This window comes from Glycine soja, chromosome 6, assembly GCF_004193775.1.
Source record: "Glycine soja cultivar W05 chromosome 6, ASM419377v2, whole genome shotgun sequence".
NCBI classification, from domain to species: domain Eukaryota; kingdom Viridiplantae; phylum Streptophyta; class Magnoliopsida; order Fabales; family Fabaceae; genus Glycine; species Glycine soja.
The window spans coordinates 29,119,237-29,191,325 of NC_041007.1; the positions used below are offsets into that span (position 1 = coordinate 29,119,237).

At 38.8% G+C, this 72,089-nt stretch overlaps 1 protein-coding gene and 1 non-coding gene across 2 annotated transcripts; both read right to left on the bottom strand.

The window, feature by feature from the left end:
• Positions 1–40,846: 40,846 nt before the first annotated feature.
• LOC114414161 (AP2-like ethylene-responsive transcription factor At1g16060) lies at positions 40,847–45,036 on the bottom strand. Its single transcript, XM_028378491.1, has 7 exons — positions 44,885–45,036; positions 44,086–44,168; positions 43,772–43,860; positions 43,189–43,262; positions 43,022–43,072; positions 42,749–42,825; positions 40,847–41,714 (listed from the first exon to the last, which is right to left on the bottom strand). Exons 1-7 carry the CDS (start codon positions 45,034–45,036, stop codon positions 41,185–41,187), a joined length of 1,056 nt encoding a protein of 351 aa, XP_028234292.1. The 3' UTR covers positions 40,847–41,184.
• Positions 45,037–49,353: 4,317 nt separating this feature from the next.
• Positions 49,354–49,460, bottom strand: LOC114417519. The gene has a single exon (XR_003667783.1). It is a non-coding gene; the product is annotated as a small nucleolar RNA R71 (small nucleolar RNA).
• Between the last annotated feature and the right edge of the window lie 22,629 nt (positions 49,461–72,089).

A 72,089-nucleotide genomic window follows, 5' to 3' on the forward strand; every position in this document is an offset into this window, starting at 1 on the left:
TGGACCATTAAACGATCTTTTGATTTTTGGAAAGGAGAGAAACGTTAAGGCGTTGGACCATTAGTGATCTCTTGGTTTTGAAAGGAGAGAAACATTAAAGCATTGGACGACGTTGGACCATTAACGATCTCTTGGTTTTTGAAAGGAGAGAAACGTTAAGGTGTTGGACCATTAACGATCTCTTGGGGTGGACGACAAAAGTGGGGCTTTTGCTCCTGCGTATCCTCAATGGCGATGAGAAAATCAGACCTACGTAGTTCTTGCAAAAGCGGTAAAGTTATGTGTTGATTTTATGCTTTTGAACGGTCCATGTTAACCGATAAAAGCAAAGAGGACCATTTAAGGCGTTGGACCTTAAAATGGTTTCAAGTGATTTTTGCGGACAAAACTTGATTTGTGAGTTGATTTTAGCCTTGGTTTCACTTTGGTTATTAGTCAATTAATTCAAGGAAACTTTCAAAGAAAAACGTCCGATTAATTTTTCTTGATTATTTTATTATTTTTTTTTCAAGATATTTTGATTTTTATTATTGTTTTGTTTTTTTTTTGTTTAACCGAGGTTACAGCGTGAACGATCGGTTAGATTTTGCTTCAACAGTGATTAAACGACATTACAACACAAATGATCGGTTGAAATTCATTTTATCATTTATTAGGCGAGATAACGACTTAAATAAACGGTTAAAGCATGTTAAAAATGGACGAAAAGAAAATCGAAAGTGAACGAGATGAAGATGAAAGCAAATAAAACAAGAAATGAATTGAAAGTCTTGGATTCAAACACTTACCGGTTGAAGAACGAAGAACGAACGAAGAATAGACGAAGAACGGTGAAGAACAGAGGAAAATCTTCACATATTTGCACACGGAAACGTCTCAGAAGCATTATGGAAGCACTTCGACTCGATTTTTCTTCACGAAAACATGTTTTTTTTACCCAAAATAGTCGAAATGCATAGCCTAGGGGTCATGAACATTGTGAAACAGCCCCCCCTCTCCTATTTATAGGGAAAAAGGGAGGTGCTTGCCGCCCAGAGGCATCTCGAGGAAGATTTCTAAGCACACCCCAATTACTAAGTTCACCCCTCTTTTCGTACTTTAAGGAAAAGTTACGGAAGCCTTATGGAAGTGTTTCGGATTTGATTTTCATCTTTTTTTCTCTTCCCTTTCACCAATGTTAAGTGAAATATGCTTATGCAAGGTTTTCAGAAATTTTACGGAAGCCACGGAAACCATTTTTCAACAAAACGTGGAGGAGCCTAGATTTGAATTGCTATTTACACCCTATCTTGATAAGTTCACCCCCTATTTTGTGTTTTTGGCTATTTTCTTTCCGAAATCTCACGAAACTTTACAGATTCCACCGCGATGAGTGTTAAGCCTTCCGAAGCAATCAACAATGGTCCTCGGATGAAATTAGATTGTAACAGTTTATTTACACACACCCCACTTTGCTAAATACACTCCCATTTTTGTGTTTTTGACCGGTTTCTTCCCGAAACATCTCGGAACTTTACGGATTCCAAAACGATGGGTGTTAAACATTTTGAGGTGGTCAAACAAAGGTCGCATGCTGACAAACAATGGTCCCCGAATGAAATTAGGGTATGACAGATGCCAATTGAGATCTTTCGATATGACCCCTGCTGCCTTGAAATTAGCCATATCAGTGAACCAGGGTCTCCCTGCAACCAAAAACAAAGATTCATCAGAAAATTTATCTCTTAGTTCAGCCTCTTTTGAAGTGACATCTTCATTCACCAATCTGGATAGGTGGTCTGCTACCACATTTTCAGAACCTTTCTTGTCCTTGATGACTAAATCAAATTCTTGAAGCAGCAGTATCCATCTGATCAATCATGGCTTGGAATAAGCTTTGCGCAACAAATATTTTATTGTTGCGTGATCAGTGTAAATCACTATCTTTGATCCCACCAAATAAGATCGAAATTTCTCAAGTGCAAACACAATTGCCAGCAATTCTTTCTCAGTGGTGGCATAGTTAATCTGGGCATCATTCCAAACTTTGCTAGCATAATAGATGGTATGAAACATTCTGCCCTTCCGCTGCCCTGCCCTAGCATAGAACCTACTGCATAATCACTTGCATCACACATCAATTCAAACTCTTGTCCCCAGTCTGGTGCTATAATCACATAAGCAGAAACCAATTTGGCTTTGAGAGTGTTAAAGGCTTCTAAGCATTCTTCATTGAATACAAACACAACCTCCTTGTTCAACAGATTGCTTAGGGGTTTAGAAATTTTGGAGAAGTTTTTAATGAATCGCCAATAAAATCCAGCATGACCCAAAAAGCTGCGTATGCCCTTTACATTAACTGGGGGTGGAAGTTTATCAATAACATCTACTTTTGCTTTATCCACCTCAATTCCTCTTGTAGAGATCTTGTGTCCCAGCACAATACCTTCTTGCACCAAATTAGATTCTTCACTGTGCTGTAACACTTTCTCTAAATTTGCTAAGCAATTTCCAAAAGATGCACCAAAGACGAAAAAATCATCCATAAAGACTTCGATAGATTTCTCTACCATGTCATCAAAAATTGCCATCATACATCTCTGGAAAGTAGCAGGGGCATTACATAAATCGAACGAGATACGACGATAAGCAAAAACACTGAAAGGACATGTAAATGTTGTTTTTTCTTGATCCTGAGGATCTACTGCAATTTGATTGTAACCTGAGTACCCGTCCAAGAAACAGTAGAAGGATTGCCTTGCAAGTCTCTCAAGCATTTGATCCATGAAGGGAAGCGGGTAATGGTCTTTTCTTGTGGCTTCATTAAGCTTCCTATGATCAATACACATTCTCCATCCGGTGACTGTTCTTGTAGGAATTAGCTCATTTCTATCATTTTTTACCACTGTCATCCCTCCTTTTTTTGGAACAACTTGAACCGGACTAACCCATGAGCTATCTGAAATTGGGTAGATGAGCCCTGCCTCTAGTAACTTAAGCACTTCTTTTCTTACTTCTTCTTTCATTGTAGGATTCAATCTTCTCTGAGGTTGTCTCACGGGCTTGAAATTGGTTTCCAAATTGATTTTGTGCATACAATATGATGGACTGATTCTGTTTAAATCAGAGATGTGCGAACCAATAGCCACTTTATGACATTTTAGAATCTGCACCAGTTGATCCTCTTCTTCATTCTTCAAGGAGTTGCTAATTATAACAAGTTTAGTCTCATTATTCTCCAAGAACACATACTTTAAATGCGCTGGAAGGGTCTTTAATTCTGCTTTGGGCTTTTCTGTTGGTCTAAAATTTTTTGATTCTTCAAAAACCATATGACCAGTGGAGTTGTTTTTTGGATCATCAGGCTCTTCATCACAAACTAAGCAGTCCACCACATAACCAGGTTCTTTTTCCAAAGGAAACTGTAATATCATGGTTGAAGCTGATGATGCTATTTCCTGCTCCACCTCTTCTTCTTCAAAACAGGCATCACCCATATCTGAGTGTTTAATGGCTTCAAAGAGGTCAAAAGAGATTTTTTGATCCTCCACACTGAGTTCCAATCAACCTTTATCTATACCTACAACATAACCAGCAGTTGCCATGCAAGGATATTCTGGAGTACTGAAAACTTCATCCTTTTCTTCTTTGTTGATCAATTGATGATGGATTGTAGTAACTTGAATAATGCTTTCTTAATGTTCTTCAATCTTTGCATACTCTTCTTCTCTTCTGTCCACAACTTTAGTCATGTCATCTACCAACTTGCCAAGCTGAGTTTCAGTTCTTTTAAAAGCTTGTTGCATTGAATCTACAGTATCTTTGAATTGAATTAGCAGGTCATCCAAATTAGACAATCCTTCTGCTTCATTGTGATGATAAGGTTGCCATTCTGACTCCCATTGATAATCTGCAAAAGAATAGTCCCTTTCAAACTGAGTTCCCTACTGTTGCCTGGAATAACAGTCACCTTTAGAGCTAGCTTATTACGTCATGAAGTCTGCCAATACACTTTCAAGAACAGGAGCTCTTCCTTAATCATAATAGTTGTACATGGCCGGTTCCTGCCTCCGATCAAAGTTATTTATAGAATAAAAATAGCAACTGTCCTGGTGATGCTCTCCTCCAGCAAAATCCCAATTTATTAGTGGAATAGAGATAACAATCTTCATGATACATCGGCAAGACATTTGTCTTCCTTAGAAATAATTAAGCCACCTGCAGGAGATTCTATACATACAAAATACTAACAAAATATCGATTATCCAATTCAATAAGAGAAGATAAATATGAATAGAAAACAAATATTCACAAATAATCAAAGAATAACGAATAAAGAATAGACACCTAAAAACGAACTAACTTTCCAAATAAAAAGAAGTTCCCCGACAACGGCGCCAAAAACATGTTCGCTTCCGGCAAGTTCACCGAATCGTGCAAGTAGTATAAAATGGTAAGAACCGAGTATCGAACTCTCGGGGAACTTGTGTTACTTGGTAAAGCTATTTCAGTAAATAGGTGTCTAGTGTGAAAAGAGATGTGTTTACTATGAACAGGTGTGTAAACTAACTATTAAAAGGGAAAAATCACATGAGAAATGATGCGTAAAAACAAGTAGACGACACGTTGGTCCTCCTAATAGGTGCCTGATGCTAGAAGGATATTCTCTACTTAACAATGCTCTAGCCTAATTCTGACCAAGCATCATCTGCAGATTCCTCTTGTTGGACTAAACTTGGCCAGGACCGCATTAAGACAAACATACAACAACTAGGTTACCGTACCCCGATTCCTCGTGAAAATATGACAAACTAGCCCTGTCCTATCAAGTTCTAAGAATCAGACCAGTTTCCACTGTTGAATGATCCTAAAAACGCATGCATCTACGTGATAGCACAGTGAACACACAAAACATCATTAAATAGATAAAAAGATATGTACATTAAGTACTTACAAGGAAGATCCAACAGAGGATTTAGCTTTCCATAACTGGGAAGCTTCCTTTACAACAAAGAGAAGAGAATGAAAGATTACAAAAATACAAGTAGTGGGGATGTCTCCTCCACCTCTAGGACCTTACAATCACTCACAAACTCATCTCAAGCTCTCAGGACGGCTTCCTCTTCCAGCTTTGGTCTCTGCGGATCTTCACACAACAAAATCTCTCAAACTCTCTGGAACCTGGACCTTTCTCTCTCTAGAACTCTCTACACATGTAGAAGCTTCAAGAAAAGGCCAAACTCTCCTCAGAAATCTGATTTCAGGCTTAAATAGGTGGCTTTGTTCGTGCTCGTGCGCTTAGCGCAATTCTGAACCGCTTAGCACACATTAGTGAATTTCGGCTTAGCGTGGCTTTTCTCGCTCAGCGGATGGACTAAAGTGGTGCGCTTAGCGGGATGACCCTTCGCTCAGCGAATATGCACAGCTCATCCTCCTTCCAGATTCTTCCTCGCGCTCAATCGAGAAGTGTTGGCTCAGCGGATGGCTCACTAAGCCAGAAGATTGGCTTAGCGAGAGGGAGAAAATGAGCACTTCAAAACTTGCCTAATTAACCTGAAATTGAGAGAAAAATGATTATTAAACACACAAAATGGAAGTACTAAGTATTTATTACTTGTCTTTAACAAAAAGTAATTACAACACTACAAAATACCCATAAATTGGAGGAGTTTGATACAATTTTCACAAGTTTTATACACAAAAGTTAGTCGTATTCACCGACTAACAAATTTCTCTAAAGGTATCTATGGCGTCCCCAAATTAATGACTGGTTTAATAGTAATGATTTAAATAACAAAACCATGGTAAATTTTTTTTTCTTCTTTTTCTTTTTCATTTCTTTCTCTTTTCACCATAACTAGGTTTAGAAGGAAAATCCTCACTATAGAGTCCTGAATGGCCAGTTCACAACTCTATTCGGAGTCATTTCTTTCTTACCGCTCATAATCTCTAAACTATTTTGCTGTTTCAAAAGGAAGAATATACCAGACATTACTTTAGGTCGTCACGTGAAAATAAAAGAATAAAATACGGTCGATAAACTCTTTTACAAATAAAGTTCGCTAATGCTTTCTTTTCAAATAACAAGATTAAACATAAATACATTCATCATTTAAAGCTGTCCAAAATATGGGAGTTTTACAAAATATATATAGCGTCATCCAGAGCAAAGGTGTCCACAGTGGTGTCTTCAGCCACAGGTATACAATCATCAAATTCCTATACAATAGGTCTACCCATACAAAAACAAAAAAGTAAACCTAACAGTTAGTCCTAATACACCCACCCTCAAAAAGTATATAAAACTAGTCCATGGAACTGTCCACTATGATGAAGAGCCTCCACTGGTCGCCATCTCTCCAAGGCCACTATCCTCCGTAGAGTCTGCCTCAGATGCCGACATGACGTCCTCGGGAGAATCCACCTCAGGAAGGGGATCCTCATCACCCTCTAGAAAGTCAAGAGCATCCACAGCAGGCTCAGGAGGTAGCTCCTCAAGATCCTCCTCAAGGTCTTCCTCGGATGACATTACCTCGATCACTTGGATTGGCTCCACTAGACGATATGGTGTAGGCGTGGGTAATATCCACTCCACAGTACGTTGAAGCATGCGCCCGGGTTCATCTGGATGCACCAATGAAGTAGCCGTAAATCGAATCGTGCCCCGAAATCGGCACCTCGTGTTGCCTTCGAGGGTCTCCCAAACTCCCTCTAGGCACTCCATCTCTACTCGATCATGGATTAGCTGCGCCGCCATCACGATCTACAAGGAAGAAAAGAGAAAGGGGTAGACTCTTTCACGAAAAATCTAACTGCACCGCACACAATTCATCTCATAACTACTACATGCAAGTAAAAGGGGTATCTTAAGGCTTTTCATCTCTGGTAATCGATTACACAGCCTTGGTAATCGATTACCGGACGCCAAATTCGAATCACACAGCTTCATGACATGAAAACCTGAAAAAGGCACTGTGTAATCGATTACACATACCTGGTAATCGATTACCAGTGACCCATTCCTCTGTGTAATCGATTACCAGAGGCCTCCACAACCTGCTGCCTTCATTTCTAAGCCTGGTAATCGATTACACCCCCTTCCTAATCGATTACCAAAAGCCCTCATGGCTTCCTGATCTCGTTTTCAAGCCTGGTAATCGATTACACCTCTTGGTAATCGATTACCAGAGACCATCTTAGCCTCCTGTCTTCATTTTTAAGCCTTGTAATCGATTACCCACCCTTGGTAATCGATTACCAGAGGCCATAATCAATATATCACACAAAGTTCACAGCTGGCCAGCCACCACACAAGCCTCCTTGCTTTGTGGTCTTTGTTCCTTTTATCTGTTCACTGCCAGGAGCTCGCCTGTTTAGGTACATCACAGGTTCTCACTGACTGACTATGCCCGGGTTGGGTCGGGATTGGTCAAGCTTGGTTTTGGGCAATAGCACCCCACCTGACGTCCCCAAGGTCTCTTGACCCCCGCGACATATCTCCAGGTACCACTCTGTGGTCAATGAATAAAAGCAGGAAGTTTCACCCTTCTACACTTCCCCATCTCAAGCTTGTAGGATTATGGGGTACCCATCACATGTGGTACTAGGTGGCGGTCGGGCGATGGTGCACAACAAGTTTTCCACATCCACAAATCGCGCATAAACCCACCATCCCCTGTTGCCCACCTCCAACTGAGCTCACGTACTCCCACGTAGCCCATATCCTCGTTTCTCTCAACACCGGGTCCCCATCAATCCTCCCAAGCTTCCCCAACATCCAAGTAATTCAACATTCAAGCAACACAAACTATCACAGCCAATAAAACAGGGCAAAGGCAGAAAACTCTGCCCAAAACACCAACCAAAATCACAGATTTTCTCACTTAAAGACCCCAGTAACAATTCCTTCGTTCCAGTTCGTTAACCGTTGGATGGACTCGAAAATTTTACTGGAAGTCTCTAGTACATAAGCCTACATTTTGACCGTTGGGATCTACTAGCAAACATACAGAACTCATTCTGCACTACTCTTTCCACAACCAGCAAAACATAGCATTTTTCTGCACTTATGCAAAATTCTGATGCACAATTTCACAGCAAAATTCTGCATAAAGTGCAGATTTCGAAAACCACACTTCCTGTCATCCAATCTTGCCCAAATCAAATCCTACAAGTCCCAAATCATGTATCAATCATGTCTAAACCAAAGTCAAGCTTCAAAACACAGCAACACAAAATCTAGGTGTCCCATACCCCTCAATTTAATGGATTTTCTAGGTTTGAGAAGTGAAATTGAGAATGAGGTAAATTTGGAGCAAACTCTCAACTCACACAAGTCTATAACATCAATCTAAACTTGCTCAAACTGGATTTACACCTAAAATTCCACCGAATCAAAATTTGACTCCTCAACACCCAATTTTGCCCTAGAAATGGCTCTTGGTTCACTTTGGTCATTTGTTTTTCTCTCTAGCACAGTCCAAACTTTCTCATAAGTCCTAAATGACATTTCAAGCTAGGATTAACTCACTTTAACCTCCATTTACCACAAAATCCAGATTTAACCTTCCAACTCTCAAAGCCTCACTCTTTTTCCACTCATAACACCACATTCTCACTTTCTAACCCTAGGTTAACTCTACCCTTCATCTCTAACAGCTTTCCATGAGCAATTTCAGCACATAAACATCACAAGCATCATCATAAAAACCCTAAAACTGAATGGGTATGTTTAACTCATCCAAACATGCCAAGTTCAACATGCTTTCCACAAATTCCTTCACAAATAACTATCATGAAGCAGAAACTTAGCAAAACTACCCATCATATCTCCCAAAACCCCATACCCACGAAAATCAAGAGAGAAAGAAGTCCACCCAAACCTGAAATTTCGAAGCCCCACACGTAGAGACGCGCTTCACGACTCCGAAAATGCCCTCCTTTCGCGATTTGGAGCAGAAATGGGCACCAAAGGTTGAGGCTTTGTTGGGCAACAATGGTGGATGAAGAAGAAGGAGAAAAGCAACATGAGGGGGAGGGAGAGAGAGCTGTCTGAATTTTTTTTTTCTGCTAAGTGAAGAGAGAGAGAGTTGCTTTTTGGTTTTAAAAGGCTTTTTCCTCTTTTCTTATTATTTTATTTAAGCTATGCCACATGTCTCCATTTGAGTGGAGCAAAAAGGGCCCACTTTCTCTTTTGATTGTGACCCATACTCAGCCACAAAAAGTGAGAAAAATCTGACCTTTGAAACGCTAAAATCCTGCCTCGGTTTGCATGTCATTCCTCTGGTTCCATTTCCTCGCGTTTCTCTGCGTCCGTCAGGGCCAGTTTTCGAAAGTAATCAATATATATATCAAAACGCTCAGAATAAGACCCCAAGCGTGGTTCAGAGGTTGGTTTCGTTAAATTTTAAGTCGCACGCAAAACGATGATTTTTAAACTAATTAATTAAGAATTAACCCATAACCTCCTAGTTATGGATTTCTCTTCCTTAATTAGCCTAACCCGCATATCTTGCCCCCACTATTCCTACTTCTACCAAGAACATATATGCATATACACTGAATAATACTTATATATATATATATATATATATATATATATAATCATTCAAAATACATCGTTTCCAAAAATTCCGGGTAGAAATTTCCAGGATGTCACAATACTCCCACCCTTTTAGGAATTTCGTCCCCGAAATTAACTACTCTATGAACAAACTTGGGTACAATTCTCTCATCCTATCCTCCAACTCCCATGTAGAATCACCCTCATCGTTTCCCCACAGCACCTTCACCAACGCGATCTCCTTTCCTCTCAACGACTTCATTCTTCGGTCAGTGATCTTCTGAGGTTGTGCTTTATTGGTGAGGTTATCCTTCACCTGTACCTCGTCCACTGCAAGTATATGTGATGGATCCGGGTTGTACCATCTCAGTTGAGAGACATGAAACACAGGATGCAAATTCGATAAACTCGGAGGTAAGGCGATATGATAAGCTACAGGCCTAAACTTCTTCAAAATCTGATACGGACCTAGGTACTTGGGCGTCAACTTCCTAGATTTTAGAGCTCTTCCAACCCCGGTTACGGGAGAAACCTTCAAAAACACATGTTCTCCTTCCTGAAAATCTAGTGGCTTCCTCCTTCTATCATAATAGCTCTTCTGCCTATCCTGAGATGCTTTTATCTTCTCTCGAATCAATTTCACTTGTTCGTTAATCTGTTGTAGCATTTCAGGTCCAAGAAGTACTGCTTCTCCATCATCGTACCAACAAATAGGAGTTTTGCACTTTCGTCCATATAAAGCTTCAAAAGGAGCCATACCAATACTGGCTTGGTAGCTATTGTTGTAAGTAAACTCAATCAATGGCAAACAATCCATCCAGCTACCTTGTTGCTCTATAATACATGCCCGAAGTAGATCCTCTAGAGTCTGAATGGTTCGTTCAGTCTGACCATCTGTTTGAGGATGATAAGCTGAACTAAGCTTTAGCTTTGTCCCCAAGGCTTCATGTAGACTTGTCCAAAATCGCGAAGTGAACCTCGGATCCCTGTCTGATACAATACTGGAAGGAATTCCATGCAACCTTACTACTTCCTTGATGTACAACTCCACTAGCTTCTCCACACAGCATCATGTCCCCGACTAGTCTTAGGTAAACTAGATACAAAATCCATAGATATGCTCTCCCATTTCCATTCCGGAATTTCCAATGGCTTCAATTCTCCTGATGGTCGCTGGTGCTCAGCCTTAGCCTTTTGACATGTCAAACACCTCGCTACATATTCAGCTACATCTTTCTTCATGCCATGCCACCAAAAACTTCTCTTCAAATCTTGGTACATCTTAGTCATTCCTGGATGGAAACTAAGACGACTTTTATGCGCTTCTTCCAAGATCTTAACTTTCAAATCATCTAAAGATGGCACACATATCCTCCCCTTGAATCTAATTAACCCGGTTGTGTCCTTCTCAAACTCCACTCCCTTATCCCCCATTACATCTAACACCTTACCTTGCAAAAACGGGTCATCCTCTTGAGCCTCGCCTATGTGATCTACGAATTCATTGGTGATCTGCAAGGCTCCCACAAATAAGCTCTTGGGTCGCACCTCGATTGCTAGATTCAAATCTCGAAACTCCTCTATCAATCTCTTCTCCAAACTCATCATAGTCGCAACATGTAAAGATTTCCGGCTTAGCGCATCGGCTACTACATTAGCCTTTCCGGGATGGTAGGAAAGTCCAAAATCATAATCCTTGAGGAACTCCATCCATCTTCGTTGCCTCATATTGAGTTCCTTCTGATCGAACAAGTATTTGAGACTCTTGTGATCACTGAAAACTTCAAAACGAGTACCGTATAAATAATGCCTCCAAATCTTTAAATCAAAGACCACCGCTGCTAGTTCCAAGTCATGGGTCGGGTAGTTAACTTCATGAGGACGTAATTGACGTGAAGCATAAGCCACTACTCTTCCCTCTTGCATCAACACACACCCCAGGCCTTGCCCGCTTGCATCGCAATACACTTCAAATGGTCTCTTAGGGTCGGGCAAAATTAACACTGGAGCTGTTGTCAACCGCCTCTTCAACTCTTGGAAACTTTGATCACACTTCTCATTCCAAACAAACTTCTCATTCTTACGAGTCAACTTGGTTAGGGGCAATGCCAATTTAGAAAATCCCTCAATGAACTTTCTATAATAGCCAGCCAACCCCAAGAAGCTTCGAACTTTTGTTGGAGTTGTCGGTTGTTGCCACTCCATAACCGACTCCACCTTGTTCGGATCCAACGCAACCCCGTCTTTAGAAATCACGTGCCCCAAGAACTGCACTCTCTCCAACCAAAAATCACATTTCGACAGTTTGGCAAACAACTTCCTATCCCTCAGGATATGCAACACAATCCTCAAGTGCTTCTCACGCTCCTCCTTATTCCTTGAATACACTAGGATATCATCAATGAACACAACCACGAACTGATCCAAGTAATCATGGAATATACGGTTCATATAGTCCATGAAAATAGCCGGAGCATTAGTCACTCCAAATGGCATGACTAAATACTCGTAGTGCCCATACCGAGTCCGAAACGCAGTCTTTGGGATATCCTCCTTCTTAACTCGAATTTGATGATACCCCGATCGCAAATCTATCTTCGAAAATACCGTCGCTCCCCTCAATTGGTCAATCAAATCATCTATCCTTGGTAGAGGATATTTGTTCTTGATAGTGACCTTGTTTAGCTGTCGGTAGTCTACACACATTCTCATACTTCCATCCTTCTTTTTAACCAACAAGACCGGCGCTCCCCACGGTGATGCGCTTGGACGAACAAATTGTTTGCTCAAAAGATCCTGCACTTGTGCCTTCACCTCTGCTAGTTCTACCGGAGACATTCTATAAGGCGCGATCGACACCGGATTCGCCCCAGGCACCAAGTCAATAATGAATTCCACTTCTCTCTCAGGTGGCAATTCACAAATGTCGTCAGGAAAAACTTCCGGAAATTCTGACACCACCGGTATACTATTAACTTCAGCGTCCTCTTCCACATACATAGAGAACAACACCATGTAAGTTCGAACATCCCCCGTTCCATCGTTGGTCGCATCCCCTTTCGATGGTTCATTTGGAACTACATCTCCACCAAACACTAGCATCTTCTCCTTACAGTCTAGAAAAATATGGTTAGTAGATAACCAATCCATCCCCAAGATCACATCTAGATGAGCTAAAGGTAGGCAAATCAAGTCCGCCATAAAAGATCGACCCTCAACAATTATAGGACACTTCAAACACACCCGAGAGGTGGTTACAGGCTCGCTCGTCGGAGTAGACACCACTATATCATATGGTAACTCTGTCGCACATAACCCCAACCTCTCCACACATGCATGAGATATGAAAGAATGCGTGGCACCTGAATCATAAAGTACATCTAGTAGTTTATTAGCAATCAAACACTTACCCTGTATCAAATCATCGGAGGCAGCCGCTTCTGAACCACTCATAGCAAATACCCGAGAGGGTACTTTTGGTCTCCCACCACTAGTGTTGTTGTTGCTAACATTACCGCTCCTTGTGGAATTAGTGGGTCCACGATTGACGGTGTTGGAATTGGCGGTCACCGTCAGTCTCCCGGTCACCCTACATTCTCGAGCATAATGGCCCACCTTGCCACACACATAACAACGATTCTCCTGTGTCTACTGGAGCTGTGGGCAATTCCTCTTAAGATGAGGTCCCGCACACTGAAAGCACTGTACCCCAGTCCCCCTTGACTGGCTCATATTGGAGGTAGCCATAGGTTGTTTCCCCTTGGTGCTAGCATACGGCTTCATCCTCTTATTACTATTCCCCCTAAAAGGATGGTTTCTTTGAGGTCCTCCAACGCCTCTAGCTTGCCTCTCCTTCATCTTATCTTCAAAAATCCTGCACTTTGTCACCAGCTGATTAAAATCCATGATCTGCATATAGCTGACCGCCTGTTGGATCTCCAATCGAAGCCCATTCTCAAACTGAGCACATAAATCTTCCTCATTCCGAGCATCTTGGTATTGAGGCCAATACTGCAGAAGCTCATTAAACTTAGCCGTGTACTCCCCAACAGACATGTTTCCTTGCTTAAAATCCAGAAATTCCCTCGCCTTCCGCTTCCTGAGATCTCGTGGAAAGTAATTCTCCAGGAATTTTTCCTTGAAGGCATTCCAAGGAATCACGCCTCCAGGTGCAACAAATGAAGGCTTCACGAACTTCCACCAATTCTCGGCCTCTCCTTGGAGCATAAATGTCGCATAAAGGACCTTATGCTCCTCAAGGCAACCCATCGCCTCAAAAATATTCTCCGTCTCAGCTAACCACAACCTAGCACCTTCCGGATCATAGTCTCCACTGAACTTTGGCGGGTGGTTCTTACGAAAAGTCATGAGTCCCCGATACTCCGCCGGCTCCACATCACGTTCCTGTACCAGAGTTTCCAGCACAGCTGTGATGCGATCGAGGACATCACGGTTCTGATCCCTACCACGTCCTGCCATACCTATCCTGTAGGAAAACTATTAGTACCCAAGAAATCCTAATGAGAGAGTGTACCACACAGGCTATGACAGTTATAACAACATCCTTCTCTTTATACATACTTATACACACAACAATCCTATGAATCAGTCACACATGCATGCTCAAGACAAGAAGGTAGAAATGCACACAATGTGTGACTTAACGTCACTCCCCGAAACCTACTTCCAAGTTTCAGAGATACACAGCATTCACACAACAAGACCATAACAGGTTCACTAGGATCCAACTTTTGCTCTGATACCACCAATTGTGGCGTCCCCAAAATAATGACTGGTTTAATAGTAATGATTTAAATAACAAAACCATGGTAATTTTTTTTTCTTCTTTTTCTTTTTCATTTCTTTCTCTTTTCACCATAACTAGGTTTAGAAGGAAAATCCTCACTATAGAGTCCTGAATGGCCAGTTCACAACTATATTCGGAGTCATTTCTTTCTTACCGCTCATAATCTCTAAACTATTTTGCTGTTTCAAAAGGAAGAATATACCATACATTACTTTAGGTCGTCACGTGAAAATAAAAGAATAAAATACGGTCGATAAACTCTTTTACAAATAAAGTTCGCTAATGCTTTCTTTTCAAATAACAAGATTAAACATAAATACATTCATCGTTTAAAGCTGTCCAAAATATGGGAGTTTTACAAAATATATATAGCGTCATCCAGAGCAAAGGTGTCCAAAGTGGTGGCTTCAGCCACAGGTATACAATCATCAAATTCCTATACAACAGGTCTACCCATACAAAAACAAAAGAGTAAACCTAACAGTCAGTCCTAGATACACCCACCCTCAAAAAGTATATAAAACTAGTCCATGGAACTGTCCACTATGATGAAGAGCCTCCACTGGTCACCATCTCTCCAGGGCCACTATCCTCTGTAGAGTCTGCCTCAGATGCCGACATGACGTCCTAGGGAGAATCCACCTCAGGAAGGGGATCCTCATCACCCTCTAGAAAGTCAAGAGCATCCACAGCAGGCTCAGGAGGTAGCTCCTCATGATCCTCCTCAGGGTCTTCCTCGGATGACGTTACCTCGGGTTCATCTGGATGCACCAATGAAGTAGCCGTAAATCGAATCGTGCCCCGAAATCGGCACCTCGTGTTGCCTTCGAGGGTCTCCCAAACTCCCTCTAGGCACTCCATCTCTACTCGATCATGGATTAGCTGCGCCGCCATCACGATCTACAAGGAAGAAAAGAGAAAGGGGTAGACTCTTTCACGAAAAATCTAACTGCACCGCACACAATTCATCTGATAACTACTACATGCAAGTAAAAGGGGTATCTTAAGGCTTTTCATCTCTGGTAATCGATTACACAGCCTTGGTAATCGATTACCAGACGCCAAATTCGAATCACACAGCTTCATGACATGAAAACCTGAAAAAGGCACTGTGTAATCGATTACACATACCTGGTAATCGATTACCAGTGACCCATTCCTCTATGTAATCGATTACCAGAGGCCTCCACAACCTGCTGCCTTCATTTCTAAGCCTGGTAATCGATTACACCCCCTTGCTAATCGATTACCAAAAGCCCTCATGGCTTCCTGATCTCGTTTTCAAGCCTAGTAATCGATTACACCTCTTGGTAATCGATTACCAGAGACCATCTTAGCCTCCTGTCTTCATTTTTAAGCCTTGTAATCGATTACCCACCCTTGGTAATCGATTACCAGAGGCCATAATCAATATATCACACAAAGTTCACAGCTGGCCAGCCACCACACAAGCCTCCTTGCTTTGTGGTCTTTGTTCCTTTTATCTGTTCACTGCCAGGAGCTCGCCTGTTTAGGTACATCACAGGTTCTCACTGACTGACTATGCCCGGGTTGGGTCGGGATTGGTCAAGCTTGGTTTTGGGCAATAGCACCCCACCTGACGTCCCCAAGGTCTCCTGACCCCCGCGACATATCTCCAGGTACCACTCTGTGGTCAATGAATAAAAGCAGGAAGTTTCACCCTTCTACACTTCCCCATCTCAAGCTTGTAGGATTATGGGGTACCCATCACATGTGGTACTAGGTGGCGGTCGGGCGATGGTGCACAACAAGTTTTCCACATCCACAAATCGCGCATAAACCCACCATCCCTTGTTGCCCACCTCCAACTGAGCTCACGTACTCCCACGTAGCCCATATCCTCGTTTCTCTCAACACCGGGTCCCCATCAATCCTCCCAAGCTTCCCCAACATCCAAGTAATTCAACATTCAAGCAACACAAACTATCACAGCCAATAAAACAGGGCAAAGGCAGAAAACTCTGCCCAAAACACCAACCAAAATCACAGATTTTCTCACTTAAAGACCCCAGTAACAATTCCTTCGTTCCAGTTCGTTAACCGTTGGATGGACTCGAAAATTTTACTGGAAGTCTCTAGTACATAAGCCTACATTTTGACCGTTGGGATCTACTAGCAAACATCCAGAACTCATTCTGCACTACTCTTTCCACAACCAGCAAAACATAGCATTTTTCTGCACTTATGCAAAATTCTGCTGCACAATTTCACAGCAAAATTCTGCATAAAGTGCAGATTTCGAAAACCACACTTCCCGTCATCCAATCTTGCCCAAATCAAATCCTACAAGTCCCAAATCATGTATCAATCATGTCTAAACCAAAGTCAAGCTTCAAAACACAGCAACACAAAATCTAGGTGTCCCATACCCCTCAATTTAATGGATTTTCTAGGTTTGAGAAGTGAAATTGAGAATGAGGTAAATTTGGAGCAAACTCTCAACTCACACAAGTCTATAACATCAATCTAAACTTGCTCAAACTGGATTTACACCTAAAATTCCACCGAATCAAAATTTGACTCCTCAACACCCAATTTTGCCCTAGAAATGGCTCTTGGTTCACTTTGGTCATTTGTTTTTCTCTCTAGCACAGTCCAAACTTTCTCATAAGTCCTAAATGACATTTCAAGCTAGGATTAACTCACTTTAACCTCCATTTACCACAAAATCCAGATTTAACCTTCCAACTCTCAAAGCCTCACTCTTTTTCCACTCATAACACCACATTCTCACTTTCTAACCCTAGGTTAACTCTACCCTTCATCTCTAACAGCTTTCCATGAGCAATTTCAGCACATAAACATCACAAGCATCATCATAAAAACCCTAAAACTGAATGGGTATGTTTAACTCATCCAAACATGCCAAGTTCAACATGCTTTCCACAAATTCCTTCACAAATAACTATCATGAAGCAGAAACTTAGCAAAACTACCCATCATATCTCCCAAAACCCCATACCCACGAAAATCAAGAGAGAAAGAAGTCCACCCAAACCTGAAATTTCGAAGCCCCACACGTAGAGACGCGCTTCACGACTCCGAAAATGCCCTCCTTTCGCGATTTGGAGCAGAAATGGGCACCAAAGGTTGAAGCTTTGTTGGGCAACAATGGTGGATGAAGAAGAAGGAGAAAAGCAACGTGAGGGGGAGGGAGAGAGAGCTGTCTGAATTTTTTTTTTTTCTGCTAAGTGAAGAGAGAGAGAGTTGCTTTTTGGTTTTAAAAGGCTTTTTCCTCTTTTCTTATTATTTTATTTAAGCTATGCCACATGTCTCCATTTGAGTGGAGCAAAAAGGGCCCACTTTCTCTTTTGATTGTGACCCATACTCAGCCACAAAAAGTGAGAAAAATCTGACCTTTGAAACGCTAAAATCCTGCCTCGGTTTGCATGTCATTCCTCTGGTTCCATTTCCTCGCGTTTCTCTGCGTCCGTCGGGGCCAGTTTTCGAAAGTAATCAATATATATATATCAAAACGCTCAAAATAAGACCCCGAGCGTGGTTCAGAGGTTGGTTTCGTTAAATTTTAAGTCGCACGCAAAACGATGATTTTTAAACTAATTAATTAAGAATTAACCCATAACCTCCCAATTATGGATTTCTCTTCCTTAATTAGCCTAACCTGCATATCTTGCCCCCACTATTCCTACTTCTACCAAGAACATATATGCATATACACTGAATAATACTTATATATATATATATATATATATAATCATTCAAAATACATCGTTTCCAAAAATTTCGGGTAGAAATTTCTAGGATGTCACAGTATCTAGCTGTTGGAGACATTCTGTATTTTTCTTTGCTTCAACTTCACTAATCTCCTCAAATGCTTCAGTCAATGTTTTTTCTAACCCGTCTTTTCTTTGAATATACTTTCTAGAGTCAGAAATTACCTCATCCAAGACATCCATTTGAAAACACTCCCCTTTATCTTTTGGGTGCTTCATGGCCTCGAAGACATTAAATTGCACTTCATCACCTTGGACTCTGACAATGAGTTTTCCATCGTCTACATCAATCATTATTTGGCAGTCTTTATAAAAGGTCTGCCAATAATTAATGGAACTTCATTGTCTTTGTCCATGTCCATCACCACGAAGTCGACTAGAAATAGAAATTTGTTGACTTTTACTAACACATCTTCAATAATACCATAAGGATGCTTGATAATCCTATCAGCTAGTTGCAAAGCCATCCTTGTGGGTCTAATTTCAATTTCTCTGATGCGTTTGATCATGGATAAGGGCATGAGGTTGATGCTTGCACCTAAATCAAGAAGTGCCCTGCCCACCGATAATTTCCCAATAGTCACAAGAATTGTGAAACTACCGGGATCTCGTGATTTTTCCGGAATGGATTTTTGGATGGTTGCACTACATCCTGCTTCTAGCTCTATTTCATCATCCATGATTCTCTTTTTCTTTGTAAGCAATTCTTTCATGAATTTGGCATATGCTAGCATTTGCTCTAATGCTTCTGAAAAGGGAATGTTAATCTATAGTTTTTTAAGAAATATCTAAAAAATGTGAGTAGTGCTTTTCCTTATCCTTTTTTTTATGTAGTGTTTGGATAAGGAAGATGTTGAATTGGAGAATGATCAAGTATAGCTTTTCCTTTGTTAGATGTTGGCAATTTCTGCTTCTCTAGTTTACTCATTTCCTTCTCTTTAGCTAATACTTCATTTTTTTTGCTCTTTTTTTTACTACTTCTTTTTCATCACTTATTTTCACAACTCCTTCATTTGTCTTGTTCTCACTAAACTCACCTCCATCCTTCAAACCAACCATTGTCCCCCTCTTAGTTGTAACTGCCTTACATTGTTCTCTTGGGTTGACCTCTATGGTTGCTGAGAAGGATCCACTTCCATGCTCATACATTTGTTTTGCCAGTTGTCCCACCTGAACCTCTAGATTTTTAATAGAAGCATTAGTGTTTTTTGGTTTGAGATGGACACCTGCATAAACTGGGTTTAAAGTATCTTCCATCGTGGACAATCTGTCTGGTTGAACTTGTTGTTGTTGTGGACCCTTATTTGAAGAACCTCCACAAGAGTTGTTAGAAAGACCTGAAAAAGAAGTGTTACTTGGACCAAAATATGCATTATTATGTGGTCTCCAGCCATAAGGTTGATTTGAACCTGAGCCACCCCTATAGCCTTGGTAGCTTCCTTGAAAGTTTTGTTGAGGTCTGGCTTGGCTCTACAGATAATGTGCCTTCTCTTCTTGTTGTTAATCACCAAGTGCTGAACATGGTCATTCTGATGGTTACCTCCACAAAAATCACATCTAAAAATTTGTTGAACTTGGTGAGCTTGCTGTGTTTTCTGTGGTCCACCTTGGTGATATTGGTGAGGAAGTTGGCCTATTTGCTTTGTTAAGGCCTCAATTTGTTGCATCAAGAGTTTGTTTTGTGCTAGAATTGCATTTTGAGTGTCCAGTTCCATTATACCTTTTCTTTGGGTCGGAGCTCTATCATGATGACTTTGATAATCACTGGCTGCTATGGAGTCAATTATTACTATGGCTTCCTATGGACTCTTAGACATCATAGTGCCTCCAACTGAGGCATCAAGGATCATCTTGGTTTGAGGTTTCAAACCACTATAGAAGATATGTAGTTGTGCAACATCATCAAAGTTATGGTTTGGGCACCTCCGAAACAAAGCTTTGAATCTCTCCCATGTCTCACAGAGATGTTCATCAAATCCTTGGGAAAATGTCGCGATGGCAAATTTTGCACTGATAAATCTTGAAGGAGGAAAGAACCTTGCTATGAATTTGTCCTCCACCTCTTCCCAAGTGTTGAGGCTTTTATTTGGATGTGATTAGAGCCATCTTTTTGCCTTATTTGCTAATGAAAATGGAAAAGCTCTGAGGTAGACAACTTCAGCATCCTCGTCAGAGGCTCCCATAGTACTGCATAGTTCCATGAAGGTAGACAAATGTGTGTATGGATCATCATGATCCATTTCCAGCAAAAGGGATGTAAGCCAATTAGACTAAGCAGTGTTGGCTTTAATTCCAAGACCTTATTGCTGAAAGGAGAAATGACTATGCTATTGTAATGTTTTGGGCCTTGTTGATAAGCATAGTCACCTAGAGTCCTTCTTGGTGGCCTATTTCCTTCTCCTCTTTCAGCCATGTTATTTTCTACAAGTGGCTTATCAGTTGAATGATAATCAGAAGAAGAAGACTTACCTGGTGTTTTAGTGGTTGCTTTTTTTTTTCTTTCTATTCTTCCTTTCAGTCTTGGTAATTTTTGGATCAAATGACATTGTATCCGCTAGCTTTTTACCTTGCATAAAAGAAAAAAGAACGCACTACAATAACCCGTAAGCACCAAGGTTAGTGAAAATAAAAGTAAGAGAAAATTTGTACAAAATTTTAAAATGAAGCAATAAGTACAAAGGCAAAAAAAAATAAAAAAGGGAATTTATACAAAATCAAAATAAATTTACAAAGGAATTTAGCCTATCAAACTAAAAGTTTAAATCTGAAAGAACTAAGTGGATGACTCGAGTTCCCAGTAACGGTGCCAGAAACTTGTTAAGACTTTTGGTAAGCGTACCAATTGTCGTTGTAGGTTTCACATTTATAAAAGAGTTCATCTCCACAGGGACTTGATGATGCAAACCTACCCCCCAAAGGTATTGGATAAAAGACTTCAAGAGGATTGGGCTAGAGCTACTAAAGAAGGCCTTAGGGTTCTCATGAACCCCACGGTAGATTTCTGAGCCATGGGCCAAGGTTGGGTCCTCTCTTCTTTGTAAATATTAGAATAGGTTTTTCCTTCTTTTGGGCCTTGTATTTTGGCCATTCTAGTAGTATTGGGTTTTAGCCTTGTATTTTAGGGCATTTTGAGTAGTCTTTGTAGTAGGGACTTTTTTTATATTTTCATGTATTTTGGCATGGGGGTGAACTTAGCTATTGTAGGGGGTGTGTGTAGCTAAGCTCTAGCTTCTTTAGGAATCTTCTCAAGGAATCTTCTCAAGGAGGTGAGCTTAGTTATTAGAGGGGTGTGTGTAGCTAAGCTTTAATTTCTCAAGGAAGTTTTCTCAAGAAAGCTTCTCAAGGAAGCTACTTAGTCTATAAATAGAAGCATGTGTAACACTTGTTGTAACTTTGATGAATGAGAGTCTTGTGAGACAAACTTCAAAGTTCAACTTCTCTTCCTCTTTTGTTCCTTCAATTTCGTGCTCCCCCCCCCTCTCTTTCTCTCTCTCTTTCTTTTCCTCCATTGAAGCATCCTCTCCAAGCTTCTTATCCAAGGCACATTCTTGGTGGTGAAGCTCCTTCTTCCAAGGCTTATTCCCTAGTGGTTGGCGCCTCCTCTCACCTCTTCTCCTTTGTCTTCCACTGCATCTCCATGGTGGAAAATCACCATTGAAGGACCTCATTGAAGCTCAAAGATCCAACCTCCATAGAAGCTTCACATGCAAGCTTCCATCATGTGGTATCAGAGCATCTTCATCTAAGTGATGTTCTTTTGCTTCCTCTATCTTTTTGTTCGGTGAATTCTCTTTAATTCCTTGTTCTTCATCTTATTCTCCATGTATATCCCCCATTTTCTTGAGGTTTGGTGCTGTTTAGAGTAGATTCAAAAAAAATAAACCAATTAAATCTTAGATCTACACTTGTTCTTGCATTTCTATGGTTCAAATTTTGTAGATCTACTCTTGAATCATGTTTTTGTGTTGATTTTAGGTTCTATCATTTTTCATTCATAATATTCTTGTGCTGAACCTTAGATCTAAATTTTCTTCCAAAATATTGATTAGAAAAAAAAACACAAAAATCTAAGTATAAATCACTTAATCCATGTTGTCTTAGAGTCATGTTTAGTCATAGTAATTATCACATTATGCTCTAAGTTTGTGTTGAATTTTTATTTTGTTTATTGAATTCTAAATACATTTGTTCATGTATTATTGTCATTCTTAGCCTATCTTTAGAATTTTGAGTCTAATTCATGCATGTTATTTAGTTCATAACATGTTCTAAATCAATTCCTAGAAGAAGTCTTGTTGTTGAACTCTCTTGAATTTGAGTTGTGGTGCTGAGTTGTGGCTGGATTTGTGAATCAAAATAAGTCTTAAGCTCTCTTGAATTTTTTTATTCAAGATAATTGAGCATAAGCAAACACAAATTATAACTATTCAAGCCTTAAGCAACATAAACACTACTCTTGATTTCTAGGTTGAAATCGCTAGTGCTGGCAGCTTGAACTTACGAACTTGTATAAATTACTGGGAATTGGTCACTTTGAATTTTGAGCTTAAATTTTTACTGAATTTTCTAGACATCTGGAAAAAAATTATAAAAAAAGAACCAAGCAATTTTGATCAAAGGAAAAAATAATAAAAATCACACAAGTTGGCAGAAAAATCAGTGTCCAGGAAAAAAAAAGTGAAAGGGAAGTGTGCTTGTTGTTTTGGCTCGAAATTTGTTCTATAATTGGTGCCTATTTTATACCAATCTTAGTTTTGAAATTTCAATTTAACATTAGTGTGAAAACAAGTTCCAAAACTAGAGGTTTCTTGAGTCTTTTTTTTTTAGTTTTTTTTACTCTACTCTAGAGTCATTCTAAGTTTCTCTTTGAGTCCTAGCTTGCTTTTATGTGCATTTCATCGCTTTAATTGTTAAATAATCCTTGAAAATTTTTCTTGTTAAAAATCTATTGGTTTAGCTTTCACTTCATTTTTATGGTTTTTGGTTATTGCTTGTCTCTTTGTTTCCTTGTTTGTGAGTTGCCGTATAGGGAATTGGAAAGGAGGATTAGTGCCATCCCTTGAAGAATTTGAGTCAAGAAGCAAGGGGAAAACCACCTTAAGAGCTATTGGACTAAGAAGCACTCCAAATTGAGTGAATCACCAAAGAGAGAACAACCACCAAAATTGAGGACCTTTTTGTAATTTTGTAATTGACAATTTACTTACTTTCATTACTTTCAAATTTTGTAACAAAAAGGTCTTTCATTGGAAGTAAGTTGGGAGCCTCCAATAGGCCACCCTACTTCCATTTGTGTGTAATAATTTTAGGCAATTTTCCCTTAGGATTGTGAGTGTTTTGTTGAGAACCTTAAATGTGGTCATCCAAACACTCTTGGGATTTGCCTAGTTTACATCTATTGCTTACTTTCATAGCTTATTTCCTTTATCTTCCATTGTCAAACCGCCTAGATAGCTTGCCTTTTACTAATTAGTTTTTACCTTATCTTTCAAACCTCTTTTAGTGTTTATTTTGGCTAGTTTCAACCATAGTTTCTTTTACCTTTTATTTTCAAACCCCCAACAAGAAAGAACCACAACTTAGGAACCAACATGAGTCTTCATTCTTCATCTAGTGTTAATGGTGAGGCTTCTACTCCTAAGGACCCCTTGTATAAGATATTAGATGAGTTGAGATCCCTTAAGTTATGGAAAGTAAAACAAGAGAGAAAAGAAAAAGGGAAAAAAAGAGTGGAAGAAATAACTCAAGATGAAAGAGAGAAAATAAGAGAGGAAGAAAGAAGGAAAATACTAAAAGAGTTAAGAAAAGAAAAGCATGCCTCCTATAGTAGTCATAACTCTTGCAAGAGCCTAAGTGAAGAACTTCCTGACTATTATGAAGGAAGACATAGGTCACATCATAGACCTCACTCCCATAGGAGAGAAAAGGAAAGAAAGCCTCAAGAGGCTAACATTAACCTCCCATACTTCCATGGGAAGGACAATGTAGAGGCTAACTTAGATTGGGAAATAAGGATAGAGCAACAACTTAAAAGGAAGTCTACTTCAAAATCTTATGGCTCTCACTCTTATCCAAATAAAGACCAAGGTCAAGGCATCCTAGGGGTGACACCTTCTAAGCCCAAAGATGACAAGGGGAAGACAATAGAAAAGCAACCCCTTAAGGCTAGTATGCAAGAGAAGACTAGCTCCATGAAGTGCTTTAAGTATCTTGGAAGAGGACACATTACTTCCCAATGCCCCACCAAGAAAACCATGATTATGAGGGACCAAGAGTTTATAGTAGCCAAGATGAGGCTACTACTTCACCTTCCTCTAGTGAAAGTGAAGAAGCAAAAGGGGAAGAATCTAGTGAAGAGATCTACCCCCAAGAAGAAGGACAACCTTTAATGGTTAAGGAGGAGTGTAAAGAGGTAATTATCTCCTTCAAGAGGTTACCTAAGAAGGAAAGACATTTTGAAATAAAGACAAATATTTGTGGAAGCAATGTCTTCCAAGGTTATTTTGATGATGCCAAAGAATCAAGAGTCAAGCAAAATCCAAAGATTCAAGAATCAAGTTTCGAGAATCAAGATTCAAGAATCAAGTTTCAAGAATCAAGATTCAAGAATCAAGAGAAGACTCAATCAAGATAAGTACTAAAAAAGTTTTCCAAAACATTGAGTAGCACAAGAAGTTTTCACAAAATCATTACCAAAGAGTTTTACTCTCTAGTAATCGATTACCAGAAGGTAGTAATCGATTACCAGTGTTTTAAAACGTTAAGATTTCAAATTTCAAGAGTTACAACTTATGTTTAAACAGTTTTAAAGTATTTTAAACTTGTGTAATCGATTACACAACACTTGTAATCGATTACCAGAGTCTTTAAACTTTTTAATTTTCAAATTAAAAATGAAGAGTCACATCTGTTGATGTGTAATCGATTACACCTTAATGGTAATCGATTACCAGTGACTAATTTCGAAAAATACATTTCCAAAAGTCATAATTCTTCAAGTGACTTGTTTCTGAAGATTTTTTCAAAAGTCACAACTTTTTAAGTTACTAGTTTTAAAGAAATTTCCAAGAGTCACAAGCTTTGACTTGAGTCATCAAGAGATTATAAATATGTGACCATGGCATGAGTTTCAATGAATGATCTATCATCTATCATCTATATTTCAATCTATCTTTCAATATCTTCTTTCATCTCTTTCAACAGATCTTTCTGAATTATTTCTCTTCATCTTTCTAAAAGTTTTTGTTCAACACTTTCTCTTCCAAGAAAAGTTCTTTGTTCAAAAACTTGTGTTATTCATCTTTTTCATTCACTTCTCCCTTTGCTAAAAGAACAAAGGACTAACCGCCTGAATTCTTTTGTGTCTCTCTTCTCCCTTACAAAAGATTCAAAGGACTAACCGCTGGAGAATTCTTTTGATTCTTCCCTTTCCCTTAAGCAAAAGATTTCAAAGGACTAACTACCTGAGATATCTTTTGTTTGCTCTTACAAAGATTCAAAGGACTAACCACCTGAGAATTCTTTGTCCCAACACATTGGAGGGTACATCCTTTATGGTACAAGTAGAGGGTACATCTACTTGGGGATTGTTATACTGAGAACAAGAGAGGATACATCTCTTGTGGATCGGTTCAAGTGGAGGGTACATCCACTTGGTTTTTCAAAGAGAACAAGGGAGGTACATCCCTTATGGATCTTTGGCTTGTAAAGGATTTTACAAGGTTGAAAGAAATCTCAAGAATCGCAGGTTGCTTAGGGACTGGATGTAGGCACGATTTGTGGCCGAACCAGTATAAATCTTGTGTTTGTCTTCTTTTTCCCTACACTCTTTATTTTCCGTTGTATACTTTTACTTTTGGTTAAGTTTCTATTTCTCTTCTTTACTTTTTTGACTTAGTAGTAAAAGCCTAATTGAATCTAGTAACATTAAGAAGGATAGATTTTTAATTAGTCCATGTTCATAATTAATTCAACCCCCCTTCTCAATTATTCCGAGGCCACTTGATCCAACAATATTAAAGAAATTTCCCCTCTTAGACAACCTCCACATTTTCTCCTTTGTAAAAAGACACTTTTTAGCATTGCCTCACCTCTTAGGCTTGAGTTTATTCCTCAAGCAAAGGAGTTGTTGGATAAGGGTTTGGTTCGCAAGAGCTTAAATCCTTGTGCTTTGTTGGTGCCCCAAATAGGTATTATTAGGCACCAAATCCCTAAAATAGGTGGTATGATGAATGTTTTAAGTGGTGCAACCCTCTTTTGTAAAATCACTCGTGCACCCAACATCTTCATGATTTGTGTACATAGGGACTCATTAGGTAGGTTTATTCTTATTTTTAGTTTCAATACAAACTTAGGTACTCATATGGGACACCTTGGGTTTGTCATACTTTTTGGTAGGAATAATCAACATGAAAATACAGAAAAAGGTATGTTTTATTGCATTACTTTTCTTAATTTTTTAAATAGTGATCAAGGGGTTCCTATGAATCCTAAGAAAATAAAGGTCATTCCTAAGTGGCCCACTCCACCAAGTATAAGAAAAATTTAGGGCTTTCATGACTTAACAAACTTTTACAAAAGGTTTGTCCCATATTTTTCTATGCTTGTAGCACCACTCATTGAGTTGGTAAGGAACCATGTTCCTTCATGGGAAGATGCCCAAAAATGGGTTTTCAGACCTTACCTTACTTCAACATACCAAACACCACTAATACATATGTTTTTGTTCTTTTTACAGGTGTTGAGGGAAAAAGCCCAGAGTTTCAAGAACCTCAGGATTTGAGGTCAAATACTTTTCAAGGGGGAGGGAATGATGAAATCCTACCCCGCAAGGGCATTGGATAGAAGACTCCAAGAAGATTGGGCCAGAGATGCAAGAGAAGGCCTTAGGGTTCTCATGAGCCTTAGGGTAGATTTCGGGCCCATGGGCTAAGTATGAGCCCGCTTATCTTTGTACATATTAGATTAAGGTTTCATTATTTTTTGGCCTTGTATTTAGGGCTCCATAATATAGGTAAGGTACCCTAGAAATGTAGAATTTTCCCGCCCTTGTATTTTAGGGCACCTAGACTAGTTTTTGTATTAGGGGTAGTTTTGTAATTTCACATGTATTAACTGAATATTTGATGTGCGTGTTGGAAAATAAATTTAATTGAATTGGGAGAAGCCCAATCCAATTAAATTTTAGAGGGGGAGGTGAGCATTTGCTTGCTAGACCCCATTGCCACATCATATAGTCACACTTTGTGCATGTCCTTCATGTTTTACATGCCTCATGACACCTAAGCACACTTAGTGGAGAAACTTGGACATGATCTTGAATTAGTAGGCTGAACCATAGCTAAAATTCACTAATCATAATTAGTGAAATTTTGGCTCCAAAATTTGGCTCCACAAATTCTATTTCAAATTCAAGTGAAATTTGAATAGAAATTCAAATTTTCCTCCAATTTTGTGTGACACTTAGGCTATAAATAGAGGCCATGTGTGTGCATTTTTTCAACTTTGATCATTTGAAAATTAAACTTCAGATTTCAGAGTTCTTTTAGAGCACAAAATTTTTTGCTCTTCTCTTCCTCTCCTTTCATTCATCTCCTTCTTCCTCCAAGCTCTTGTCCATGGCCTCCTATGGTGGTGAGCTTCTTCTAGACTCATCTTCTCCTTGAAGTGGCATCTCCTCTCTCTCTTCCTTCTCCATTCCACTGCCATTCATCTTCCAAGAAGCGAAGGAATCCATTGATGAAGAAGAACCTAGGCCGACAAGCTCCAATGGAGCTTACATCACTTGAGTTACTTATTTCATTCGGATAAAGGTTATCAGTTTAATAGTTATGTATAAATTCAATCGAATGTCATTTGGTTTTGGTTTAACTAACTGAAAGTAAAAGAATAGTAAAAATAACAGATTTATGGAAAAAACGAATATAATGGAAATACAGAAATAACAGAATTCAGTGCGTCGAAAATACGAAATGACGAAGGAAGTGATCCACGATCACAACTCTGCTGCGCCTCGGCTCCACTTTTCCTCTTCTTCTTCTTCTTCTTCTACATTTTTCTTTGGTTTTAGGCTGCTGGTATACATTTTTTTCTCTTCCCTTGCATGGTTGTTTATAGAAAAAGCCATCTAGTGCAGGGGAAACTCACCCAAGCAAGCTGTGAGCTTAGGGCTGAAGGTATCAGCCCGCCCAGTTGAGTTGGTGCTCACCCAGGCGAGTGGCTTGCTTAGGGCTGAAGTTTTCCCTTTAGCCCAAGCAAGCTAGATGCTAGCCTAGGCGAATTTAGGGTCAGAAACCTTGATAAAAAGACCATTTTGCCCTTCCTTTTAGCTTTGTTTTTGGATCTAACAAACAACCATCAAAAACTACAAAATCATGGATGAATTTTTCATATTTAAACAACAATATTAGTATATGTACAATATATATAAACAACTAGATTTAAGGATAGTTTATAAGAAAACTATTACAATCAAAGGATAAGTGCTAACAATTTAATCCCAAAAATAATTGAAATTTGACACTTATCAAAGTCACACAAACTTATCCTAAGCACTAATTATTATCTCTTAAAAGTGAGAACATAAGGTGGTTATTTATAGAGAGAATAGTTATAACTGTCTGTAATCAATTAAATAACCAATGTAATTGATTATTTCGAAGAAGTAATCGATTAAATTATCATTTTAATCGATAAAGTGTTCTTCCGAAACCTGGAAAGCTTTCAAGAACAATGTAATAAATTACATTCTTGATTTAATCGGTTAAAGTGTTTTTGATCACTTATGGGAACACTTTCAAGAACAAAGTAATCGATTACGATCACCTTTTAATCAATTAAAGCAAAGACTTATCAAAACCACACATGATGTCAACTTAACTATGTAATCAATTACGGATAACCGGTAATCAATTAAACTGAAACTAGAATCTCTCTGTAAGCTATAACCAACTTGTGTAATCGATTACGAATAGCCTTGTAGTTGATTAAAATAGAGAGTTTTATGCACCAAAGAAGTTTCTAACTTTAGGAACAATCTTTCTACCTCTACATGATGATGCATGATGTATATATGGAAAGATAGAGACTAAGATGCAACAATCAATACAAATGCCACTCAAAGAGTTAGGCATGTAAAAAGATAAACTTTCTTCAAGCTCCAAAGCTTAATCTTTATGTTGCTCCCCATATCTCTAATAAGAGCTTCACAATATGCTTTGAGTGCATGAAGGATGGACACTTTAAATCTGAATGTCTAGATCTTGAAAAGTCCAAGGACAACAAGAAATACTTTAAGTCCAAGGATAAGAAAATCCTCATGAGCGCTTGGGAGGATTTGGACAGTACCTCATATGATAAGGAAGAGGAGGAGGAAGCCAACATTTGTCTGATGGCGGACACAACCTTTGAAGAATTTGAATCAGGCGAAGAAGATGAGGTATAATATAGCTCCATGTAGAGCTTCTAGGCCTTGAATCTTCTTCATCAATGGAGTCCTTTGCTTCTTGAAGATCAATGGAAACAGAATGGAGAAGGACAATAGGTGATTGGAGACACCACTTTAAGGAGAAGATGAGTAAAGAACAAGCTCACCACCATAGGAAGCCATGGATAAGAGCTTGAAGGTAGGAGATTAGTGGAGGAAGAGGAAGAAAAGGGAACAAAATTTTGAGAGAGAGAAGAGGGAGAATAAGGTCTGAAATTTGAAGTCTAATTTCTCAAATAATCAAAGTTAAAAAATGCACACACAAGGCCTTTATTTATAGCCTAATTGTCACACAAAATTAGAGGGAAATTTGAATTTCTCTTGAATTTGAATTTGAATTTGTGGAGCCAAATTTGGAGCTAAAATTTTACTAATTATGATTAGTGAATTTTAGCTATGGTTCAGCCCACTAATCCAAGATCAAATTCAAGATTTTCCACTAAGTGTGTTTAGGTGTCATGAGGCATGTAAAGCATGAAGGACATGCACAAAGTGTGACTATATGATGTGGCAATGGAGTGTAGCAAGCAAAGTGTTTACTGTACATTCATTGTTCTTTTGAACTGGATAATTTTTGTTTTTTTTTCTTGTATGCAAAGAAGATCTACTACTTGTGATTTGATTCCCATTGATTTGGAGATTAATGACACTTGTAGAAGGCGTAATTCAGAGAGAATCGGAAAATTTTTGCAAGATTTAGAAGCTGCAGCAACTCCAGAAGAAGAACCTCAATCTTCTGAGGCATCTTCTAGTTTTCCTATTACAGGGCATTCTCATATAGAACCTTTTGAAGACCAATTCATGGTTGAAGAGTGTTAGTCGCCTTATACGACTAACTTTTGTATAGAAAACATTTTCCAAAACTTGTATAGTTCCCCAATTTATGGTTATTTTGTAGTGACTTTTGTAAATAAATTTTGTTTTATAGATAAAGTTGTCTCTAGAATATGTCCATTGGATTTAATGATGAAATATGTGCAATTTCAGGTGAAAAAGAGGCTAAGTCATGAAGTGCCAAAAGTGACAGTTGAGCTTAGCTCATTAGTGGGCTAAATGTGCATCCACCGCTAAGCTCAGCTTCAGCGCTCTTAGCACAATAGAAGAATCTGGCAGGGCATCAGCATCAAGGTCGTGCGCTAAGTGCGAGATCAGTGTGCTAAGCACACAGCAGGTGTCCTCAGCCAGGCTCAGCACATGACTGGCGCTAAGCCCAAATCCAATTACCCATGCTAAGTGCAAGGGTGGCACTAAGTGCAACGTTGCGAATTCAAAGCCTATTTAAAGCCTGTCTTATGCAGAATTAGGGTACATCTTTTACACATACTTTAAGGACGTGATTGGCACAAATTCCAGAGCACAGCACAGTGCCTATTTCGGGAAAAGAGCTCTGGAGGCAGCAAGAGGAGCAGCTTTGGCAGAGATACCTAGGTTTTGTAAGCTTATTATTGTCAGGATTTCTTCTGTAATGGCTGGCTAAACACCCTAGTTGGGGATTTCTAATGAACAAATGATGTAAATACCTAATATCTAATTGATTATGTTTTCTGTGTTCAATGCTTCCTTGAATGCTTAATGTTTGTATGCTTTTGGTCTAATCATCCATTTGTGTGCATAGTTAGGTGACTTTAGCATTGGGAAATGTACTGTTGCCTTAGAACTTAATTGAAGTAGGATTGAAACTTAGTCTTACAAGAGGGATTTGCTGATTAAGTTTTGGTTTTAATTATGTTGTTACAATAATGTTATTTAGTCTATGCCTAGTCTTACAAGACGGATCTATGGATGAAGCTTAGGCAAATTAGGCTAAACTTTCGTAAGTTGCTTGAGCTGAGTCTAGTCTTACAAGAGAGATATGAGGACGAAATTCAGTTTAAGTTAGTCTAAACCTAAGAGGGTTGTCTCAATTGGGCCTAGTCCAACAAGAGGGATTTGAGGATGAAGCTTGGATTGATTTGGTCTGACGAGGGATCGAGGTTTAGTAATTTAGGCTACAACATAGAACACAAGAGCATGATTTATTAGAGAAATATATTTATATGCATAAGCTTGTTTGTTAGAAAGACCCAACATTTCTACCTACTGCTGTCACTTTTACTTTGCATTGTATAGTTTTTAACATAAAAGTTAGTTTAAATTCTATTTGAAATTATCAATCATGCATGTTCTCTCAACAATGTTTCATTTCTGAACTTAATTCAGGCTAACATTAGTTCCCTGTGTTCGATACTCGGATTCATTCATTTTAAATTTTAAATACTTGATGATCCGGTGCACTTTCCGGCAAACCAGATTTCCCTAGAATATATTTGAACAAAGAAAAGTGGAACAAAAAGAACCTGCAGGGGAAATCCATCAAAGAGCCAAGAAGAGTAACCCTCGAGGATTATTCAAGTTCTACTGTGCCACAATTTTTCACCAGTATTGCACAGCCAGAAGTTCAAGCTCAGACAATTACATATCCTCCTTCTTTGATACAGATGACTCAAAATAATCTATTTCATGGTCTATCCAATGAAGATCCTTATGCCCAATTGGCCACCTATATAGAGATATGCAATACTATCAGGCTAGCGGGTGTGCATGCGGATGCAATCAAGTTGAGTCTGTTCTCATTTTCTTCTATTTTGCAGGTTGTAGGATGTACAATTTATGGTGGAGCTCATGAATCTGGATGTTGTATCCCTAATCAAGAGAAAATTGCACATGAAGTCAATTATATAGGGAATCAGCCCATAGGCAATTTCAATACAAGTGGATTTCCAAGATTTCAGAATAACCAGTAGTATCAACAGGAGAGATAGTGGCAAAATCACTTGGTAACCAATTCAACAGAGACCAGGGTGGTTCATCTACAAGGCCACAACAACAGATGCCAAGTCTCTATGACCGAACCACAAAGCTGGAAGAGACTCTAGCTCAATTCATGCAAGTGTCAATGTCTAACCAAAAGAGCACCGAGTCTGCAATTAAGAATCTAGAAGTCCAGGTGGGCTAGCTTGCAAAGCAGTTAGCTGAAAGACCATCAGACAACTTTATAGTAAACACAGAGAAAAATCCTAAAGAAGAGTGCAAAGCTGTGATGACTAGGAGCAAAATGGCAATTCAAGCGGAGGAAAGTAGAGCTGATCAGAAGGTGGAGGGATTTAAACAACAATTGGCTGATGAATTGGCGCTGAAACCGGTTGATGATTTAGTTGAACTTGAAGAAATTGTTGAGGAAGCATAAGGTGATGAAGAAGGTGAGACACCAATAAAAGACTGTCAAGAGAAAATAAAGAAGAAGGAAGAAAAAGAAAAGGAAGAAATAAAAGAAAAAGAAGAAAAAAAGTTGAAAAATGAAAAACAAAAAGAGAAGGTTGTTGAGACTGAGAAGAAGAAGGGCAAGAGTGAGGCTAACATAGAAAAGAAGAAAGAGGATACTCCTATTGAATGCAAGGAGGTGCCTTATCCGTTGGTACCCTCTCGGAAAGATAAAGAGAGACATTTGGCCAAATTTCTTGATATCTTCAAGAAACTGGAAATTACTTTGCATTTGGAGAAGCACTTTAGCAAATGCCCCTCTATGCCAAATTTTTTAAGGATATGTTAACCAAGAAGAACTGGTACATCCATAGTGATAGAATTGTTGTGGAAGGTAACTGTAGTGCTACTATTCAACGCATTCTTCCACCCAAGCACAAAGATCCGGGAGTTGTCATGATACCGTGTTCTATTGGTGAGGTAGTTGTAGGCAAAGCTCTCATAGACTTGGGAGCCAGTATCAATTTAATGCCTTTTTCCATGTGCCGGTGACTTGGAGAGATAGAGATTATGCCTACACGCATGACCCTCCAATTAGCTGACTGCTCCATCACAAGGCCATATGGAGTCATTGAAGATGTTTTGGTGAAGGTTAAACACCTTATATTTTTAGCTGATTTCATTGTCATAGATATAGAAGAGGATGTTGACATTCCTCTCATTCTTGGCCACCCATTCATGTCTACTGCAAGCTGCATGGTAGACATGGGAAAAAAGATGCTTCAAATGGGCATAGAAGATCAAAAGATCATCTTTGATTTGTTCCATGAGGACAAAGATCCACCTAGCCAAAATGTCTATTTTAAAGTGCATGTGATCGAGGAAAGGAGACCAGATAAGAAGGTCCTTGAAGTAGGAACTTTGTTCGATCCTGGATAGCAGGATGATGCGTCAAGCTAGTGACGTTAAAAGAGCGCTTACTGGGAGGCAACCCAGCTTTTCTTTCCCTTTCCTATTTTTCATTCTTATCTCTTGCATGTAGTTAGGATACCTTGCTTGTGATTGTGATTAATTTCAGCTTGTTTAGTAATGAACAAGGGGTTTTAAGCATGTGTGAAGAGATAGACAGAAAAAGACTTAGAAATTTTTTTGCAATTGTCTATCCGCTAAGCGCATACCTTGCGCTAAGCGCTCAGTCTTCTCGTGCTAAGCTGAGCTTGCTCACGTTAAGCGCACAGACCCCTGATTGGTTGGCTGAATAGTTTAGCTAAGCGCACATCACTGTGCTAAGCCCCACATCTTCACGGTAATTGAACCTTAAGAAGTGGGCTTAGCGTGGATGATGCGCTAAGCGCCACTTCTTCTCTAGAAAAATTTTATTGTAGCAGTGCTAAGTGCGCTATCCTACGCTAAGCCCCAGATCCATTTTGTAACTTGAGTTTTTAAGCTGGGCTTAGCGGGGCAGGAAGCGCTAAGCGTCAATCTCTTATGGGTTTTGAATTCTAGGAAGTGTGCTTAGCGCGCCTATTGCACTAAGCTTGAACTACCCTCTGTAAGTTGAAGCTTGATGGTACGCTAAGCCTCACATCTCAAGCTAATCGCATATTGTAGAAAATTTTGTGTTGTAGAAAGCGCTAAGCGCAGCCTGTTGCGCTAAGCCCCAGATGCTCATTGGACTTTACAACTTCAAGTTGGGCTTAACGCGAGGTTAGGCTAAGCGCTTGGGTTTTAAACTCAAACGTCATGTGCGCATGCTAAGCGCAGCTGTGCGCTAAGTGCGCCATACGAATTTTAGTTTTTAAAAAACTAAAGGCTAAGGCACTTGGGTGTTACCCCAAAATACCTTTAGCTTCTGCCTTTGTGAACCTCGAGAAAGTGTGTATTTCTACTGCATGTGTACTGCTTGTCTACATCTTCATTACTTCATTTCAAGAACAATCCAAGTAAGTAAGTACATTTCCATTTTAATTTTCCATCCTTCAAACCTTAGGATAGATGACTTCTCATTTTCTTAGTTGTATGTTGTTAGGTTAAGGTTACTAGCTTTAGGGTTAGTCAATGTAGGATTTTAGGTATCTTAGAAGCCCATTAGGGGCAATGTGGTTGAAAGGGGTAAAGACCCCTGTGGTTCCGTTTGGAAATCGCGATGAACGCGTTAAGCGCGCCTGCTGCGCTTAGCCTGTTCATCACAACTGTTAAAATTTTGGATTTTCAGATGAATGCACTAAGTGGACCATGTCGCGCTAAGCACGTTCATCCCTACTGATGAATGTAAGTGATGAGCCTGCTAAGCGCGTCTGTTCGCTAAGCGGGACTAGTGTTCAGACATTAAGATTTTGAGAATTTTTGTTCAGCGCTAAGCCTGACCTGTCAGGCTAAGCGCCACTTTGCTTCTGTAAGTTTTCCTTTGAATAAGGCTAAGCGCAGTTGCTGTGCTAAGCCCTTGTTATGTGTTGAGCTAAGCGCCCTGCTGCACTAAGCTCAACTCTCTCACTGTCTTCTAAGTTTTTGTAGTTAGGCTAAGCGCGCCCTATGCGCTAAGCCTGAGTGTCATTCTGATGAGGCTGAGCTAAGCGCGCCATGCTGAGCTAAGCTCCGACTCTCTTCGGTTTTGAAAATTGTAGACTTAGGCTAAGCTTAGCTGCTGCGCTAAGCTTAATCTGCAGAAAAAATATTTTGTGTCTTCAGGCTAAGCGCCAGTCTACTGCGCTTAGCGCATGAGTAAAATTTCATAAGGCGCACTAAGCTCAGCCTGTTGCGGTAAGCATCCAATCAAAAATTCAGTTTTATTTTTATGTTTTTGTGGAAATAACCTGTGTTAATCTCTTGTGTTTTGTCTTATATTTTACAGATGGCATCTAAGAAAAGGAAGGCTCCTTCTACACCTACCCAGGCCAGATATGACAGATCCAGGTTCACATCTCAAAAAGCTTGGGAGAGGTATACAGACATTATGGGGCCTAGAAAACTACTACCGAAGAGGAATATGATATTTTATGACACTGAGTTCGACGAGTTCAAGGAGGAACTCGACAGAAGGCACTGGGATGAGGAGTTGATTTATTTTAATGATAGCAGCATAGACATTGCTATTGTGAAGGAATTTTACGCTAACCTCTATGACCCCGAGGATAAATCACCTAAGCAGGTGAGGGTGAGAGGTTATCTAGTGAAATTTGATGAAGATACTTTGAACACATATCTGAAGACCCTAGTAGTTCTGGAAGAGGGGGGAAATTTATGTGCTTATTCTAGGTTTGCACTCCTGAGGCCTGATCTTCAGGAGTTGGCTGTTAAGCTTTGTATCCCAGGGAGGGGATTCGAGCTAAATGTTGATCGTCAATCGTTGAAGATACTGAGGAAGAATATGACCACCTTAGCTCAGACATGGAGCGTTCTTTCCTTCTCGAACCTGATTCCTACCTCCCACACATCTGATGTCACCTTGGACAGAGCCAAATTGATTTACGACATCATTACCAAGATGGATATGAATATGGGGTACCTCATCTCCTACCAGATCTCTCTGACTGCACAACATAATACATCCAGACTTGGATTCCCTGCCTTGATCACAACTCTATGCAAGGCCATAGGAGTCCAATCAGATTCTAGATCCCTGGAGAACTTGAGCCTTGCCATTAACTTGACATATATTAAGAAGAACTATTGGAATCTTGATGATCCAACAGTGACATTTCGAGGGCCAAGGAAGGCCAGGGGTAAGAGATCAGAGGTCCCCACTACTTCAGCACCACCAGAGACAGCGGCTCTTTCTTCTTCCATAGCTCCAGTACCTCCCATTCAGACTCTAGCTATTCATCCTACATCTACATAATACCACTTCCAGCTCCTTTATCTGCAGGACTTTCAGATTTTTCATTTACACCACAAATGCTTCAGTCCATGCTCCAGAGCTTACATAGGGGGGAGTCCGTTATTATGCAGAGCCTTCAGGGCTTGGGCTTGCCATCCATCATGAGCATGGATGAGTTTGATGCGCATGTGGCCTGGCTAGAAGCCTAGCCTTATCCTTCTAGAGGGGGTGGGGCCTCCGCAGCCTAGGAGCCTGAACCAGAGGAGCCAACAGCAGCAACAGCAAAGGGGGAGGATGAGCTCACTCCTCTTTAGCCTTTCTATTTTGATGTAGGTGTACACATGGCTCAGGAGGAGGAGACTTCCACAGACCAGATCCTAGAGCCATCCCCAGCACCCATACTTGATGATGCCATACCATTTGCACCAGCATCTAAGTTAGAGCAGCCTATCTCTCAGGATTCACCAGCTGCTCAAGTGTTGGATCTTAATGAACATGCACAGAAGCAATCACAGGAGCAGAACATTTAAATTTGTGCATTTTGAACATTTTAGTTTATTTTTAGCTATTTTATGATTTATGTTCAGTCATTTTAATTTCAGTTTTTATGTTTCAGTTCTTAAAATTTCAATTATTTAAATTTCAGTACTTTGAGTTGTTTTCTTATACAAAAAGCGTGTTTGAACAATGAACTTATTGAAAATGATATGCAGTGGATTGTTTTGTATGAAATGAGTGTTTGAGAATGATTTGAATGAGCAACTATATGATTTGAGTGGATTGGAATGATTAGATAATTGTTTTGATCAAGCTTGCAGCCATTAGAAGAGAATGAGCATGTGATTGGAATTATGACTAAAAATGTTAGTCAGTTTGTCAGATTGATTGTGAAGGAATGCATTGACCGTATCCCGATGAGAGTGTGATCCTTAAATTTTGAGAGAAATGACTGTCATTTAGTACTGATTTTTGAATGAATCTCTAAAGTATGGACTAAATGCATGAAATTGAGGATGATGAAGGCCATGTTTGATTATGATAGCCACTTAGCCAAAAAGCTGACCATGTGCTTGAATGATTTATCCCTTGCACCCAGTTTAAGCTGAATGAATTATTGATTGATTGAACCCTGAGCCTATACAGTGTTATCTCCTACTACCTTGACTTAGGTTGTAAGAGAGCATCATCCATAGGAAGCGTGGTTCAAAGAAAATTTGTCCCAAATTTGGGGGAGTAATTATCAAGGTAAATTTGTCCTAAATTTGGGGGAGGCACTGGGTAAGAATTGAAATGGTCAAAGTAAATAGCATACACACATTATTTCTGTATATACACATAATGTCTCTATGTATATTGTGTTCAAAAAAAAAAAAGAAAACCATGAAATTAATAAGTATGTATGTTGCAAAATAATGAAATGAAGTTGAGTGCCTAAATAAAAGGCAAGTATGGGGTGTGAATGAATGAAAAAGTGAAGGTTTATCTATGGATGATTGCTCTCCTAGAACCTAAGCTTTTGAATTCTAGAAAAACCATGATTTTGTTGGCAGCCTAACCTCGTTACAAGCCTAGAAAGTGCTTCGGATTCATTTTGTGTGTTCATTGTTGTATGATAGAGATGAAATGCAAAGGTTTGGACTTGTGTTAGTTGTTTATGATGGAATGAGCCTAAAAACTTGAGCTTGAGTGAAACAATGACTGTGAGGTTTTGGTTGATGATCCTTCCTTGATTTTTGCCATCCTTACTAGCTTATTTTAGTTGTGGCTCTAATGTGTATGTTCCTATCTTTGAAAAGCTGCATGTTTGTGAAAAGCAATTGATAGAAGTAGTCCGTGATATTCATATCATATGGTTGAATTTATTTGTGAAGCAAGCACCATTTTGAGTGATCACTGTAGCTTGTCACTTGAGGACAAGTGAACTATTCTTTCTTTGCTTGAGGACAAGCAAAACTGTAAATTTGGGGGAGTTTGTTAGTCGTCTTATACGACTAAATTTTGTATAGAAAACATTTTCCAAAACTTATATAGTTCCCCCAATTTATGGTTATTTTGTAGTGATTTTGTAAATAAATCTTATTTTATTGTTAAAGTTGTCTCTAGAATATTTCCATTGGATTTAATGATGAAATATGTGCAATTTCAGGTGAAAAAGAGGCTAAGTCATGAAGTGCTAAAAGTGATAGTTAAGCTTAGCTTATCAGTGGGCTAAGAGCGCACATCCATTGTTGAGCACAGTTTCAGCGCAACAGAAGAATCTGACAGAGCATTAATATCAAAGTCGCGCGCTAAGCGCGAGATCAATTAGCTAAGCGCAGCAGTTGTCTTCAGCTAGGCTCAGCACACGACTGGCGCGAGGGTGGCGCTAAGCGCAACATTGCAGATTCAGAGCCTATTTAAAGCCTGTCTTGTGCAGAATTAGGGTATATAGATGATTTGCAGAGAATTCCAGAGCACACCACAGTGCCTATTTTAGGAAAAAAGCTCTGGAGGCAGTAAGAGGAGCAGCTTTTGCAAAGATACCTAGGTTTTGTAATCTCATTATTGTTAGGGGTTTTCCTGTAATGGCTTGCTAAACACCCTTGTTGGGGCTTTCTAAAGAACAGCTGATGTAATTACTTTAATATCTAATTGATTGTGTTTCTTGTGTTCAATGCTTCTTTCAGTGCTTAAATTTTGTATGCTTTTGGTCTGATCAACCATTTGTGTGCCTGGTTAGGTGACTTTAGCATAGGGAAGTGTATTGTTGCCTTGGAACTTGAATGAAGCAGAATTGAAACTTAGTCTTAAATGAGGAATTTGCGAATTAAGTTTTGGTTTTAAATATGCTGTTACAATAATGTTGTTTGGTCTAAGTCTAGTCCAACAAGAGGGATCTGAGGACAAAGCTTAGGCTAAATTAGTCTAAACTTTCGTAAGCTATTTAAGCTAAGTCTAGTCCAACAAGACGGATTCGAGGATGAAGCTTTGTTTAAGTTAGTCTAAACCTAGGAGGGCTGTCTAAATTGAGCCTAGTTCAACAAGAGGGATCTGAGGACGAAGCTTGGATTGATTCAATCTAACTAGGGATCGAGGTTTAGTAATTTAGGCTATAGCATAGAACACAAAAGCATGATTGATTAGAGAAACATCTTTATATACATCAGCTGGTTTGTTAGAAAGACCCAACACCTTTACCTACTGTTGTCAATCTTACTTGCATTTTTACTGGTTTTAGCCTAGACTTAGTTTAATTCTGTTCTAAATCATCAATTATGAATATTTCTTTCAACAATGCCTTATTTCTGAATTTAACCCTGTCTAAGACTAGTTCCTTGAGTTCGATACTCGGATTCTTCCGTTTTAATTTTAGATACTTGACGATCTGGTGCACTTTCTAGCAAACCGGATTTCCCTTGAACATATTTGCATAAAGAAAAAATGGACCAAAAAGTAACTGCAGGGGAAATCCAACACTTTGATTGTGTGAACCAATATAAACCAAGTATTTATATTTCTCTCTTAACCTTTCATTTAGTATTCTTTAAGCAATTATTTGACACATCTTACACACAAGGTTTTCATACAAAACCTATTTTGTTAAGCAGTGGATGATAGTTCTATCTATTTAAGCTTAAGTAAAACTTGTATATGACAATGGACGATAGATTTAAAACCTTTTTAGAAAAATATAATTATTTTTTATATATAGGCATATGTACAATATAAATTATTTACTGAAGTAACATATTTTAATTACATTAATATACAATATATATGGGATGGGATGTGCAGGGTAGGATGGATACATAAATTATTTACTAAAGTGACATATTTTAATTGCATTATTATACATATTTTTTATAATTCTTGCAGGTAAATATTCGTCCCTATCCCAACAAAAATTTGCAGGTAAATATTCGTCCTCATCCGAGCCCCAATAAGTGGATATATAATTACCTTTCCTGCTTGTGGATACTTTTGCGGATACTCATATGATCTGGGTCCATTTATCCATCCCTATGTGTGGGTGTCAAAAAAGAAAAAAGAAAGCTATTAAAATATTGTGACAGTTCTAGTTCTCCTAATTCTGATGGTGGTAAACTTTAACACAAACATAAAATATTTTGGTGATTTCTAATAGTTGTCACAAATAAACTGCCAAAAAATCATATTTTTTAGTGAACTTAAAAAATAATTTGATTTAGTATAAAGGAGATGATACAAGATTACAAAAGTTCTTATTTTGAAAAAAAAAAGAGATAAATATGCTTAATTTGCATCTTTTGTTTTGCTCTTTCTTGAGATGCTTATTCTCTTAAACATACAACAAATAAACAACTTGCCATCCTCCTCTCACCATGATTACTAATCCAAGATCAGTTTCCCAAATAATACAATTTTCTTCTTGTTATTTTCTTATTGGTCTTGCTGTCAAATTAATGCTCCATATTCACAAACTACGAAAGAAGCCTAAGTTATCAATGAAAAAACAAATCAACAAGCAACTTCGCTTAATCTTTTTTTGTTTCTGGGTGCATTTGGACCCCTAGATCAGCTTCAAGCCTCAAAGTCATCACAATGGAACATAGGGGGCACAAAGCCGTTGAGCTCGCTAAACATGATGTCATCCCCTTCTCCATATCTATGGGAATCTTCACACTCAAAATATGTTTGAATGTCATCGGGAAATGTGCATGGCGGCAACTCAGATTCTGATGGCGGTGTTGACAAATCTATGGCAGAAGTCATCTCCATCATTTCCTTAAACTTGGATGATTGAAGCAAAAGTCCTAGGGCTGACGTGGCAGCAGCTGGCCGAGGCTGAGTCATTGCCGCTTCTTCATTATTATTGAATGATTCTTGACTGTTGAAAAAATTGAATCCTTGTTGTTGGTTAGAGTTTGGGGTAAAGTTGGTCGCACAATTAGGGATAGAGACAATAAGATTATTAGAATTGACTTTGTTATTGTTGTTATTGGGCTTAAGCCACTTGATATAGCGGCTGAGGTCAAAATTGGTCACAGCGTTGAGTCCTCGATATTCAATAGCTGCCATGTCATATGCTGTGGCAGCTTCTTCTTGGGTTGCTGTAAAAATTAGAAAGACGATCCATTCAAATTAACGCATGTCATTATCATTGTATACGTAATTGAAGGTTAAGTTAAACAAATCAGTTAGGGTTAGTTACACCTTTTATGCTATTAATTGCAACTAGGGGGAAAAGTAGACCGGGTCATCGTCGGAGGTTTATGGTTTGGCCAGTTTAAGGTCTGCTCTCACTTAGTGCATTTATTAAAAAAGGTGAAACTTAAAGTTTGTAAAAATAGATCATGCTACATAAGAAAAATTTATTAAGTTTGACAAATTGATCTGTTTGATAATAATATTTTATAATAAAATATTATTATTAATATGATATATAATATTATAATTAAATTAAAAAAATATTTTAATGGTTTGAAATATTTTATAATTAAATTAGAAACGAAGTTATTAGAGAGAGGGTTGGAGTAGCGTCTATTGTAGAGAAGATGGTGGAAAATAGACTTAGGTGGTTTGGGCATGTAGAGAGAAGACCAGTAGACTACAGAGGAAGACCCAAAAAGACTATAAGAGAGGTTATCAAAAACGATCTCGAACTTAATGATTTGGATAGAAGTATGGTACTTGATAGAACATTGTGGCGGAAGTTGATCCATGTAGCCGACCCCACCTAATGGGATAAGGCGTTGTTGTTGTTGTTGTTTGAAATACATCACCAATTTGTATAAGCATAAATGGGTAATGGAAATATGCATTATTTATTTTTTATGAGACTTAAAAGATTATGGCAGCATATTATTTATATATACATTTTGGACATATCCTTTGGTTTAAAATTATCTTGTTTTTAATGAAAACCTTTAGTTTATTTAAAAATAATATTTTTTACACTTCTTAGAAACAAATCTTTAAATGAGTTAACAGACTTGATGAACTTTTACAAAGACTTTTAAAAAGATAATTTTTTTATTAATGTATAAAGTTTTGTTGCTGATGATTTTTTTTTTGTTATTCTATTATTTTACAATAAAACTTTTTTTCTTTACGTTAGGTGGAAGAATTCTAGGTGAAGTCTTACCATAAGTTCCGAGGTAAAGATATTTGTTGCCGAAAACCCTGCCAATCCGAGCTTCCCATCTTCCGTTATGATGGTGTCTGTCATGAAATTTCAATTACAATGATGTCTGCTTATTTTGGTCTGTTTTTCACTCCGTAGAATAAATGAATAATAATAATGATAATAATAATAATAATATTAATTAACACCAGAGTCATGAAATTTCAATTACAATGGTCTCTGCTTATTTTGGTCTGATTTTCAGATTGTAGAATAAATGAATAATAATTGTACCTTGCAACACCTCTGTATTTAGAAACTCCACGAGAAAAACCGCTGCTTTTCCTACAAATTTTTATTTTTATCTTTTATAATGAACGCCACAATACAGGGTAACTTTTGCCATAATTAATCTTGAAAGTTGAAACATAGTACTCTAAAAGAAGCAAGAAGAGCTTTACCTCCTTAGTGATCCAATATACTCTTCCCTAGATTGACCCTCCATTTCCTTCAGTTCATTCTGGTAGGTCGATAACTACAATTAAAATATAAAAGTGATTTGTTTTATTTTTTCTTTTTCTAAATTAATATTTCCTACGACCCTTTTTAAAGTATCTATCTGTAAAAAAAATAGAAAAATAACTTATAAAAATAACTTATAATTTTATAAGTTATTTTTCTATTTTTTTACATTAATTATTTTTTTCTAAAACACTTTTAATTAATTAACAAATATTTTAGTCAAAAATTAATGAGATAAATTCTTTCTCTCTCATTCAACAAAAAAAATTCTCTCTCTCTTTATTAGGATTAAAGATGGATAGCAATTAGGTGAGAAACATAATTAACTCAAGAAAAAGATTATTAATTTCAAACAAATTAAGGATAATTTATCAATGATAAATTAAACGACGTTAACTAAAAATTAACCAATCTTTTCAAAAGATGTGGATTACGGGAGAGAATTTTATAAATAGGGAAGGGAGGGAGTACTAGTTAACAACTCAAATCACTATAGAGTGTGTTCTCAAAACAGACAGTTACCGGAAAATTAAGAATGGTATCTTGACCCCAGTATTTCAATGCTGCTAGATCATAAGCATGTGCTGCGGCCTCTTCATCGTCATAAGCACCTTCAAGAGCAAAGCATCCTTAGTTAATCGAATTATTCCTTATATTTTTCTGGTTATAATAGCAAATCCTATGTAATATCCAGATAAATATACAATGTTATATCTACGTACCGAGGTAGACTGATGTTGTATGGTATGTGTAGAACCATTGCCACAAGGAAAGGAAACACATTAGTGACTTCACCAAACTAACTACATAATCCTAATAAGGGGCATGAAATTAACCTTGCCGTCCTTTCTTGTTCTGTGACTCATTCCAGCAATTCTTGTCCCACAAATGAGCTTCGTATCGACCTGTCCATCGGTGTCTGATCTTGGTTCAATGAACACCCATTTTATTATTTTACATTAAACCATAAGAGATCAAGGGAACAAATGTAACGGGAAATGACAACAAAATCAAATAATTGAGACGAGAAAGATCTACTGTTTTTTTAGTTTCTAATTTTTGTTTTTTTTTTACTGATTTTAGTCATTGAATTATTTTTGAAAAACTAAAATTAAGGTTGAAAAAAAGATTAAGAACTATATGTAAGGAGGAAAGAAAGTTAAGAAATGTTGACCACTAAAAAAATATTAAAATATATTTTTATTTTAGTAGATATAAAAATATTTGAAAATTTTTCTATAAAATTTTTAGTATTTTTTCATCATCACAAAGTTGAAATATATTATCTTTTTTTTATTGAGACATAAGTTTGGATAAATTTAAATTTATGATAATGACTTTATATATTGATTATATATATAATTGATGTAAATATGACATTTTTTTACATTGTGAATATAATTAATATAAAAAAATCATGCACGTAAATTCAAAATATTACTTCAAACAAAAAATATAATAATACATTTTAATTTTGTGAGAACAAAATATGTACTAAGAATTTAATTGAAATAGATTTCCCACATTTGTATATTCACGAGAAAGAAAAACATATTTTAGTCTAAAATAATCTTAAATAATATAGTGACTGAAAATATTGTAAATTTAAATAAAAACGAACAAAGGAGACCTAACCTAGTGACTCCTCTGTATATTGAGCTGCGTTGAGGTGGGGAATTTCTGGGGACACTTCTCCTTGTTCGTTTCACCTTGGTGGTGACAGTTTTAGTTGTGTTAATGTTATTGTTAGTGCTTGCATTGATTTCGTGTGTTTGCTGCTTCGCCATGGAAATTAAGAAATAAGATATGAAAGCAGAGATACTAATTATTGGTGCAATAATTTTGAGGAGATTTATGACTTAGTCCTCCAATGAAGAGGGTTTTAAGGGGAGGGAAAAGGGAAGGGGTTGTGCTGGCAATTACACGGGATAGCCGGCTATGGATCGTTGTTTCTGGCCGTCTCCCAGAACCGGCTCTCATGCTAAATTTTTTCTTTCTTGTCCTTACTTGAATTTTCCTGCGGTGTGGCTATCAACCGGTTTGATGTGTCTGCTATGCTCTCTTTATTATTTATATACATTCAAAAAGTTTTTCCTTTGTTTTGTTCCCACATAAAGAATTATTCTTAGTTTACATTGTTGACACTTTTTCCATTTTTTAATATAAGTTTATTATGTAAAATAAGCTATAAATTATAATAATTGAAACTTTTTTACTTAATTTTATTTTTTACCTTTAACTTTTTAATTTTTGTTAATTTTACTCCAATTTTTTGTTTACCATGTTTTACCCTCAATTTTAAAGAAACTTGCGAATTTTACTCATCATTTTTCATAAATAAGCACAAAAATTGAGGATAAAATTTACCAAAAATAAAAAGTTCGCGGTAAAATTTGACAAAAAATAAAAAAGTTGGAGGTAAAAAGTACAATTATGTTAGGAATAAAATAATAGAAGGTAAAATCCGTAAGTTTCTTAAAAGTTGGGTGTAAAATGTGCCAAATAAATTTGTTAGGGATAAAATTCACCAAAATTAAAAAGTTAGGAGTAAGAAGTGCAATTAAACCTTTATTTTTCAATAGGAACATTGTACATGTGTGTGTTGGGAAATAAATTTAATTGAATTGGGATAAGCCCAATCCAATTAAATTTTAGAGGGGGAGGTGAGCATTTGCTTGCTACACCCCATTGCCACATCATATAGTCATACTTTGTGCATGTCCTTCATGTTTTACATGCCTCATGAGTCATGACACCTAAGCACACTTAGTGGAGAATCTTAGTCTTGATCTTGGATTAGTGGGCTAAACCATAGCTAAAATTCACTAATGATAATTAATGAAATTTTGGCTCCACAAATTCAATTTCAAATTCAAGTGAAATCTGAATAGAAATTCAAATTTCCTTGCAATTTTGTGTGACACTTAGGCTATAAATAGAGACCTTGTGTGATGGAAGCTTGCTTGTGAAGCTTCTATGGTGGCTGAATCTTTGAGCTTCAATGAGGTCCTTTAATGGTGATTTTCCACCATGGAGATGTAGCGGAAGACACATGAGAAGAGGTGAGAGGAGGTGCCATCCACTAAGGAATAAGCCATGGAAGAAGGAACTTCACCACCAAGATGAGCCTTAGATAAAAAGCTTGGAGAGGATGCTTCAATGGAGGAAAAGAAAGAGGGAGAGAAAGAGAGAGGGGGGAGCAAGAAATTGAAGGAAGAAAAAGGGTGAGAAGTTGAACTTTGAGTTGTGTCTCACAAGACTCTCATTCATCAAAGTTACAATAAGTGTTACACATGTTTCTATTTATAGACTAGGTAGCTTCCTTGAGAAGCTTTCTTGAGAAAACTTCCTTAAGAAGCTTCTTTGAGAAAATTTCCTTGGGAAGCTAGAGCTTAGCTACACACACCCCTCTCATAACTAAGCTCACCTCCTTGAGAAGCCTCCTTGAGAAGATTCCTAAAGAAGCTAGAGCTTATCTATACACACCTTTCTAATAGCTAAGCTCACCTCCTTGAGATAAGAAGCTAGAGCTTAGCTACACACCCCCTATAATAGCTAGGCTCACCCCCATGACAAAATACATGAAAATACAAAAAAGTCCCTTGATGTGTCATTATTTTCTCCTATTTCTTAACCTTTTTGTCACCAATTTAATTACCGATTAACTCTAATTGTCAAATTTATTATTCAGTTTTATCAATTGGGTCCACTTGACTAATTTGGTGTTTTTAATTCAATTTCAGGATAATTATAAGCAATTGGCCTGAGCCAAATTGGACTTGAAGAGAGCAGACAATTTTATTTCGTCTAATTTCATTTTATTGTATTCAATTTTTATTTTGTTTTAGGCCGAAATAATGTAAGCAGGCCCAGTGACTTTAAGTGACCCTTATAAATAGCATAGCCTTGGGATTCGTGAGGGGCTATTCTATTATTCAGGAGTTTTAGGGTTTTACGTTTTGAACTTTGTATTACTGTTCACGTGGATGCATTTTTCCATTTTCTACTTCTAATTGCAATTTCGTTTTTGTTCCTTCTTCTGCCTTTGACTTCATTTACGGTTTCTTCCTTTGGCTTCATTTACGGTTTCAGCCTTTGGCTTCATCTACGTTTTTTGCTTTCGTTGAATTTATGGAAGGCTAAATTTCTAGTGTTGTTTCCTTCTGAGGATAAAGCATAACTCTCTTTGAGGTTTTGTTTTTTAATGTTGCTCTCTTATCGGTTTTCCCTTCACCAATTAACCCACATTCGTTGTTGTTAATCTATACACGCTTCGTGTTCGATTAATTGCCTCTGTGCTTTAGTTACGTCCGTGCTTAATGAACAAGGGATTAATTGGTGTATGTATTGCTTAATCACATATTGACAATCCTAAGTTTATTTTCGCTTAGTAAATTAAATTAGGGTTGGACTGAGCGGTTAACTGTTAGGGACAAAATCCTCATAACCTGGGATAAGAGAATGGCTTCTGAATCAAGAGGATACAACACGTTTTTGATACTGTTAATTTGGTATTCCAATCTGTTTGTTCTTTAATTCACTAAACAAACACACCCCCCAATTGTTACTGTTACTGTTATAACGAAGCATATTATGAACAATTGGTTAGTCATTGCTCGTTGCGGAATGACCTAGGATCACTTCCTAGTTATTGCATTTTAATGTTTATTTGATTCAGGTACGGCCTCGATCAAACTTGGCGCCGTTGCCGGGGAGCAGTGGTCCAAAAGTTCATAATAACTAGTGATTCGTGCTTTATGTTTACTTGTTTTACGTTTAATTCTTTTGTTTAGTGTGTTCGTGTTGTGTTAGTGTTGTTTTATTTGATGTTCTGTTTTGCAATTTAGTAGTACCCCTTGTTCAGCGCTTCCCCTATTTCAATTTTATGTTTGCTATGAATCATGCTTAGTGACGGAATTAGAGACTGATTATGTGTTACTGTTCACACAGCATTGCATTAGTGACTGAATTAGTGACTGCTGCTTACAATTTAATTGGCGATTTTTGGTTTGATAGTTAGGGTTGTTATTTTTGGCTGAATTTTTGTGTGGTAGGTTCTTTTGACTTATATTTTGTGTGAAAAATACCAGGAACACTTGTTGTGGCTGGATTTGAGAGATTAAAAAAAATTTGAGAACTTGTGTTTAGCAAAACTTCAAATGGCCATAACTTTCGCTCCGGGTATCAGAATGACTATTATTATATATGTATTTGGGGTAGAAAAAAATTTCCTATATTGTGGCAACCAAGCAAAGCTCGGTTGAGGTCTCTAACTAGCCAAAATCTTCTGTTTACTAGTTTTTTTTTTATTTTCAAGTTTTATTGTTTTATTTTTCTAAACTTTCCTTAGGCAGTTTCCATAGTTAGACTTTGAATTTTTGTCTGAAAATTTTTATGCTATCTTTTCATGATTTTAGGGTGTCGCTCACAAAATTTCAGCTCATTTGGATATTGTTTGAGTGTAGCTGTAGTTTTAACCCACCTTTTTTGCCCTATCTGAGAAACACATGAACTGCTGCATACAATGCATGACTAGAGGCAATCCAGGTAACTTACAACCCTTTGATCCTGACATAGATAGAACATTCCATTGATTAGTTAGGCATAGTGTGCATCTTGAGCATTCTGTTACTAGTGAGTCTGAGCATTTTGTTGTTGGTAATTTTGAACATCCTGATTTTGAACATTATAATTTTGAACACTCTGATTTTGAACATTCTGAAAATATGGCTCAACCTCCACCTTGTGAGAGGACTCTATGGGAAATGGCTGCACCTGATTTTACTTATGAAAGCTTATGCATTCAATACCCTGATGAGGATGTCCCATATGTTCTTAAAACTGGACTGATACACTTGTTGCCCAAGTTTCATGGTCTTGCAGGTGAAGACCCTCATAAATATCTGAAAGAATTCCATATTGTCTGCTCCACCATGAAACCTCCAGATGTACAAGAAGATCACATCTTTCTGAAGGCCTTTCCTCATTCTTTGGAGGGAGTGGCAAAAGATTTGTTGTATTACCTTGCTCCAAGGTCCATTACGAGCTAGGATGACCTAAAGAGAGTGTTCTTAGAGAAAATTTTCCCTGCTTCTAGGACCACTGCCATCAGAAAGGATATTTCAGGCATCAGACAACTCAGTGGAGAAAGCCTATATGAATACTGGGAAATATTCAAAAAATTATGCGCCAATTGCCCTCACCACCAGATTTCTGAGCAACTTCTTTTCCAATATTTTTATGAAGGACTCAGTAACATGGAGAGAAGTATGATTGATGCTGCCAGTGGTGGAGCCCTTGGAGACATGACCCCTACTGAAGCCAGGAATTTAATTGAGAAGATGGCTTCCAACTCCCAGCAATTTAGTGCCAGAAATGATGCTATTGTCATTAGAGGAGTGCATGAGGTAGCCACGAATTCATCTTCATCATCTGAAACTAAGAAGCTTGAGGGTAAACTAGATGCCTTGGTTAACCTGGTAACCCAGCTGGCCTTGTATCAGAAATTTGTACCTGTCGCAAGAGTCTGTGGTTTATGCTCCTCTGCTGACCACAATACTGAACTTTGCCCTTCTATGCAGCAATTTGGAGCAATTAAGCAGCCTAAAGCTTATGCTGCAAACATTTACAATAGACCTCCTTAACCTCAGCAACAAAATCAACCACAACAGAACAATTATGACCTCTCCAGCAACAGATACAATCCTGGATGGAGGAATCACCCTAATCTCAGATGGTCTAGCCCTCAACAACAACAACAACAGCCTGCTCCTTCCTTCCAAAATGTTGCTGGTCCAAGCAGGCCATACGTTCCTTCCCCAATGCAACAACAACAACAACAGCCACAGTAACAACAGAAACAAAGGCAACAATCAACTGAGGCCCCTTCTCAGCCTTCCTTAGAGGAGTTAGTGAGGCAAATGACAATACAAAATATGCAGTTTCAGCAAGAGACAAGAGCCTCCATTCAGAGTTTGACAAATCAGATGGGGCAGATGGCCACTCAGTTGAACCAAGCTCAGTCCCAAAACTCAGACAAGCTGCCTTCTCAAGCTGTGCAGAATCCGAGAAACGTGAGTGCCATCACTTTGAGGTCTGGTAAGCAAACTGAAGTGCCTATCCCAGTAGCAGAACCTACACCTGAAGGAGAGAAGGAGATAGATGCACAAAAGAGACAGCCTCCTGACCAGGCAGGACCTTCTTCTAGCAATTCTGATGTACGACAACCTCCTATTCCTCTACCATTTCCACCTAGACCAATTCCTAACAAGAAGATGGAAGAGATAGATAAGGAGATCTTGGAGACTTTCAGAAAGGTAGAAGTGAATATACCTCTATTGGATGCCCTCAAACAAATTCCAAGATATGCCAAGTTTTTAAAGGAGATGTGCACCCACAAGAGGAAGCTTAAAGGAAACAGAAGAATTAGCATGGGCAGAAATGTTGGATCGAGTGGCCTTAGAATAATTAAGAAGGGGGGGGTTGAATTAATTATTCCTAAACCTTTACTAATTAAAATTTACTCTTCCAAGGCTTTTACTAAATTGTTAAGAGAATGAGGAATAGAAGAGAAACTTAACAGAAAGTAAAAGCGGAAATTAAATGCACAGTGGAAAGTAAAATAGTAGGGAAGAAGGAAACAAACACACAAGAGTTTTTATACTAGTTCGGCAACAACCCGTGCCTACATCCAGTCCCCAAGCGACCTGTGGTCCTCAAGATTTCTTTCAACCTTGTAAAAATCCTTTTACAAGCAAAGATCCACAAGGGATGTACCCTCCATTGTTCTCTTTGAACCTAGTGGATGTACCCTCCACTAGAACTGATCCACAAGAGATGTACCCTCTCTTGTTCTCAGACAAACCCAAGTAGATGTACCCTCTAATTGTACCACAAAGGATTTACCCTCCAATGTGTTGAGACAAAGATCTCAGGCTGATAAACCTTTGATACTTTGTGAATGGGGATACCAAAGAATTCTCAGGCGGTTAGTCCGTTGAACACTTTTGTATTAGGGAAAGGGAAGAATCAAAAGAATTCTCAGACTGTGTCATTTTGAATTCTTTGACAAGGGAGAAGGGAGACACAAAAGAATTCAGGTGGTTAGTCCTTCGTTCTTTTGGAAAAGGGAGAAGAGAGACACAAAAAGAATTCAGGCGGTTAGTCCTTGGCGAATTCTTTTTGGAAAAGGGAGGAGAGAATGAAAAGATGAATAGCACAAGTTTTCAAGGTTTGCAAAACTAGAAAACTTCAAAAAGCTTTTGGTACAAAGAAGAAGAAGAAGTTCAAAGAGATTCAAGGCTTGTAAAGGATTGTAATGAAATGATTGGAAAAGTATTCAAGATGATTGAAATGCAAAACAAAGCCTTGCTTTTATAGACTCTTCATGTCTGGTCAAGACAACCATTTAGAAGAGTTATAACTTTTAGAAAAACTTAAAACCAATTTGAAAAAGTCAAAAACCTTTTGAAGAGTTACATCTTTTGATTTATTCGAAAACAGTCACTGGTAATTGATTACCAAATTAGTGTAATCGATTACACAAAGCATTTGTGTGAAAGGATGTGACTCTTCACATTTGAATTTGAATTTCAACGTTCAAAGGCACTGGTAATCGATTACCAAAACATTGTAATCGATTACAGCTTTGTGAAAATAATTGGAACGTTGTAAATTCAATTTGAAAACTTTTTCAAAACAATTTTGCTACTGGTAATCGATTACAACAATCTGGTAATCGATAACCAGAGAGTAAAAACTCTTTGGTAAAGGGTTTTGTCAAAAACTCATGTGCTATTCAAAGTTTTAAAAAACTTTTTAATACTTATCTTGATTGAGTCTTCTCTTCATTCTTGAATCTTGAATCTTGAATTTTGATCCTTATCTCTAGACTTTCTTCTTGAGTCTTGAATTCTTTTTTATTCTTATCTTGAACTCTTGAATTGTTCTTGATTGATCTTTGAGCTTTTTGTCATCACCTTTGTCATCATCTTTTGTTATCGTCATTGTTATCATTAAAACACCTTTGAATCACCTTTGATTCACCATGAAGCTTTGCTTCTACAAGAAACGTGTCCGCATTGATAGGTAAATCTGTTCCTCACATTCCTCAGAAATGTAAAGACCAAGGTACTTTCTATGTACCTTGGAGTATTGGGAACAATAATTTTAAGAATGCCATGCTAGACTTAGGAGCATCAGTAAGTGTTATGCCTCAGTCTATTTTCAATTCTCTATCTCTTGGACCTTTGCAATCCGTAGATGTGGTAATTCATTTGGCAAATAGAAGTGTTGCTTACCCTGCAGGTTTCATAGAAGAGGTATTGGTGAGGGTTGGTGAACTTATTTTCCCTGTTGATTTTTATGTTCTTGATATGGAAGAGGGATTCTCCCATGGTTCAGTCCTAATTATTTTAGGCAGGCCATTTATGAAAACAACCCAAACCAAAATAGATGTTTATGTAGGCACATTGTCTATGGAATTTGGTGATATTGTTGTTCATTTTAACATTCTTGATGCCATGAAACATCCATCTGAAGATCATTCTGTTTTCCGTGCTGAGATACTTGATCAACTTGTTGATGAATATATGTTTGATGTTCTTTCTATGCATGGTAACAAACATCCATTTGAGTCTGATCTACATAATTGTCATCTTTCATGCATTGAATCTGAGGTTGAATTGGATCCTGAATCTGATCTTTATGCTAACAGTAATGTTAAATTTGATCCTGGTTTTGATTTGTTGGGTGTTGTACCTTTTGAGGTTGATTTTGTAGAATCAGAATGCACTAACCCTTTTGCAAGAAATACATATGCTTCTAATTTGCTTTATGAGATGCAGGCTGAAGAACCTTCCTCTTCTCCTCCCACTGTTCAGCCATCAACCACACCGGAGCTTAAGCCCTTACCAGAAAACCTCAAGTATGCTTATTTAGAAGACAACAAAAAATTTCCAGTAATCATCTCTGCTTCCCTTACTACTGAGCAAGAGGACAAGTTGCTGCTAGTGCTCAAGAAGCACAAGAAAACCATTGGATGGACTTTAGCAGACATTCCTGGTATTAGCCCCTCTACCTACATGCATAGAATACTTTTAGAGGATGGAGTTAAGCCAGTAAGGCAACCACAACAACGACTCAACCCCATCATCCTAGACGTGGTAAAAAAGGAAGTGACCAAGCTCTTACAAGCCGGAATCATTTACCCCATTTCTGACAGCCAGTGGGTGAGTCCAGTTCAAGTGGTTCCTAAGAAGACAGGCCCCAGAGTAATAAAAAATGAGAGGGATGAGCTTATTCCCACATGAGTGCAGAACAGATGGAGAGTCTGCGTTGACTATAGGAGGCTGTACCAGGCAACTCGGAAAGATCATTTTCCCCTGCCATTCATTGATCAGATGCTTGAGCGCTTGGCAGGTAAGTCCCATTATTGCTTCCTTGATGGTTTTTCTGGGTATTTGCAAATTCATATTGCTCCTGAGGATCAAGAAAAGACCATATTCACCTGTCCCTTTGGTACTTTTGCCTATAGGAGAATGCCATTTGGCCTATGCAACGCCCCTGGTACTTTCCAGCGGTGTATGCTTAGCATTTTCAGTGATTTTCTAGAGTGTTGCATAGAGGTGTTTATGGATGATTTTACCGCTTATGGATCCTCTTTTGATGCTTGTTTGAATAGTTTGGATAGAGTTCTTAACAGATGCATTGAAACTAACCTTGTGCTGAATTTTGAAAAATGTCACTTCATGGTAGAACAAGGTATAGTTTTAGGGCATATAATTTCAAATAAAGGCATAGAGGTAGACCCTGCAAAAATAGTTGTTATTTCACAATTGCCTTACCCCTCTTGTGTGCGAGAGGTTCGTTCTTTTCTTGGTCATGCAGGGTTTTATAGACGTTTTATCAGGTATTTTAGCAAGGTGGCCCTTCCACTTTCCAATTTGCAGCAAAAGGAGGTGGAGTTCGATTTTGATGACAGGTGCGAAGAGGCCTTTGATCGCCTCAAGCGTGCGTTGACTACCACCCCTATCATTCAGGCACCGGATTGGACAGCCCCGTTCGAGCTGATGTGTGATGCGCCAAATTATGCATTGGGGGCTATCCTTGCCCAAAAGATTAATAAGCTACCTCGGGTGATTTACTACGCTTCCAGAACTTTGGATGCTACCCAAGCAAATTACACTACCATAGAAAAGGAGCTACTAGCGATAGTTTTTGCTCTTGAAAAATTTTGTTCATATTTGCTTGGTTCTCATGTCATTGTTTATACTGACCATGCAGCTCTGAAGTACTTGTTGAAAAAGGTTGAATCAAAGCCTCGTTTGATCAGGTGGATGCTTTGGCTCCAAGAGTTTGATTTAGAGATCCATGATCGGAGCGATGCACAAAACTTAGTAGCTGACCACCTGAGTAGGATCGAGCATGCGCCAGAGGACTCACCCATTCGAGATGATTTTTCGGATGACCATTTATACATTCTGTATAATATTTCTGATTCCTTCCCCACTCCTTGGTTTGCTAATATTGTGAATTATTTGGTTGCTTCTGTTTTTCCTCCTTCAGCATCTAAAGCTCAAACTGATAAAATTAAAAGTGATGCTAAGCATTATATTTTGGATGACCCTTATTTGTGGAAGATGTGCAGTGACCAAGTTGTTAGGAGATGCATTTCGGACCATGAGATTGACTCGGTCCTGAATTTTTGTAATTCTTCCGCACCAGGCGGCCATCTTGGCATACAAAGGACAGCTCGCAGGGTGCTTGACTGTGGTTTCTATTGGCCCACCATTTTCAAGGATGCATGGAGAAGTTGTAGTACTTGTGAGCCTTGTCAGAGAGCAGGTGGTCACTTTCTTGGAAACAACAAATGCCTCAATAACCTATGTTGTTCTGTGAGGTGTTTGATGTATGGGGTATCGATTTTATGGGACTTTTCCCTATCTCTTTTGGTTTTGTTTATATTCTCCTTGCTATTGATTATGTTTCAAAATGGGTGGAAGCCAAAGCCACCCGAACTAACGATGCTAAGGTTGTTGTGGATATTGTTAGATCTAATCTGTTTTGCAGGTTTGGAATCCCTAAAGCCATCGTTAGTGATCAAGGCACCCATTTTTGCAATAGATCAATGTATGCCTTGCTCAAAAAGTATGGGGTCGTTCATAGAATTTCCACACCTTACCACCCTCAAACTAATGGGCAAGCTGAGATTTCAAACAGGGAGATAAAAAGGATCTTGGAGAAGATAGTGCAGCCTAACAGAAAGGATTGGAGCACCAGGCTGGATGATGCTCTTTGGGCGCATAGGACTGCCTACAAGGCACCTATAGGGATGTCCCCTTATTGGGTTGTCTTTGGCAAGGCATGTCATCTTCCCGTAGAGATAGAGCACAAAGCCTATTGGGCTGTGAAGACATGCAACTTCTCTTTTGATTAGGCTGGCGAGGAAATAAAGTTGCAACTAAGTGAGCTAGATGAGATCCATTTAGAAGCCTATGAGAATTCCAAGTTCTACAAGGAAAAGACCAAGAAGTTCCATGACAGCATGATAGCTAAGAAAGACTTTGTGGTTGGGCAGAAGGTTTTATTGTATAACTCTAGGCTCGGACTCATGAGTGGTAAGTTGAGGTCAAAGTGGATTGGTCGGTCCTTTTGTGGTAACTAACGTTTTTCCTTATGGTACAGTTGAGATCAAAAGTGAATCCACAAATAAGAGCTTCAAGGTCAATGGACACCGGCTGAAACCATTCCTCACAATTCCTTCTTTAGTGGATGTCGTAGTGGAAGAGACCTCCTTACTCCACCCGACTTCTCTTCCGCCATGACTTAGGGAATTTTCTTTTTCTGTCTCCTTCTTTACTTTTGACGCACTTGTCCAATTTTATTGATTGATCTGATTGCTTTGAATCTTGTGATAGTGCCACATTGAGGACAATGTGTTGTTTAAGTGTGGAGGGAGATTGTTCTTTGTTTGGGTTTTTTCTAGGTTAAATTTGTTATGTTGGTTTTATGTTTTGTGTACAACATTGCATGTTTCTCTTTGAATTTTGGGTTATGTACAAGAAATGGGTAATTGTTTTCGAAATAAGAGTTTCTTGGCATTTTGTGAATTGAAATCCTTGCCATCTCTACATGTCAAGTTAGTTATGAAAGGTCGAATTGAAAGTGATAAATTTACCATTGGTGAGATTTTGAGCCATCATTGCTTATTTTATTTGGTGTGCTTTGCCCCATTGATTGCTTGCACAATAGCCTTGGCTTGACTCTTGTTGATACTTCTTGGTTCACATGCATGTTGGGAAATGATTTAGGCATTTTATTCTTATAACCTCTAGCCAAATGAGCCTACCTTGAATTAATTCCTTTGATAGCCCTTTTGAGCCTATGTTTCCCTTTCCTTGTTTTGAAGCTCACTACAAGCCTTAAGTGAAAAACCATGATATCACCGTACCCTTAAGGAATTTTGGAGCTTTAGAATTGTTTTAGGAATAAGTGTGGGGGGGGGGGGGGGTATGTTTCATTGGAAGATATGATTTTTGGCCATGCTTAATGTTTTATTTTGGCCATATATATATATATATATATATATATATATTGCCTAGTTCTTGCTTTAATCTTCAAAAATTCAAAATACTTTCTGATGGAAGCTTGCTTGTGGGGCTTCTATGGAGGCTGGATCTTTGAGCTTCAATGGGGTCCTTTAATGGTGATTTTCCACCATGGAGATGCAGCGGAAGACAAAGGAAAAGAGGTGAGAGGAGGCGCCATCCATTAAGGGATAAGCCATGGAAGAAGGAGCTTCACCACCAAGATGAGCCTTGGATAAGAAGCTTGGAAGGATGCTTCAATGGAGGAAAAGAAAGAGGGAGTGAAAGAGAGAGGGGGGAGCACTAAATTGAAGGAATAAAAGAGGGAGAGAAGTGGAACTTTGAAGTATGTCTCACAAGACTCTCATTCATCAAAGTTACAAAAAGTGTTACACATGCTTCTATTTATAGACTAGGTAGCTTCCTTGAGAAGCTTCTTTGAGAAAACTTCCTTGAGAAGCTAGAGCTTAGCTACACACACCCCTCTAATAACTAAGCTCACCTCCTTGAGAAGTTTCCTTGAGAAGATTCCTAAAGAAGTTAGAGCTTAGCTACACACACCCCCTATAATAGCTAAGCTCACCCCCATGCCTAAATACATGAAAATATAAAAAAAGTCCCTATTTCAAAAACTACTCAAAATGCCCTGAAATACAAGGCTAAAACCCTATACTACTTGAATGGCCAAAATACAAGGCCCAAAAAAAGGAAAAACCAATTCTAACATTTACAAAGAAGAATGGATCCAACCTTGACCCATGGGCTCAAAAATCTACCCTAAGGTTCATGAGAACCCTAGGGCCTTCTTTAGTAGCTCTAGCCCAAGCCTCTTGGAGTCTTCTATCCAATACCCTTGGGGGGTAGGATTGCATCATCCCCTCCACCTTGGAAAGGATTTGACCTCAAATCCTGAGGTTCTTCATACTCTAGGCTCCTTCCCTTGACACCTGTAAAAAAAACATATGTATTAGTGGTGTTGGGTATGTTAGAGTAGGGTAAGGTCTGAAAACCCCTTTCATGGACATCTTCCCATGAGGGAACATGGTTCCTCACCAACTGAATGAGTGGTTCTACAAGTATAGAAAAATATGGGACAAACCTTTTGTAAAAGTTTAAGTCATGGAAGCCCCAGATTTCCCTTATACTTGGTGGAGGGGGCCAATCAGGAAGTACCTTTATTCCCTTAGGGTCCGTGGGAACCCCTTGATCACTATTTAAAAAATTAAGGAAAGTAATGCAATAAAGCGTACCTTTTTCTGTATTTTTATGTTGATTATTCCTACAAAAAAAATACGACAAACCTAAGGTGTCCCATATGACCACCTAAGTTTGTATTAAAACCAAAAATAAGAACAAACCTACCTAATGAGTCCCTATGTACATCAATCATGAAGACGTTGGGTGCATGACTAATTTTACAAAAGAGGGTTGCAACACTCAACACATTCATCATATCACTTATTGTAGGGATTTAGTACCTAATAATACCTATTTTGGGCACCAACAAAGCACAAGGATTTAAGCTCTTACGAACCAAACCCTCATCCAACAACTCCTTTACTTGAGGAATAACCTCAAGCCCAAGAGGTGTGGCAGTGCTAACAAGTGTCTTTTTACAAAAGAGAAAATGTGGAGGTTGTCTAAGAGGGAATGTTTCTTTAATGTTTGTCTTTATTGTAAAATGAGTTTCCTTCTTAGCTAACCTCTTGGAGGAGACACTTACCTCCTTACACTTCTCTTTAACCACTAATGGTTGTCCATCTTCTTGGGGGTAGATTTCTTCACTAGATTCTTCCCCTTTTGCTTCTTCACTTTCACTAGAGGATGGTGAAGTAGTAGCCTCATCTTGGCTACTATAAATGTCTTGGCCCCTCATAATCATGGCTTTTGTGGTGGGGCATTGAGAAGTAATGTGTCCTCTTCCAAGACATTTAAAGCACTTTATAGAGCTAGTTTTCTCTTGCATACTAGCCTTAGGGGCTTGATTTTCTATTGTCTTCCCCTTATCATCTTTGGGCTTAGAAGGTGTCACCCCTAAGATGCCTTGACCTTGGTCTTTCTTTGGATAAGAGTGAGAGCCATAAGATTTTGAAGTAGACTTCTTTTTAAGTTGTTGCTCTACCCTTATTTCCCAATCTAAGTTAGCCTCTACATTGTCCTTCCCTTGGATGCATGAGAGGTTAATGTTAGCCTCTTGAGGCTTTCTTTCCTTTTCTCTTCTATGGGAGTGAGGTCTAAGATGTGACCTATGCCTTCCTTCGTAATAGTCACGAAGTTCTTCACTTAGGCTCTTGCAAGAGTTATGACTACTATAGGAGGCATGTTTTTCTCTTTTCATTTCTTTCATTATTTTTCTTCATTCTTCCTCTCTTATTTTCTTTCTTTCACCTTGACTTATTTCTTCAACTCTTTTTTTTTTCCTTTTTCTTTTCTCTCTTGTTTTTCTTTCCATAACTTGAGGGAACTCAACTCATCTAAGATTCTAGATAAAGGGTCTTTATGACTAGTACCCTTGCCATTAACACTAGATGAACGATGACTCATGTTGGTTCCTAAGTTGTGGTTCTTTCTTGTTGGAGGTTTGAAAACAAAAGGTAAAAGAAACTATGGTTGAAACTAGCCAAAATAAACACTAAAAGAGGTGTGAAAGATAAGGGAAAAAACTAATTGGTAAAATGCAAGCTATCTAGGCGGTTTGACAATGGAAGGTAAAGGAAATAAGCTATGAAAGTAAGCAAGAAAAGTAAACTAGGTGAATCCTAAGAGTGTTTGGATGACCACATTCAAGGTTCCCAACAAAACACTCACTATCCTAAGGAAAAATTGCCTAAAATTATTACACACAAATGGAAGTTTGGTAACCTATTGGAGGCTCCCAACACACTTCCAATGAAAGGCCTTTTTGTTACAAAACTTGAAAGCAATGAAGGTAAGTAAATTGCAAATTAAAAAATTACAAAATGTCCTCAATTTTGGTGGTTGTTCTCTCTTTGGTGATTCACTCAATTTGGAGTACTTCTTAGTCCAATAGCTCTTAAAGTGGTTGGCCCCTTGCTTCTTGACTCAAATTCTTCAAGGGATGGCACCAATCCTCCTTCCAATTCCCTATATGGCTACCCACAAACAAGGAAACAAAGAGACAAGCAATAACCAAAGACCAAAAAAAAAAAGAAATGAAAGCTAAACCAATGGAGTTTTAACAAGACAATTTTTCAAGGATTATTCAACAATTAAAGCAATGAAAAGGACATAGAAGCAAGCTAGGACTCAAAGAGAAACTTAGAATGGCTCTAGAGTAGAGTAAAAAAAACTGAAAAAAAGACTCAAAAAACCTCTAGCTTTGGCACTTGTCTTCACACTAATTTTCAATTGAAATTTTGGAACTAAGATTGGTATAACATAGGCACCAATTATAGAATAAATTTTGAGCCAAAACAACAAGCACACTTCCCTTTCATTTTTTTCCTGGATACTGATTTTCCTGCCAACTTGTGTGATTTTTCGTATTTTTTCCTTTTATCCAAATCACTTTTTTATTTTTTTCTAACTTTTTTCCAGATGTCTAGAAAATTCAGTAAAAATTTCAGCTCAAACTTCGAAGTAACCTATTCTCAGTAATTTTTACAAGTTTGTATGTCCAAGCTGCCAGCACCAGCGATTTGTTTCTTTAAGCATGGTATATTGATTGCCTTGGGCTTACTTTCAACCTTCCTATGTATGTTGAACTCACTAGGATTGTTTACCACAGTTTTAGGAGTTCAATATTCACTTAGGATCAACATTTCAGCCAGCAATTCAATCACCAAAACTCAAATTCACAATAGACACAATCATAAGGAAACCTAAAAGTTCAAGAAAAGGTTCACAATCAAAGACTCTCTAAGAATTTTGCATGAGCATGTTAAGGACTAATTAACATGAAAGATTTGACTCAAATCAAATAATAGGCTAAAAGAATTTCATACACTCATGAACAAATGAGTTAGACAAAGAAACAAGAAAATAAAATTCAGCACAACATAAGAAATCTTATGTGACAAGTTTCATGACTAGACATGACTTCTATGACAAAACTACAATAGGTGAACAAGTCACTCTACATTTTTGAGGTTTTCTTCTACTTTAATATTTTTGTAAGAATTTTATGGTTTAGGTTTCAGCCACAAAAAATAACAAGACAAAACTCAAAGGAACCTAAACTCAACACAATTCATGGTTCAAGAACAAGAACAAGAAATTTGAACCATAGAAAATCAAATCTAGTTTCTATAGCAAGTTTAATCGGTGGAAACTCTAAAGAATCATGTTAACAACATTTAGAACAATACATGTGAGGAGATACATGGAGAAAAATGATGAAACAACAATGGAAGAGAAGGTAAAGAAAAAAATTAATGGAGGTTTAAGGAGCACCTACTTGAAGCTCTTGTGCTCTGATACCACTTGATGGAAGCTTGCTTGTAGGGCTTCTATGGAGGCTGGATCTTTGAGCTTCAATGGGGTCCTTTAATGGTGATTTTCCACCATGGAGATGCAGCGGAAGACAAAGGAAAAGAGGTGAGAGGAGGCGCCATCCATTAAGGAATAAGCCATGGAAGAAGGAGCTTCACCACCAAGATGAGCCTTGGATAAGAAGCTTGGAAGGATGCTTCAATGGAGGAAAATAAAGAGGGAGAGAAAGAGAGAGGGGGGAGCACGAAATTGAAGGAATAAAAGAGGGAGAGAAGTGGAACTTTGAATTATGTCTCACAAGACTCTCATTCATCAAAGTTACAACAAGTGTTACACATGCTTCTATTTATAGACTAGGTAGCTTCCTTGAGAAGCTTTCTTGAGAAAACTTTGAAATTCTGATACAGAGGTCAGATGTCGTACCAGATGTCACGACATCACGCTTCAGAACATGCAGATGATGTTTGACTGTATGAACAGATTAAACAAGTAAATAACACAAGAGAATTGTTAACCCAGTTCGGTGCAACGTCACCTACATCTGGGGGCTACCAAGCCAGGGAGGAAATCCACTAAAATAGTGTTAGTTCGAAGATCTAACAGCCACTGTTTACAACCTTCTCACCTAACCACTACCCGTGCAATCTCTACCTAAGAGCCACTCTTAGATATGAGAACCCCTCTCACTCCCTCTCAATCACTCTCCCGTGTTTACAAATAAATCCAAGACACACCAGAGATTGCTCTCTGAACAAAGAGATCAACTCTACACACTCAGGTCCAACACTTGATGTTAGGGTAACATCAAGGTGGCTCACAAAACACTCAAGTCCCAAAACTCACAAAATAACTCTTCAATCCCGGACTTGGTAGAAAACTCGTGCAGCCTTCATGTTTATATAGCAGTGTGCGTATCTGGGCTGCAACAGCTTGCGCTGGATGAGATCTATCATTCTCCTGAAAAATCTGCACTTAAAGATCTAAAAGATCAAGTTTGATCTTTTAGTTTTTATCTTTAATCTTTAATCCCTAAACGAACTATTCAAGTTTGTAATTCGAACTTTAATTATCTTTTAATTCGTTCCTAAAGATAGATCGCCAAATCTGTTGCTAACTGCACATTAATCTGTTAAAGATATAACAGATTTATGTGTCCAGTATTTTCGGGCCGGATGTCAGGACATCGTGTCCGACATCGTGGATCCTGCAGCTTCAATTCTTCATTTGACATTTTATCTTGCCTTGTGCATTGTGCAGCCCAATCTGATTCCTTGACATAACGTTGGACATCATGTGCAACAACTCCAGCTTTCCTTCATTGTCTAAGTGCTTATGTTTTAACAAAATTTTAGCCAATCTTTTAAAGCTCAGTAAAGCTAAGCACTAACAATCTCCCCCTTTGGCAAATTTTGTCTAAAACATACTTAGACACTTCCTGAGCAGGTACGAGCAGTTATGCAAGTGGGATCAGCAACTTTCATTATCAGAGTAATCAAGCACAGCGGTATCTGTAGTGGCGACAGCAAAATTCTGCAAGTTGCAAGTCGTTTCCAGGATGTCAAGACATCTCACGTGACATCAGCTTTCTGCTCCCCCTGTCTCCATGCTCCTACTGCTGTGAAGCAGTTCACGGCAGCATCTTCTATCAGCTACTAGTCTTTTCCAGGATGTCAAGACATCTCATGTGACATCAGCGTTCTGCTCCCCCTGTCTCCATGCTCTTACTGTATCTTCTATCAGCTACTAGTTTTAGTAGCTTACATCAGTCATCATCAGCAGCAGTCTCCCCCTCAAAATCATATACATACAACTCCCCCTCAAAATCATGAATCATGCATACATCGTATCCTACTTACTCAAGATCATAAATCATGCATAATATTATTACTCCCCCTTTTTAGACAGAATTTGACAAAAGTAGAATGCATGCAAATATTACAGACCAATAGCAATCAATTGTTCAAAGGGACATGCCCCTATAGCTAGTAAGAGTAAAAAGCAAAAATAAAGGTCTGATGGTCATGGGGTGGCCTCAGAATCATCATCATCTGATTCTGTATCCTCTGCTGCATCTTCTTCTTCCTCAGCTGCTTCTTCTTCCTCAGCTTCTTCTTCTTCCTCAGCTTCTTCTTCTTCCTCAGCTGCTTCTCCATCATCAATGCCACTTTCTGAGAGTCTTTTGATCAGGCGTTCCAGCTCCATTTTCTTCTCTGTGGTGGCTTTGATGGTTGCTTCCAGCACCTTGCATGTGTCCTTGAGTTCAGCAATCAAAGCATCCTTGGACACAGCACCTGAAGCAGCAACTTTCCCTGATGTCGAGACAATGTCTGGGACATGTGTCCCCTCAAGCAGTTTGTAATGCAGGGACAGAGCCGATTCTCTCTTCATCACAGAGTCAATGTTGTTTAAAATATTGGGATGTTGACTCAACATAATGCCACACAATACAGTTGGGAAGGCAATGGGTAATTTGACCGCAAAGGATTCTGAATGCTTAATAGTTTGATCAAAAATATAGTTTCCAAAATTAAATTTGGACTTGGTTCCAACAGCATACAGAAATTTACCCAAACCTGTGGCAACAGTGGAAGTATGATTGGTGGGTACCCAGTTTGCAGCGCCAATCCTGTGCAGGATTGCATACTTCACACTTAGCTTCCCTGCAGAAAGCTTCCCTTTCTTTGGCCACTGCTGGACTTGTTTGGCAGTGATTTCCTTGGCAATCTGATGCTCAGAAACATCAATATCCACCACTCCTTCAGTTGGTCTGCCCAGGTATTTGTTGATTATAGCAGGGGAGAATCTAACACATTTTCCTCTGACAAACACTTTCTGATACTCATCACTCTTTCTGTTTGTTATGTCAGAGGGAATGTTGACAATGAATTCCCTGACTAGACTTTCATAGCAATCTCCCAACTTGGCGACAGTTTTCAGCAGTCCAGCAGCCTTGATGAGGTCCATGATCTCCTTGCAATCCAAGGCATTTCTTCCCAGTTCTCTTTCTAAAGCAAGCCTTCGTTGATATACAAATTTCCACCTTTCAACATTGCCAATGGAGTGGAATGAGATGTTGTCCAATGGTGCATTAGGGACATTTCCAGGCACCTTTTTCCCTGATTTCTTGGCCCTCTTGATGTCGGGAACATCTAGTTCGACATCATCATCAGAATCAGATGAGGAAATTTCTTTCCTCTTCTTGGAAGGGATTGCAACTTTGCTCCATCTGGATGTGGTAGGAGTGATTGGTGTGCTCTTCTTCTGTGCCATAGTTTTGATTCGTCCAGACCTAGTAATGGGGGTTTTTCCCTTTTTGCTTTGTAATCTTTCTGCAATGCCAGGTGCCAACTTGTTGGCAATGGGTTCCTCATCAGATTCTACTTCTTCTAGGTCAATGAGGTTACCTGGAGCAGGTTCTGGTGCCCTTGGTGCAGGGGTCTCCTCTGAGGCTTGATCCTCTTCCTCTGTTGATTCTTCTTTGCTGGATGAAGAGAGGACTTCAGCATTTGGGGTGGAAGATGTTGGAACATCTTTAGCAGCATCAGGGACAGAAACATTTGGGGTGCAAGATGTTGGAACATCTTTATCAGCATCAGGGACAGAGGCATCTTTCAAAATGCTACTCACAATACTGCGGATCTTCTTATCCATCTCCGGGTCTACTTCCCTAGGACTTGTTGCAAGGCTAGGGTTTTCAGAAATCTTCACTCCCTGTTGTCTTTTGGGAACCAGTTTCTCAGGAACAGGGGCTTGACCAGGAATCATTTGTATGGGTTGGATATGGAATTCAGGTTGTTCCTAGTTTGATGGTGCTTTGGTGGATGATGGAGATGATGGTACAGAGGGTGAACCAGGAGATGAAGTATCTTTTGGTGAGGTAGCCATGGAGAAGCAGAGCTTTTGAAATGGTTTCGTGAAAATCTGAGAGGTGTTGGGGAATGCTGATGAAAACGAGAATGCCACGAAAATGTAAATTTGAATGAGGAATGTAGAGGGACGTGTGAAGCAACGGTCGAATTTGTTGTGGCCCAGTAGTGAACGCGCTATTAACGTTTGAGCACGTTCAGATGAAAGTAATTGCTATAAATCCTCTAGCAGACAAATGCCCAGCTTGCCCCTCAGTTTTTCAAACTGATTTGCATCCAATGCCTTTGTGAAAATATCTGCTATTTGTTCCTCAGTGTCAACATGCTTCAGTGTGATAACTTTATCATCAACAAGATCTCTAATATAGTGATGTCTAATGTCAATGTGCTTGGTTCTGCTGTGTTGAACAGGATTTTTAGAAATATTAATAGCACTCAAGTTGTCACAGTACAATGTCATGACATCTTGTTCGACATTGTACTCCTTAAGCATCTGCTTCATCCAAACTAGTTGTGAACAGCTGCTTCCTGCTGCAATATACTCTGCTTCTGCAGTAGATAGGGACACACAGTTCTGCTTCTTGCTGAACCATGAAATAAGATTGTTGCCCAAATAGAAGCATCCACCAGAAGTGTTTTTTCTGTCATCTGCACTTCCAGCCCAATCAGCATCACAATACCCAACCAGCATTGAATCTGAACAATGACAGTACATAATCCCATAGTCACTGGTGCCATTTACATATTTCAGAATTCTCTTTACTTGATTCAAGTGACTCATCTTAGGATTGGCTTGATATCTTGCACAAACACCTACTGCATAGGTGATGTCAGGTCTGCTAGCTGTTAAATATAGTAAGCTCCCAATCATGCTTCTGTACAGACTTTGATCAACACTGGTGCCAGCTTCATCTTTTGACAGCTTCAAGTGAGTAGGTGCAGGTGTTCTTTTATGGCTGGCATTTTCCATCCCAAACTTCTTGACAATGTTCTTTGCATACTTGCTTTGTGAGAGGAATATGGAGTCTTCCATCTGCTTCACTTGGAGTCCCAGAAAATAAGTCAGCTCTCCAACAAGACTCATCTCAAATTCAGATTGCATCTGTTGGACAAAATGTCGAAGCATCTCATTCGACATCCCTCCAAACACAATGTCATCAACATATATCTGTGTTATCATCAAGTTTTCAGCATCTTGTTTGACAAAGAGAGTCTTGTCAATTCCTCCCTTCCTATACCCTTGCTGAGTAAGGAATTCTGTTAGCCTTTCATACCAAACTCTTGGAGCTTGCTTCAATCCATAGAGAGCCTTCTTGAGCCTGTATACGTGATCTGGATGAGTTGGATCTACAAATCCCTTTGGCTGCTCCACATAGGCTTCTTCATTCAGGCATCCATTCAGAAACGCGCTCTTCACATCCATCTGGTACAGCTTGAATTTGAGGATGCAAGCTACGCCAAGTAACAATCTGATGGACTCAAGTCTAGCAACAGGGGCGAAAGTTTCATCAAAGTCTACACCTTCAATCTGAGTGTAGCCTTGAGCAACAAGTCTGGCCTTGTTTCTGGTTATAACACCTTCTTCATTGGTTTTGTTCTTGAAGATCCACTTGGTGCCAATCACATTAGTTCCCTCGGGTCTAGGAACTAGCTCCCAAACTTCATTCCTTTTGAATTGCTCCAATTCTTCTTGCATAGCATTGATCCAGAACTCATCAGTCAGTGCCTCTTTCACATTCTTGGGCTCAATTTTGGAGACAAAACATGAATTGGAGACAATCTCAATCTCCCTTGATCTTGTAGTGACTCCTCTGTTTGGATCTCCTATAATCAGCTCCTTGGGGTGCATCTTCTGGATTCTAATGGAGGGTCTCTTGTCAGGTTGATTGATGTTTGGTTCATCTGTAGCAGAATCAGAGTTTTCTGCATTTTCTGCACTTTTAGCTGTATCTGCTACATTGTCTCCCGATGTTCTGACATCTTCTTCGACATCCTTCTTTCTTGCTGGAGTTAGATCATCAACAACCACATTGATGGATTCCATCACAGTTCTGGTTCTGGAATTGAATACTCTATATGCTCTGCTGTTTGTAGAGTATCCCAAGAATATCCCTGCATCACTCTTGGGATCCATCTTTCTCCTTTGCTCTCTATCTGCCAAAATGTAACATGGACTTCCAAAGATGTGGAAGTGCTTGACAGTTGGCTTCCTCCCTTTCCAGATTTCATACAGTGTGGTTGGAGTCCCTCTTCTAAGTGTGACTCTGTTGTGGATGTAGCATGCTGTGTTCATAGCTTCAGCCCAGAGATTATAGGGAAGTTCTTTGGCATGAAGCATGACCCTAGCAGCTTCTTGCAAAGTCCTGTTTTTCCTTTCAACTATGCCATTTTGCTGTGGTGTAATGGCTGCAGAGAACTCATGAGTGATGCCTTCAGATGTGCAGAATTCAGTAAACTTGTTGTTTTCAAACTCTCTGCCATGGTCACTCCTGATTCTCTTGATGACACAGTCTTTTTCTCTTTGAAGTCTTAGACTCAACTCCTTGAATACTTCAAAGGTGTCTGATTTTTCTCTGATAAAGTTGACCCAGGTAAATCTGGAGAAATCATCCACAACAACATAGGCATACCTCTTTCCTCCAAGGCTTTCAACTTGCATAGGCCCCATCAAGTCCATGTGAAGTAGTTCCAGTACCCTGGAAGTGGTCTGATGTTGAAGCTTCTGGTGGGACATCTTGACTTGCTTTCCAATCTGACATTCACCACAGATTCTGCCTTCTTCTATTTTCAGATTGGGAATGCCTCTAACAGCACCTTTGTCAATGATTTTCTTCATGCCTCTTAAGTGCAGATGTCCGAATCTTTGATGCCATATTTTGACTTCATCTTCTTTGGAGAATAGACATGTGGAGGAGTAACTGGTTTCTTGAGGTGTCCATAGGTAACAGTTGTCCTTTGATCTGCTGCCCTTCATTAGAACTTCACTCTTCTCATTTGTCACCAAGCATTCTGACTTTGTGAAGTTTACATTGAATCCTTCATCACACAACTGACTGATGCTGATCAGGTTTGCAGTCAGTCCCTTCACCAGCAGTACTTTGTTCAGACTAGGAAGTCCATCATGGGCTAGCTTTCCCATTCCAGTGATCTTTCCTTTAGAGCCATCTCCAAATGTCACATAGCTAGTGGAGCAAGGTTCAATGTTCACCAGGAATTCTTTAACTCCTGTCATGTGTCTGGAACAGCCGCTATCTAGGTACCAATCTTCCTTAGCTGATGCTCTAAGTGAAGTATGAACAACAAGACTAACAGTCTTGTGTTTTGGAACCCACATCATCTTCCTTCCACTGCTGCTACTTTGAGTTCCATGATGTGGATGGCCATGTAAATGATAGCAAAAGGGCTTTATGTGACCATACTTGCCACAGTAGTGACACCTCCACTTCTTTCTTTTGCTCCTTTTCTGCTGCGTTCCATGATGTCGAGACCGATGTTGTGACATCGTGGCTCCAGTGCTGTTTTTGGCAGGAACAAATTCTGTCATGGTTGTTCTGCCAGCAGATTTATGATTAAATCCAAGTCCTCTCTGGTTTCCAACATTCTTCCCAAGCTGTAGCACCTCATCAAGCAAATCTGAGCCTTTATTCAGCATCTTTATTGATTTTGTCATGTTTTCCAGTTTAGAGTTCAGAAAACCAATTTCTCCTTTAAGTTCAGAGATTTCCTCTTCATGTGCCTCCTTCTCAGCCTCCAGATTTGCAATGACCTTCTTTAGTTGTGCTTCTTGCTGAAGAATCTTCTCACTTTTGATGCATAGTTCTCTATAGGATATAGCAAGCTCATCAAAAGTGATTTCACTATCTGTATCACTTGAATCTTCAGCAGATTCAAATCTCCCAGTGAGTGCATTCACATCTCTGTCAGAGTCACTTTCTTGTTCACTCTCTGTATCATCAGACCGACATACAGAAAGTCCTTTCCTCTGCTTCTTGAGATGAGTGGGACATTCAGCTTTGATGTGTCCATAGCCTTCACACCCATGGCATTGAACTCCTTTGCTGTGACTGGGCTTTTCTTCTGACCTTTTCTGGTATTCACTACCTTTCTTGATGTCGAAAGGGATGTTCCGGACATGTGGTTTCTGCCTCCTGTCCATTCTGTTCAGCACTTTGTTGAACTGTTTTCCAAGGAGCACAACTGCGTTAGTCAGACCTTCATCAGTATCCAGGTCATACTCGTCTTCTTCTCCTTCATCATTGGACACGAACGCCAGATTCTTGCTCTTCTTTTCAATCCTATCCGAGAGTCCTAGCTCAAAGGTTTGAAGGGAACCAATGAGTTCATCTACTCTCATGTTGCAAATGTCTTGGGCCTCCTCTATTGCAGTGACTTTCATGTCAAATCTCTTAGGCAAAGATCTGAGGATCTTTCTCACCAGCTTTTCATCTGTCATCCTTTCTCCCAAGGCAGTGCAAGCATTGGCAATTTCTAGAATGTTCATGTGGAAGTCATGAATACATTCTTCCTCCTTCATCTTCAGATTTTCGAATTTTGTAGCCAATAGTTGCAATCTGGACATCTTTACTTTGGAGGTTCCTTCATGAGTGGTTTTCAGGATCTCCCATGCATCCTTGGCCACTGTGCATGTGTTGATCAGTCTGAAGATATTCTTGTCAACTCCATTGAATAGAGCATTCAAGGCTTTGGAGTTTCCAAGTGCCAATTCGTCTTCTTCTTTTGTCCAGTCTTCTTCTGGCTTTAATTCATTAGTGGGCTTTCCTTCTGTGTCCAGCATCTTGGGATGATCCCAGCCTTTGATGACAGCTTTCCAGGTTCTGCTATCCAGTGATTTGAGGAAGGCCACCATCCTTGCTTTCCAGTATTCATAGTTGGTTCCATCCAGAATTGGTGGTCTGTTCACTGGTCCTCCTTCTTTCTCCATGTTCATCAGAATTTATCTCCCTAGATCTCACTCAGTGATTTAGAGTGCCTGCTCTGATACCAATTGAAATTCTGATACAGAGGTCAGATGTCGTACCAGATGTCACGACATCACGCTTCAGAACATGCAGATGATGTTTGACTGTATGAACAGATTAAACAAGTAAATAACACAAGAGAATTGTTAACCCAGTTCGGTGCAACGTCACCTACATCTGGGGGCTACCAAGCCAGGGAGGAAATCCACTAAAATAGTGTTAGTTCGAAGATCTAACAGCCACTGTTTACAACCTTCTCACCTAACCACTACCCGTGCAATCTCTACCTAAGAGCCACTCTTAGATATGAGAACCCCTCTCACTCCCTCTCAATCACTCTCCCGTGTTTACAAATAAATCCAAGACACACCAGAGATTGCTCTCTGAACAAAGAGATCAACTCTACACACTCAGGTCCAACACTTGATGTTAGGGTAACATCAAGGTGGCTCACAAAACACTCAAGTCCCAAAACTCACAAAATAACTCTTCAATCCTGGACTTGGTAGAAAACTCGTGCAGCCTTCATGTTTATATAGCAGTGTGCGTATCTGGGCTGCAACAGCTTGCGCTGGATGAGATCTATCATTCTCCTGAAAAATCTGCACTTAAAGATCTAAAAGATCAAGTTTGATCTTTTAGTTTTTATCTTTAATCTTTAATCCCTGAACGAACTATTCAAGTTTGTAATTCGAACTTTAATTATCTTTTAATTCGTTCCTAAAGATAGATCGCCAAATCTGTTGCTAACTGCACATTAATCTGTTAAAGATATAACAGATTTATGTGTCCAGTATTTTCGGGCCGGATGTCAGGACATCGTGTCCGACATCGTGGATCCTGCAGCTTCAATTCTTCATTTGACATTTTATCTTGCCTTGTGCATTGTGCAGCCCAATCTGATTCCTTGACATAACGTTGGACATCATGTGCAGCAACTCCAGCTTTCCTTCATTGTCTAAGTGCTTATGTTTTAACAAAATTTTAGCCAATCTTTTAAAGCTCAGTAAAGCTAAGCACTAACAAACTTCCTTGAGAAGCTTCTTTGAGAAAACTTCCTTGAGAAGCTAGAGCTTAGCTACACACACCCCTCTAATAACTAAGCTCACCTCCTTGAGAAGCTTCCTTGAGAAGATTCCTAAAGAAGTTAGAGCTTAGCTACACACACCCCCTATAATAGCTAAGCTCACCCCCATGCCAAAATACATGAAAATATAAAAAAAAGTCTCTATTTCAAAGACTACTCAAAATGCCCTGAAATACAAGGCTAAAACCCTATACTACTAGAATGGCCCAAATACAAGGCCCAAAAGAAGGAAAAACCAATTCTAACATTTACAAAGAAGAATGGATCCAACCTTGACCCATGGGCTCAAAAATCTACCCTAAGGTTCATGAGAACCCTAGGGCCTTCTTTAGTAGCTCTAGCCCAAGCCTCTTGGAGTCTTCTATCCAATACCCTTGGGGGGTAGGATTGCATCACTTTCAACTGCTGCAAATTCATACTGTTTCAAAAAAAAAGAAAAAAAAAGAAGTGAAGTTGAATAAATGAGGTCTTGTTCTGAGGACTTGATTTGGTTTGATGCCTTGGTTGATTTTGTTGATATTAGAGGTTTTGAGTTTATTACTTTTGCTTAATTTCCACTTATTCCCCATCGCTCCTCTATTCATTTAGGGTTTTAGCTACTTTTCCCATACTTCTCTCTACCTTGTCCTTTGCCCCATTACAACCTTTAAAGACCTTTTGATCCTCATGTGCATGTGTTTATCAATTTTAGAATTTTGCCATGTCTATGTGGTGTTTGTTTTCATGGGTGCCTTGAGAGTAAACAGTAGCCTAGACACTTGAGAGATAGAGTGCATATCTTGTGAGGCTATATCACTTATATTTTAGCTGATTGACTACCTGACCATGTTTGAGATGCTTGGATGATTGTCATGACTGTCTTGATTCGTT

What these genes read in the sequence shown, in the direction of transcription:
- LOC114414161 (XM_028378491.1), bottom strand. Translation starts at nt 45,036, where the DNA reads ATGGCGAAGCAGCAAACACACGAAATCAATGCAAGCACTAACAATAAC. An exon ending in GAACAAGAAAGGACGGCAAG is followed by an intron (nt 43,861 to 44,085) that starts GTTAATTTCATG and finishes TTGCTCTTGAAG; the next exon opens with GTGCTTATGACGATGAAGAG. An exon ending in TCTTTACCTCGGAACTTATG is followed by an intron (nt 41,715 to 42,748) that starts GTAAGACTTCAC and finishes TAATTTTTACAG; the next exon opens with CAACCCAAGAAGAAGCTGCC.